Below are 71,921 nucleotides of genomic sequence, written 5' to 3'. Positions count from 1 at the left end.
TTTTATGGCTTCACAGCAGTTTTATTAGACTGTAGGCGGTGGAGAGAGAGAGAGACAGAGAGAGGGATGGAGAGAGGGGGGGGGGGAGAGAGAGAGAGGGAGCGAGAGAGAGGGGGAGAAAGAGAGGGAGGGATATAGAGAGAGAGGGGGAGAGAGAGAGAGAGAGAGAGAGAGAGAGGGAGGAGAGAGAGGGGGAGAGAGAGAGAGAGGGAGAGAGAGAGAAAGAGAGAGGGATGGAGAGAAAGAGAGAGGGATGGAGAGAAGGGGGAGAGAGGGAGAGGGGGAGAGAGAGGGGAGCGAGAGAGAGGGGGGAGAAAGAGAGGGAGGGATATAGAGAGAGAGAGGGGGAGAGAGAGGGGAGAGAGAGAGAGAGAGAGAGGGAGGAGAGAGAGAGAGAGGGGGAGAGAGAGAGAGAGAGAGAGAGAGAGAGAGAGAGAGAGAGAGAGAGAGAGAGAGAGAGAGAGAGGGGGAGAGAGAGAGAGAGACTACAGCATCTGAAGCTGTGACATTAAATAACAGCTGTTTGTTCACCTTCATTCACTTCTGTTTCTTTTACACACTTATTATCTGTTTATGGAGCAAAATTCAGAAAAACATCATCAAAATGTGTTTTTCTTTTGGCTGTAAACATAATTTTAATTTGCATTTAATTATAAAATGACACAGTTGTGTAACATAAATGTACTCTTTTGCAAGTGGGATAAAAAACCAGAAGCAAAGTGTTAAAATGCAGTTTATCAGATTGGGTTTCCCTCCGACTGTAGAAGTTGAGATGAAAGGCAGGAGACGCAGGTTGTCCTCCGACTCCTCCACGAGGAGCGTCCCCTAGGCAACGGGCGGTCCGCAGAGCGCCGCGATGCATGACAACGACGCCGTCGGAAATCCAGCGAGGAGAGCCGCTGCTTTTGTTCTGCGTTTAGTTTTAATCTGAGCAGGTCAGCGCGTTCGCCTCGTCAACGTTCAAGAGAAAAACGTCACTTCAGATTTCATGCTGGCTCCTGAGGGAAGATTTCATCAGCGGGACAGTTTGACTGGATTTTTGTATTTAAATAGTTGATATGAGCAGCGGGTTCATTCGGACCAGGAGATGCTCGGCGTCGGTCCGCCGGAGGTTCAAAAGGCTGTGAAACGTCTTGAAACCTGGAAATGAGAATCTGCTTCCTCCCGTCGTTAGTGGATAAACAGGAAGTGCTGTTTGTCTGCTTTTCTTCCTTCAGTTGGACTTTGGTTTCATCCACAGACTGTTTATAAAAGTGTCCGTAGCTAAAATGAGGCCTCAATACCAGCGAGTGCCACTAGAGGTCGTCTCCAAAAAGCCTCCGGCTCCATAGACTCCCATTCAACTTCTCTCATCAAATCCAAAGTGAATAAAATGTGTCCATCAGTTATCTCGGTGTTGTTAGCTAAAGTCACTCCTTCTTCTTAGTTTTCTGGAGGTCCATCTGAAAATAATCCCTCATTCATTAGAAAAGAAGATTCAAGAAGACCTGGTTTTGAGGGCGTGTCTGTTTGATTGACAGGCCTGTGGTGCAGTTGTGTTTCTGGTATAAGTGGGCGGGGCGTCGCCTGTCAGTTCTTTCTTCCCATGATGCACTACTTATAAACGCAGGCTGCAGCTGTCAGTATGAGTAGAAACGTAAAAAAGACGAGTTCAGACGGTTTCATGCTGCAATATTAAAAACCACAAAGCGACTGTGTTGTGAGTGTAAAACGAGGGCGTAACCGTGGCGACCCGCTCGGTCGGACTCTCGGTGCGATTGCCTCTGTGTGGGACTCGGTCACCTGTTGGCCCGGCCGCCCACGGCAGGGGGACGGACCGAGTGAAGTGCCGCCGGCGGTGGCAGCCGTCCTCCAGACAATTATCACACTCGCATTATCGACTGACACGTTAATTATTCCTGCCGCCGCTTCCACCGTCGATCCTCTGACAGACAGAACATTAAGCTCTGCCTGATGTACGATTACCGAGCGGACTGCTAATGAAGCCAGAAAACACCGTTCACGTCGGGTTTCTGTTGTTGTTGTTGTTTGCAAACAAACACAAAAGCTTCAGGGAAGAAAAGACGCTTTTATTCCTCTTTTAGAAAACGGCAGGGTTTTTGTGAAGCTATAGCAAACAATAAGAAGAATATACAATGTTAATCTATAAATATACTGTAGTTATATTTAATATATATTTACAACAGCTGCTTTAGTTTTACAAATTACAATGAATTTATTTAACAAAATAAGGAAAATCGATTTTTGCAGTCTTTTGCAATAATCAAAATATTCAGACGTGTGAGTACTGAATTCAGACCCCGTTACCAGCTTTTCTAAATTGTGTTTACTGTTAACTAGCGCCGGAGGGGGAGGGGTGGGTGAGAGGGGGGGGGGAGAGGGAGGGAGGGGAAGGGGAGGGGGGCGCAGATGGTCGCGCAGGTTGTCCGATAATCATAACGTCGGCGGTTCGATCCCCAGGGTCCCGCTGCCCTTGGGCTCTGATGTGTTAATGGGGAGGGGAGGGGGGGATGGGGGGCAAATTGACGAGAAATTTGCATCTTCGGCTAAATGCATTTAGTTGTGTGCCTTTTTGGAGCCGCCCCCCAGTGGCCGTCAGTGGTATTGCTCTTTTTAGGCACTTTTGCAACGGCCTCACTTTTTAGACCCGAGAGAAAAAATATTTGCACGGTGGCCAATCACGAGTCCGTCTTCGTAGCCACGCAGCCAATCACAGATCTGGTTTGTGAATAGTAGATTTTCTCTGAGAAGCGGGGGCCGAGTCGAGCAGGGCCGAGCCAGGCCGAGCCATTCTGTACCGGCGTGAGGTCGTAAACATCTCACTTCAACACGTTTATTCAGCAGCGCCGGGAGCTGCAGCGTTGTTGTGTTTTTGTCGCTTCTCTTCGATGACTGAGGACGAAGGTCAACCTGCCCGGTGATGGACAGCAAGAGACGTCTCAGCCTGACTGGCGATGACCGAGAGGACCTCAGATTACCTCGCTTCTCAAAACGCCACATTAAACTCCTGCATAATCACACCACGGCCCGTATAATGGCTTCTCAAGGACTGCGGTTTGCTTTTGTTAGATGGAAACGAGCTATTTCGTGTTTTTTCTCCTTTTTTAGCAGAGCAGAAGATTGTATTTCTTCCCTGGATGCTTGAATGTTTTTTTTTTTTAAATTTTTATTCTGCAGGTATAAAATGTCCTCAGGATAATGAAACTCACTTAATTTGAAGCCTCTGCTTATTTTCTTGTTTTTAAAACGTCTCCGGTTCTTTACAGACCTGCATTTCATGACTAGATCCGTCGCTCTCTGTAGCTTTTACAGTGTATTTTAGTCTCGTACGCCCGCTGAACGCATTATCGCCTCATGGAAATTCAAACCAGTCCTCTGTTTGAAAACAGCTTCTATTCGAGTTCTTATTTAAATTTTCCCAGTTTAAAAAAATACATTTTAAATTTATAAATTTTTTTAAAAACTTTTGGCCTCGTTGCTGCACAGAGTTATGAATCACATTTAGCTAACAGGTGTGCATCAAGGCTCTGCTTTAGGACAACTTCTGTTTTCTGTTGTTTTCTGAAACTTGATATAAAACCGTTATAGTACAGTGAATAAATAAACAGGTAAATGTTACACATACGTGGAGGTGTGTTTTAGTTTAGATCTAAAAAGGTCTTAGTTAAAAGACGGAGGTCCTGGCCGTCCATCCACCCCCACCTCCTCCCAGTCTGTTCGGTGCTTTTAGAAATCAGATGCTGACAGTTTATTTGTCCACAATAACAATTTCTCTTCCTCTAATCGAGTACTTTAAATTGCTGAAATCAAACTGTATTGTGGAATTACTTCGATCATTTGATAAAATAAAAGTACCACAATGTACAAGCATTTATTTAAATACGCGTTTAACATTGACATTTATTTAACAGCGAACGCTTCTTCTATCGATTGCTTAAAGAGCTCTCGAAGGGTTAATTCAGCTGTTGTCAGATTAAATCTGCTGCTGCTCTCAGATGAATAACGTCTGCTGATCAGAGCGTCTGTTAACATCACAGATATTTTCACCGCGGATCAGAAGAACTCCGGTCACGCAGATGGACGTCAGGCAGAAATGTAAATGTTGTCTAAACTGTTATTTTAGCGGGAGGTTCGCTGAGAGACAGACAGACAGACGGCTTTAATAACAGCAGAGCTCTCCTGTGTTATTTGGGAGGATTCGCTCCCTGCGGAGCGCTGCCAGACGGCGAGACGGAGACGACTGCTAAAGACTAAAAACCAGGCGAATTAAAAAATGATTTAAAAAAACCCATCTAAGTGTGCATCAGGGGCTCGTAAACACCATCAATCTGCAGACAAATAGCTGCCGCTGTACCGGAGACACCGCAATATTGTTACAGCCGTAAAACAGCAGCAAGTGTCAGAAGCTGCAGCTTCGTCGGACTGAAAACTTCTCTTCTTTATCTCTAAGAGTTCAGAGACCTGCAGGAACAAAAGTTCAGACACAACGTCGTCGTACGTTAAACCGCACGTCGTCGACAGCTCGTCAGAAAGCTCAAAGTTTGAAGGGTGACTCGGTCTTCAGGCCGCGTTGAACAGGAAGCAACAACCTTCATCGGGAAGTATTCCGAGTCGTATCTCGATCAACATCATCACGTTAACGTGACCGCTGGTACGAGAACATCTGTGATGTCATAACCTGAAACTGCAGCAGAGAAACGGCTGATGTTTGGTACCAGAAAATCTTCAGCACGCCTCCTTTACAGCTGAGTGTTCCTGAGCCCATGCAGTGATTTCCACTGATTCATCCTCCTCCACTGTTGTCGGACGTGTTGTCCATGTTGGAGAACCCTGTTGCCATGGCGCCACAGTACAGGTGGTTCACAGCGAATGTTTTCCCCTCAGATGCCTCAGAAGGTCCCAGTGGAACTCGGTCTGACTCTGGGGGACGAATTCACGGTGACACAAAGAAAACCCAGCTGGTGTCTCCTCACCTGACGATCCTTCTTCGGTCTCAGACGAGGAAGCTCCGCCCCCCTCTTTAACGCAAGTAAAGGTAACGCGGGAGCTGAGGTTTCCAGGCAGTGAGAGACAACCTTCATGCGTTTCCTCCGGGGGATTTCTGTCCGACGCGGTTTTATTCTCAGCGACAGCAGTCATGAAGAGAAGTCAGGCAGGTAATGACTCAAAATCACGACTATCTTTCTGACTTCTTTTAACCTCTTTAGGAGCCACATGGAGGATGTAAGAAGTGAACTTCTCTGAAGTGTGCATCCTGTTAGTCAAGTACAAAAACTAATTCCACCGTTTGATCGCGTCTCCTTTTCAAACTTCAGCCCACGGCCGGCCTCATTCTGTCCGGCTACGCTCGTTAATCTATTTGGTGCGCTTGTCATCTCAAGATCAAGACCTAATTATCTTGTTACCTCCAGACAAGAAACCGTTTCCTTGTTGTTATGACTTCATTATCCAATTTTTCTCAATAACAGCGGCTCACGACTTATTTCATTAATTCCAAGTTTGGACTTCGTTACGGACAAAAGTCGGAGACGAGACGTTCGAGTTAATCAGGAAAAAAAAACAAGGACGAGAAAAGTTTGATATCTGAGAGACATTGAAATGAAGTTTTTCAGGTTTAAAATGAAAACTGAGCATCGTTATCACGAGCTGAGTGAATTCATTTTGAAGATAAGTTCTGCGTGTTGAGTGAAATAATTAAAACCCAGTCATACCAGAAATGTGCTCAGTGAATTAAATCTGCTGAGAAGATGCTAACTGCTGATCAGTCACCGTCGCTCTCTGGCTTAAATTTAATCAACTTTGTTAATCCGTTAGCAACATCTTTAGCTAAGTCGCTAATGAAACAGGAAGTTTACACAGTTTATATTTGTTACTTAATTCTCGTTATTGTTAAAAATTATTATTATTTCTAAATTTAGCACTAGTTCCCCGGTAGATCTCGATCTATTGTCCAAAGTTGGCAAAAAAATGACAAAAAGTTGTTTTTATTATGTTTTTATCCAAAATGTATTTACGGTTTCTGCTCCTTTTTTAAGGCGTAATATTGTAGTTTTCAGTTTGGCCTGATGGTGGCAGCGTTGCCTCCCTGTTCCAGCATCTAAACTCCGACACAGTGTCGCAGAAGTGTGTTTGTTTGGCTCATTCTCAGTAAAATGATGCTGCAGCAGCAGGCGTCAGGTTTAATGCAGAACAGCATTTTATTTTAACATTGAAAGCAGCTCTGCAGATTAAAGAGTCTTTTCTAAAACTTCCTTCAAAGAACAGAGTGTAGATGGAAGATGTAATTCCTTCAACGAATATTCCAGAAGTCTTACAGCAATAATAAATATCCCATGAGGCATTAAATTAAGGAGACACTGACGGGCTGAAACAGCCTGTAATATTTTTTACTTGACATCAGAAGGCCTCATTTCTCCGTTTGAGGCTCTGTGGAGTTTAGAGTGAGCAGAAAACTCTGATATAACCAGCATTAACTTATTAATATTAACCAGTCGCTGTCCGGTTGAGTGATTTTGTGATAAAATGTTGTAATTTCTTTTTTTTCTACTGTGCTCGTTTTCTCCGTCCGCCTCATCTGCCTTCGTGATTTCCTGTTTTTTTCTCGGGAAGCTTTTTCTCTTCAAACTGTCTCGTCGCTGAATTGCATTTCGGACCATTTCCTGCTGCCATTGGTGCAGAAATTGGTTTCTGTGTTTCCTCCTTTCTGATGAATTTCTCCCCGTGTGACGGTTGAACATCGGGACAAAACGGAGAACTTTGATCGCAAAGTCTCGACGGCAAAATCTGTTTTATGTCTGCAGCTGATCATTTAATTTATCTCGCTTGTACTTCTACTTAAACTCTGAAAGATGCAACAGAGAAAAGTTCCACATCAGTTGGATTGAAACCGTTATCAGCCAGTCTAGTATCACGCCCTAGTGAGTAATACACCTGTCTGTCCACTAGAGGATACGTACATTACATAACATATTTAACTTAAGGAGAAAACGTTGAGTTACTTTTGTGATGTATGAATCTTCACTTATGTAAAATCACTTACAAATTCATTTCCAAAGAGGTTGGGACGCTGCCCAGAGAAGGTTCCTGGATCTGGTTTCTATCTGGTTTCTTCTTTGGAGAGTTTTAACCTGCATTTGTGGACGCAGCGATGAACTGTGTTCACAGACGATGGTTTTCACAAGTGTTCCTGAGCCCATGCAGTGATTTCCACTACAGAATAGTGTGTTTTTAATGCAGTGCTGCCTGAGGACCCGTGTGACACAGCTTTTCCAGTCTTTTGTTGTTGACCCTGTCACAATTTATTAGAGACGTGTTGATGCCATCAAATTTAAAATAAGCAGATATTTTTCATCAAATAGTTAAATTTCTCCGTTTCAACATTTTCAACACGAAAACAACACGTTTTCACCTTTGGTCTAATTAAATATGGATTTACATGATTTGCAAATCATCCCAATCTGTTTTTATTGACATTTTACACACGTCACCACTTTGTTGGAAACAGGTTTGTATTTTAATGATCTTTTTCGAACCTTAACCACGCGGTTGTTGGTGCGGTGATACCAGCTGGTAAAAACGCCTCCATCTATTAAAGCTCGGTGACTTAACGAAGCTTCACCTTGTGTTGAAGTTATATTCTACTTCTGTTTGAGAAACAGACGGAACATTTTTCTACCTGCGCCGCGCTCAACGAGCAGGAACATAAAAGACAAACAGGAGTGCAGATGGTCAGAGGCGAAGACGAACACCTCGCTGATGCCTCGGAGAGGAAGGCTCTCCTTGACTTTCTGTCACCGTCTGTATCGCTGTTACTCGACAACGAGGACCGCGACACGGAAAACCATCCGGATTCACAGAAATCCGCCATCGCAGCACAGTTCGGCTCAAACAGGCTGCGTGTGAACATTTATCGGGCATTTATTCTCCACCTACGATATCTTTGCTGCGACCTCTGACCCCTGACTTTCTTCAGCTTGTTTGTTTTCTGCCCCATCGAGGGCTCCGAGCGTTCTCGCCGTGGTTAAGTGAGTCCGTTCGCCGCCTCTGAAACTCACTTTTAATGTGCGATTGTGCTTTTCGACAACACTCTGTGGCGACCTTTGACCTCCCACATATCAGCTCCTTTAAACAACGGGCAGCGGGAGGCTCGCATTAAGTCCTCCCGGAGACGAGAGGCGGGAACCTCAATGCATGTAAATTACAGACGTCTCTGCGCGTTGGAGGACGCCAGCTTGACATTTTCCCTCAAAGTGGTTTCAGTCCTGCAGCGAATCGTCGGTTCATCATCCGGACGGCGTTTCGTTCTTCCCGAGAACCAAACATGAACTTCCGCGACCTCTGACCTTTCTGTAAACGTCAGCAAACACGTCACGACTCGTGAACTCGAGGCCGATAGAACATTTAGCTCCGACGTGGTGAACACCACAAGAGGGCGCCGTTCATCCGGACTCTTCTCGTGTCCGCGGTGAATACGACCATGTTTGAAGGCAGCGTTGGTTTAGAAAGTGAAAGTTGTTGAGACATTCGGCCTCTTCTCACCTCAACAACACAATTATCACTTTTACACAACCGAATAAAACCTCATTTATTTGGAGTGAAAATTCCTCCTCAGGCTGCCGTGCCGTGATCAGATATTAATATTTACATTCAAGCCCGATAACACGGCTGCTTTTCGTGTGTTTATCGGAGCGTTATTAATACGTGTTGTGGCCGAACCTCGTGTTTTTTTTAACGGCTTCCTGTTTGTGTAATTCTGTGCTCATAAACTACATTCCAGCTGAAATATGTTTGCTGTTTTCTTTCCTCTGCAGCCGTGTTTTTAGCGTGTTACCGGAGCAAAACACATACATGAAGTGAGTTATCATTGACTGGAGAAATGGTCTGTTTTCTTTCATCTGAGCTGACGAGGATCTGGAGTGTTTTCCCGGCCAGCGTGGTGGTTGTTGGTTTTTTTTGTTTTATCTGTTTCTGCTCAGCTGCAGCTCAACGCGGACGTTCAGCACATCAAACGGGATGAAAGTTCCTCCATCGAGACGCGTTCTCAGGCGGACGCTCGCTCCGCAGTATCTTGACATTTACCGTCCACAATCTCGGCGCTGCCGCAATCACACGGCGGCGCCGATAAGCGGCGGCGGATCGGAGCGGGTCTTTGTGGCCGGGCTGAGAGCTTTGAAGGACCGCCGCCGAATCACCCCGCACATATCTGGAGCTCAAACTGCCGAGGAAAATTACTCTCTGAAGCTGTAGAAAAAGAAGAAAAAAGGAAAAAGTGATGGTTGGAAAAAAGCCAATATGCAATTGATTTGTGTCCGTCGTCGTCGTGGCGACAGAGATGGAGGTTCAGGGTTGGACGAGTGAGGCTGAGACGCTCACACACACTACCAGGGATGTGTGGCGCCGCCGAGGACTCGTCTGCCACGTCTGACACGTAATGTCCTTCTGCCAATCCACCGCTAATGTTTCCCATCTCGGAGTAAACAGTGTCGCCGAGCGTTACAGCGAGACGCTCGCAGGGTGGCGGCGCCGCTCCAATCAGACGTCCGGATCAGAGGCGGATCGTTGCCGCAGGCGCTTCAAACCGCCCGCAGACCGCATGATGGAGTCGTTTTTATCACGCAGCGCCGCGGACGGATCGCTCGGCTGGCCGGGGGGGGGGGGGGTTCAAAAGAACCACAAACGATGTAGAAGAGACACAAAAGGAGACACGCAGAATCCTTTCAGACTTAAATCAGAGGTGCAAACATTTTGAAAAAGACATAAATCAACTATAAAAACGACACGGAAATGCAAAACAAAATAAAACATCCGCCTCGTGACACAAAACTCAGGAACACAACAACAACTACACACAAACAACACACAACAGTGTTCGAGGTAAAAACAGTGACTGCAGCTCTGATGAAGAATCTGAGTTCTGCTCTCAATGAGACAAATGAAGGTGAACAGAAACCTTAATGAGCTGAAATCAACTCTTTGTTTTCAGAGGAAACTCTTCGACGTCTGAAGTCAACTTAAAAAAAACACTTTAGTGATTTTCACCTTAAAAACTCGATCAAAACTTCTGTTCGAGATGAAGTGTGACTCAGAGGAAGTTTCCAGCGTGAACTTCGGGGTTCTTCGCCCTCGGGGGGCCGGAGGTCCTCGAGGTCACCGAGCGTCCGTCGGCCGCTGGAAAAGAGCGTAACAACGATCGATGACGAGAACGCCGAGCACGAAGTGACGAGAGCCGACAGGAAGTCGATAACCGGCCGAGTGTGACGTCGCTTCAAAACACGTCTTCGTGTCTGGAAATGAAATGACGTGAAAGCACAGCTTCGGTTTTCACTTTGTTCGTCATCAGTCTTTAAAAACTCCTGAACGTGTTCGACGACAGCGACGGTCGATCCGTCCGCCACTTCGCTTCAGACTCAAATGTCTCCACAGTTTCTACAAACACTCGACAACAATCAATACGGACTTCAGGGATCTTCTCACCGTTTCCTTTGATCTGAGTCCTTGAGACCTGAGACGTCCAGCGAACCGACTCGTCTTCGCATCGCCGTCTTTTATTAGTTTTCACCGTCGTAGATCGGCTCATTCTGGGGACTCGTCATTATCGACGACTCGGCAACATCCGGAGGTTGAAACGGCACCTCGACTCCCTCTTTAATCAGACTGTTTGGAGGAAATAAAGTCTGGAAGGTTTTTCAGGACGTAAATAACGTGTTCTGTTCAATTTACGCCTTTAAAACGTGATCAAAAAAACACGCCGACGTGAAGCAGACAAACGCACCTGATTAAAGCCTTAAAACAGCAGACCTCATCGAGTCGATGCCTCCAAGCGTGACGGACAGGAAGGAGGCGAGCCGGTCGATGCGCACACTCGACAGTATTTCCACATCTCCCTCAGCTGTACTTCGAAGACAGTTGCATAAATTGATCATTCAGAAAGTCTCCGGGAGTCCCGACAGCTGCTGAGGGAAGAAGTGGGAGCGCTTGTTTAAAGGCGGCGACATGACAGCTGGGTGGAGATTGTGCCGGGGATGGAGGGATGTTAGAAAACACTCGACTGGAATTAAGCAGATAAAGGAATATTTGTGATAAACATAGAGCTGCAGATAACGATTAGTTTAATTTATGGATCCATTAATTGCTTCAATTCTTTTTTTTAATGAACTCCTTCGTGCCGTCGCTGTTTCGGGTTTATTTCTGTCTGAGGAATATTTAAAGCTTAATTACTTCTCATGTAAACATCACAGCAGCACAGTTAACAGCTCAGACTGAAGCAGTCACATCTTCACGACATTTTAAAAATAAATCAAAGCATTTTGTTGCGTTATTAAATGTCGTTGCTATGATGTTTAGAGTTATGAAATACCTTTAAATGGCTTTTAAATGATAAGAGCTGGTTCTTCGGATTTCACATTTTTAGCTGGTGAGTTAATCGTTTTCAGACCGTTTGTACGATGTAAACTTGTTGACAGAAAGTTATGACAAATTATTTCTTAAAACCAGTGTTTAAAAAAAAGAAGCCTTTTAGCAGCATTGAAATGTAATTCAACAATCTTTATCTAATCCTTTTGATTCTTTTGAACTTCTTGCCTTTGTTTTCTGACCACAAGCAGGAGTCTGGACGTGAACCTCCATCTTTGAGAGTAAAGTGCTTTACACGCCCTCCATCCACCCCGACCTCCATGACTTCCTCATTTACCCGTGTTAGAATTACTCCAGCCACCAGAGGGCGCTGTTAGTTTAACGTAACATACGTTCTCTTTACGCATTCGCTGACGTTATTATCGTATGTTTAAATTTCACAAAAGAACAGGGTTTGAGGTCAAATAAGTACGTTGTCGTCATGGTAACAATAGTAAACAGGTGGCTAAAGTTGTGTTAAAGTCCGATGTTTTGTCGACCCCGACCTTCTCCCGTAACCGTATGACTTCCTCATTTTCTCCCAATTATAATGATTATAGCCATTAGAGGGCGCCGTCATTTGAACGCAAATATATTTGTCATTTTGAGGTTTTTATCGATTTGCTAACATGACAACTTCACAATGAAACGTAACTCCTGGTCGTTAAAAGCTGCTTATCGGAGGCGTCATAGTTTCTTTCCTGATATTCTGCCTGCATGTCTGTGATCTGTGAAATGCAACAAATAAGCAGAATGAATATCGTTAAAAGAACCAAAAGTCACAGTCTCTCCGGGGAACTTTTATCTTCACAGCAAAACAAAAAGCAACTTGTTTCATGTGAGAGCAAAAGATTAAAGGACCAGTTTGAGAGGTTTTGAAATGCAAATATCCGCCTGCTTCATCTGTGTGTTGTTGCAGAGTCACGACGTGGTTTTAACGTGAGGACTGGAAGGAAGCAGCCAGTCCGTCCGCAGAGAAATGAATTCATGTTTCAGGTCTTGTTTAAAACGGACCGTTTCGGCCTTTCAGGGTTCGATTCAAGGAATCAAGTTATGAACAGGAGGGATTTCATTCTTCCTCTGATGATGATAATCTGAACCAACAATGTTCTTAATCGCCTGGTTTCTCCACCCCAGCTGGTCCTGGATCTCCTCTCCTCTGTTCGCCGGGAGGATGGACGTGTTTCACTGGAGACGAGGGCATCATCATCATCATCATCATCATCATCACCATCATCATCATCATCATTACACCCACTCGGCAGCCTCGATACTAGCAGGCGCTTCTGGAGAGCGATGTGGTCGCTGCCCGCCAGGTCAGCGGTCCGTCTCGCACCTCCTCACCCGCTCCTCTTCCTCCTCTTCATCCTCCTCCTCCTCCTCCTCCTCCTCTGCACGGTGGTGCAGTGGTTAGCACCGTCGCCTCACAGCAAAAAGGTTCCAGGTTCGAATCCGGTCCTGGGACTTTCTGTGCGGAGTTTGCATGTTCTCCCTGTGCTTGCGTGGGTTCTCTCCGGGTTCTCCGGCTTCCTCCCATCATCCAAAAACATGCACCTCAGGTCAGGTTACCTGGCGCCGTGCTAGTGGCAGCCTGCTGCAGCATCTCCCCCCTGAGAGCCCCCCCTGAGAGCCCCCCTGCTGTAGGGAAGACATTTCCCCTCGGGGATTAATAAAGTGTATAAAATCAAAAAAAAAAAAAATCAAATCTTCCTCCTCCTCTTCATCCCCCTCCTCCTCCTCCTCCTCTTCGGCCGGCAGCGCAGCAGAGAGCGTTATGCAAACAGTTGGTCTCTGAATCATCGTCAGCTGAAGGCCCGACGGTCCCGGTTCTCCAAAATAAACAAGACATGACATCACTGCTGGAGCTCGGCAGCACCGAGCGGGTTCAACAGGCTGCGTGTGCGTGAGATCTCCTCGTATACACATGTTTATATAAAGATTATAGTAACATGAAGGGATCAATTTAAAGCGTGTGTTGTCCTCGGGTCAAAATGACCCGCAGCTGTGTTCAACCAAGTTCTATTTTATTTCTATATTTTTATATTTTGTGGGATCATTGGTCATCATTCTTTAAAGAAACAGCCTCCTCGTCACCAATGATCCCAAAAAATATGAAAATAAAATAGAACTTGGTTGAACACAGCCGCGGGTCATTTTGATCCGAGGACAACACGAGGGTTAAAGCGTGTGTTCGGGCTCGTGTCCTTCAGTCGTCTCCATGAAGCATTTCAAAAACTTCCTTTGTAAAAAAAAAAAGAAAAGAATTCAGGTAAATATTTGGCCTTGAATTCAAACTATTCCTGCGTAGATTATCACCTGAAGGACGAAGGACACAAACACATGAAAAACAAACGAGCTAGTTCACGAACAGAAAGTGAGGATCCTTTGTTTATCTGCAGTTTACTGACCTCTGACCTCTGTGACGTCCACCTCAGACTGCCGGTGTTAATCTGCGACTCAGGGGACACGCTACCAAATTAACGTCGCCCTCTAGTGGCGCCCACGACGTCAGGATTTTCTGAAAGTTGTGACGTGTTCGCTGACATTTTCAGAAAATTGTTCATTTATAATTTGATGATAAGTTGATATTTTTTATATATTGTATTAATACATCTTGAATTTTATCGTATCGTTTTTCTTCGTACGTGAATAAATGTTGATGTTCCAATGACCTGCGTTACGCTACCGGCCTGTTAGCCTGATAAATGTTAGCCTGTGTGGCTTCTAGACGCCCTCCAATAAAACCACTTCCCTTCAATGCTCCTTCAGAAGGATTTGGAGATTTCTTTTGGGGGTGCCAGCCCCTGGTGGCCGTCAGCGGTATTGCACTTCACTTTTCACACCCGGACGACTACAAAAACTTTTCTTTACAGTTCACGGCACAAAGAAGATGTTCACTAAAGTTTGAAGTGCACTGGACACGTTAATAAGAAGTTTGTTAATAGAGTTTCATCCAGATATCCTGCATGTTTAAAGGAGGATTTTCCACAATCTGGCAACCCTAGACTTTAAGCATGAGTAAATGATGTATTGGCTCTTATTAAAGACAATAATTACAGTCTTCATAAATGATGTATGTCCTGCGTCCAGACGGAACGTCGCGGTCTTCCCATCCGGCTGCAGGACCAACAGGTTCAGGTGTTCGTACTCCGTAAAGAATTCATCTGTAATGCGTTTATCGTGTTTTTCTCAGCTGCAGGACATTAAATATGTCCATGCAGCGTTTCCATTCTGAAGGTTTCACTTCTCGTATGTTTCTAAAACTGGGTCTTTCGTACCTGTTGGTCCTTCGGCAGGTCCGATCCAGGTAGTCGGACTCTTCCGTCCTCGTCCATCCTCTGAATTATTATTTTAATCGTCGCTCCGCTCACCTTCACGATGTTTCAGCTGTCATCCTGAGTATTGGCGCTACGATGGGAGGAACTGTTAAAGGCGTTTATTAAGCTGCTCACTTCTTCCGTCTTCAGCCAACAGTTTACGTCTCCGTGCACCTGCGACGCCTCTCAAACCGGAGCATGAATGTTCAGCAGCTGCAGAGGAGAAGGAGGTCTTAAAACGGGGACAGGAAGTGGAAGCGTTTTGTCCTTTACAACGTTTCAGGCAGCGACACACGGACCTGATTTGTTCCAGTCGGAGTCGGTTGAGGGTGATTTTTTTTGTTGATGTATCCACATGGGAGCAACGCCCTCTGGTGGATTTATCGTTTCACCGTCAGAATTTGATCCAATCGATGAGCGGCATTCAAGTTAGCATTTGGCTAAACAGGAAGTGAGGTATCAGAAGTAAACATTTTTAGGGTTTTGTTTCCCTCTGCAAGTAGTTGGTTGTTATGGCGACACCACCTGAAACTTGCGTCACGTCTTTTTTTTTAGCTCGATCCGTTCGTTGCCAGCAGCTCTTCAGTGTCGGCTCCCAAGTTGAGCCGTAAAAGTAACAACAGCAATAACAGAATAGAGATGTTTGTTAAGGCCTCGTTCATGTTGTAGTAAATATTGTACAAAACCTTGAAAGTCATTTGTGACACTGGATGATGTAAATAAAACTAACTGGACTTATAATAATGAGAAAAGATTCGCCGCTAAATTCCTGTTTGATGTTTACATCCTGGAGAAAATGCATCAGATCTCTGACGAGCTGTCGCTCAGAGATGAGCTTCATATCTGACAGTGAAACAGGGATGAAAGAGAAAATGACCAAAACACAGGAAGAAGTGGAGAAAAAAAACACGTGTGTGTGTGTGTGTGTAGGCGAGGTGAAGCTCAGAGAAACATCCCACTGACAAACAAACAAAAACAACCTGCACAGAATCCGCTGGACGGGAAGCACGACGACGAAAAGACAAAGAATCTACTGAGTGTGTGTGTGTGTGTGTGTGTGTGTGTGTGTGTGTGTGTGTGTGTGTGTGTGTGTGTGTGTGTGTGTGTGTGTGTGTGTGTGTGTGTGTGTGTGTGTGCCCTCCGTGAATGTTTCATGAGTCTTTGTTATGCGATGAGCTGCCGGTGAAAACAGTGTCGTGATGAATAATATACAGCAGACGTACAGTATCGTCCTCCTCATCTTGAACCCGCCGCTGCGCCCGAGAGATCATTTCTGCTCAACCGTTTACTGACGGAGAAACATCAGATAAAAACCTGGAGAATTTACTCAACTGTACAAGTTTGATTTAGAGCTACTTTAAGTTGATATTATTCTACTTTACAACATTTCAGAGGGAAATATTTCAGATTTTACAACCCTGTTTCTTCCAGAGATTATTGTCATAAATTTTCCCCAATCAGACTCAGGTAGCAACTACAGACTGGATATAAAACTACAGACTGGATATTAAACTACAGACTGGATATTAAACTACAGACTGGATATAAAACTACAGACTAGATATTAAACTACAGACTGGATATAAAACTACAGACTAGATATAAAATTACAGACTGGATATAAAACAACAGACTGGATATTAAACCACAGACTGGATATAAAACTACAGACTAGATATTAAACTACAGACTGGATATTAAACTACAGACTGGATATAAAACTACAGACTAGATATAAAACTACAGACTGGATATTAAACTACAGACTGGATATAAAACTACAGACTAGATATTAAACTACAGACTGGATATAAAACTACAGACGAGATATAAAACTACAGACTAGATATAAAACTACAGACTGGATATTAAACTACAGACTGGATATAAAACTACAGACTAGATATAAAACTACAGACTGGATATAAAACAACAGACTGGATATAAAACTACAGACTGGATATAAAACTACAGACTGAATATAAAACTACAGACTGGATATAAAACTACAGACTGTTTCTAAAAGAGTTCGTAGCTTCAGGTCTGTAAAATGGTTCTGATCCAGAAGTGTCTTCAGCTGCAATACCAGCGAGTGCCACTAGAGGTCGGCTCCAAAAAGCCTCCAGCTCCATAGACTCCCATTCAACTTCTCTCATCAAATCCAAAGTGAATAAAATGTGTCCATCAGTTATCTCGGTGTTGTTAGCTAAAGTCACTCCTTCTTCTTAGTTTTCTGGAGGTCCATCTGAAAATAATCCCTCATTCATTAGAAAAGAAGATTCAAGAAGACCTGTTTTTGGGGGCGTGTCTGTTCACAAACCAACGGGTGAAGTCATCATTTACCAAATATGTACATTTTAATTTCTGCAGAGCATATTGGCTCTTCCAAATATTAAATGAATTATCCAACATCATTCAGTATGTATTCTTGTTAATTACTCTTAATAACTTCTTTACTTATTTTTATTCTATATTCTATTCGTCTGTTGATTAACCATAAATTTAGATAGACCATCATTTTATTCTTACTTTAAGTCGCCATTTTAATCATTTACAGCTCTTTTTCTGTGAAATACATGAATGAATAAAATAATGATTAGATTAAATGTTCTTCTTTTTTCCCATGAATCATTCTATGACCCTTTAGAGGGGCCTGAACCAGAGGTTGGGAACCACCGGGTTATATATAAAGTAGTTAAACCAGCTCCAGCAGTAAAACACTCACTAATTATTGATGCAGGAGTATTAACATGATAAACATGTCAGATAGAATAATATAACAGACAAAGAGGCTAATTTACAAGCACTCCTGCACTGAAAGTGTATTTTGCTGATGATTCTTCTGCTGAGAAACTCCCCTGCTGCAGAAATCCTCCGTGAAAACAGAAACGACTGAAGGCTGCAGAACAAAAAGCTTGTCGTATTTTTAACGTTTTAACAGTAAAGATGTTCTGGGAGGTCAGAAAAGAAGCCGATCGTTCAGAGCAGGTCTGGAGACGTGTCGCCGTGGAGACCAAACATCACGTGTAGTTTTCATAATAAATCCTCTGATTTGTTCGCCCTGACGTCGCCTCTCTGCCCTTGTCTGTATTCCAGTCGATGTGTTTGTTATTAGGCTCCTGCAGCGCGACACGTTTCCAGCCCAGCCGGCGTTGCCATGGTTTCACCCAAAGCATCCCACCGCAGAGACGCCGATCAGCGCCGATTGATTTCCAAAGAGGGCCGACGGTGTTCATGTTGGACAAAAGGAGAGAAGGACGTTGGCTGGGGGACGATTTTCTTTTTGCTGTTTGGACAGACGCCCGTCTGAAGCTGAACCAGAGTCATAACGGAGCTGCCAGCAGAGACAGCGTTGACCTCTGACCTCTGACCTCTCACATCTTACCTCTCTGTGTGTTGTTTTACAGATTGACTCCGTGTTGATGTGTTAAATATTTTAGTTTCCAGGTGAATCCAGATGTGATTTAACCGTCTCGTGTTCTTCCCTACACAACATGTTTTGTTGAGATCATGTCGTCTAAAATAAATACTTATTTTTCTTCAGTTCTGAATCTTTAAATCAAAATTTCATCAAAAATAACCAACCAGCTGCCGACCGAACTTCTTGATGGAGGTAATTATCATCTTTTCATGTAGGAGGAGCCTCGCTGTGTCCTGGATCGTGTCCTGGAAGTTTTAAACTAGTTTAGATCCCAAAGTTTACGAAGAATACAAACAGGCTGAATGTTGGTGAAATTAATATAAAATGATGCACAAGACATAAATATTTATATTTGGTGGTGCAACATAAAAAACCAGCTCTTGATTTTTTTAAGTTGGCCCCAAAACAGCTGCTTCAGACAGAGGTTAAGAGGAAACTGTAAATTAAAGGGTTTATGTTTTGGTTTTAGGGGTATTTTACTGCAGAATAAACACAGATGAAAACTTGAGTTTTCATTCTGAGGGCGTCAAATAATCCTGTTTTGTCAAAGATATCCTTTGGAGTCTAAAACATAGACTGTTTCTAAAAGAGTTCGTAGCTTCAGGTCTGTAAAATGGTTCTGATCCAGAAATGTCTTCAGCTGCAATCCCAGCGAGTGCCACTAGAGGTCGGCTCCAAAAAGCCTCCGGCTCCATAGACTCCCATTCAACTTCTGTCATCAAATCCAAAGTGAATCAAATGTGTCCATCAGTTATCTCGGTGTTGTTAGCTAAAGTCACTCCTTCTTCTTAGTTTTCTGGAGGTCCATCTGAAAATAATCCCTCATTCATTAGAAAAGAAGATTCAAGAAGACTTGGTTTTGGGGGCGTGTCTGTTTGATTGACAGGCCTGTGGTGCAGTCAGGTTACAGCTATCGGTGGGCGGGACGTAGTTGAAACACAGTTAAAGACCAAGTCGGAGGGTCAGAGGTCGTTGGACTTTGGTGAACGTGGATTTCTTTTAAGTAACGTAACATATTCAATTTATTTACATTACGCAGAAAAAAGTATTTATTTGAACCCAAACTAGGATGTTTTCCTGTCCTGAACCAGGCGGTTTTTAGTGCCTAAAAATAAGCATCCATATTTGACCTGTTGGGTTAAAATACAGGAACACAGTTTTAAAATCATATGTTTGATGCTTGTCAGAAAAACAAAACAGATGAATGTGCAGTAAACGTTCTGTGTGCATGAAAACACAAGATTCAGATTAATCTCATCAGGAATTCATCCTCATCGTTTCCTTGGTGATCGACGACGTCGTGATGTCGTCACAGTTAAAAACGCTTCCTCAGAATCAAACTCAGACACACGTTGAATGAATGAAAACATGTGGAACCAACTACCATCACCTTTTTATTTGTTTCTTCTTTTCTTTTTTTCCAGTTTTCACAACAGCAGCAGTGCTTTTTTTAAATAAATGTTTTTATTTCTTTTTAGCTCTGCGTGGATCGGATCGGTCCAGATCAGATCAGATCGGATCGGATCAGATCGGATCGGATCGGATCCTCCGGAGTGGAGCGGTTTTCAGTGCGGCACCGAATGTGTGCAGAAGCGTTGTACAGCGAGAAGCTAACCTGGATGAAAGGCGAGCAGATGAGTTTCACACTGAGCCGATCAGGACTGAACACAGAGGCTGCAGACCAGCGACCCGCCGCTGGGTTACAGAACCAGGTGGGACCTATTACAACCGTTCACCAGGATGTTCTGTCTGATATTATTCAGTTCTCTTTTTTTTTGGTTTACGGACACTCTGCTTCTCTTTGCAGCCATTTTGTGGACATTTAGTCGTTTTTTCCTCGAAACTGCAAGTTCATTCGTTTGTTTTTGTAAATAAACTGATTAAGCTTTCTATTTGAACAGATTGATGCCACTCTGACGTCTTTGTGTTAACCAGTCTGTCCCTCCTGAAACGGGATCTCGTGATCTTAATCTCAGCAAAATTTGCTAAATTTCCTCGAGTCCTCTGAAAAATAATATTGTAACAGAAGCTCAGCTGAAAGTACGACAGCATAAAGTCGCCTTTCAAAGATAAAACTGACTTTATTACCAAAAATAATCCTCATTTCCAACAAGCGAGGCTCCGCCCCTTCGTCTCTCACCATCAAAACAAACTGCTGCTAGCTAACCGCAATAACAGGAAGTGACGAGATTCATGGGAAAGGAGGTTTTATCTTGGGAATTCGCCACGCTTACAGGCTGTTACTTCCCCCCAAAAATAACTTAAAATTCTAAAAAATTACATCATAATTTTTGAGGAAAACTGCTTCAAAATCACAAAAAACTGGAGGGAATGATTCAATATGAATCCAAAGCTAGCAGGCGGTTAGCTTAGCTTAGCATAAAGATAAAAAAAAAACGGGAAACAGCTGGCCTAAAAATACACCAACCAAAGCTCAACATTTAACTTGTGCCACGCTGATTTCATTAGTACACAAACTGAAATGTAAAAGCAACAATTATCATTCAAACTTTTTATAGGTGTTTTCCAAGAAATAGCCTCGTCCCGGGGCCTTTTACATTTCAGCTACTGTACATATTTTAAGAGACCAGATTTGACAAATTAATTAGTACTGAGTGACAAATTGAGTATTTTTGAACTTTGAACACAGTTAGGCTAGCTGTTTCCCCCTACTTTCAGTGTTTATGCTAAGCTAAGCTAATCGCCTTGGGCCCTGAACAAAGTAGCAAAAAAAAAAAAAAAAAAAAAAAGTGAAAAGTGTTAATTTATAAAAACTTGATCTTACCAGGCGTCTGTGGATTTTCCAGGCTGCGTTAGCCGCTACCAGTTTAACACACCTCTGACTGATCCATCCGTGATCGCAGGTGCATTGTGGGTAATGTAGGCCACAGTCAAACAGCATTGGAGGACTGACGGTAAATCATAATGTGGCATCAATCGTCTCATTTTAATGCAAGAAAATGTCTGAAATATTCCTTTAAATCATCCTGACTGGTTCCCATGTGTGTTTTTCAGACTGAAGTCCAGATTAATGCTGAAATTTTACACAGACTAACATCAAATTAAGAGTCAAAGGTCGTCTCGTCCCCATTAAAGAACATTTTTAATTTGTTCATGTGATTATTTGAAGATTTTTCTTTTCATTGTATACGTTTATGTAACATTTTCTCAGTTTTGAACTCCAGCAGAGACCAAGATCCGTTTAATTTGATGTATTTTTGGGCAGAATGAGCCTTTAAACTCCTTCATGGGGCGCTGTAGGATGTAAACGTGATAAAATCCGCTTTTCCATCCGTTTTTTTGCATCCTTTTCTGTCGAGCTGGAGGCGAAAGGACTTTTAAAGGATCAGCAGCTTGACATTTAACATGTGACGGTCTGCTGGGGGGGAAAAGAGGCCGATTAACATCCGAATACCGTGACATTTTCCAGCATTTAAAACGTATTTATGTTCCTCCACAACTTTCCCAGGTGTGAGAGTTTGATCACAATTATTCTCAGCCTGACATGAAATGAAACATCGAAGCTCATATTCACAGTTTAAAGAGGATCTGTTGGATTCCTCCCAGGGGGGCTTTTAGCGCTATTTTACAGTGTGAGACACATTCGACTGAGCAAATCCACACTTTCCTGCAACAAATGAATGTAAAAATCACACTGATGCGTACCGATTTGGAACATTTACACTCAGTTTGGGAGTTTTTAAAGTGAACATCAGCCACAGCAAGAAAAAGGAAAGTAAAACACAGACACTGGCCACGAGAACAAACTTCCAACTGCAATCCTGCTTTTTTTTTTTTTTTTTTTTTTTATCTCCGGGGGCCAGGCACGTCTGAGGAACGCAACGAAACTGGTAGTAGGCACCGGTATTTCCCCTAATTGAGTCAGGAAAACGAAACACAAAGCGTATTTTTTGCCCTCAGGGCTCTCGGTATAGCTTTAGTTGAGCTGTTTGTGCTTACGAGCCGACTGAACGTCGTTGACTCTTATGGCAAAGTGAATTCTGGAAGGCTGCAGGCTGGTGCAGCGCATCCAGCCCCCCCCCCCCCCACACACACACACACACACACTTTTCTTTTCTCCAAGTCAGTACAACAACACTGTCGGCTGCAGGGCGGCCACCTCCTAACATCCGCTGAAGATAAAAATCCAACCGGTCAATGCATTCCCACAATCCTTTGCACCAGCTGTCCGTTCTGGAGCTGAAGCCGCGTGGATGTGGGTGATGGAGGGAAAACCCGTGATTGAAGTCATTATACAGATGATCAGAGGTGGAGCTGAAGGGGGCCTGAAAAGCGTGAAATAGACACGCCCGTCCGCTACAGCAAAAACAACGTGAGATAGTCACGTTTTGGACTTATTTTTTGCTACTAGAAGGAGGTGACAATAGTTTTTCTTGAGCTTTGTTGTTTGTTTGTTTTTTCTAACCCCAACCATGTTCTTATTTAGTTTATTTATTTAATAACCATCCACCTTTTTTTTTTTTTTTTTACAAAAAAAGTTTCATTTTTCCTGTCAATCACATGGCTGTAAGTATGAAATTAGTTTCATTTTTCATCCACTAGAGGAAAACGTGTAATTTTTGTGCCCAGAGCCGGCTTTAGTTATCCGAGGGCCCGTTTTAGAAACTATATCCTTCCGGTTTCGGCCCGACATCTTCATAATAACGTAGCCGGATGATCTTACTCGCTGCCTCTTTTGAGTTGCACACATACCAAACACTGTTTTGCCACATAACATCTGTGATGGTTTAGAACCTGATAAAACATGCTGCGTGGGAATATTTCAACAACAACAAATTTCTAACAGAATGAGCGTGGCTATCTCACGTTTTGCTGTAATGGGTGGGCGTGTCTATTTCAGCTTTGCCGTGTTTCCGGGTCTGAAGGGGACACAGAGGTGGGCGGAGTCACGGCCCCTCGTTCACGCCCTGCACCACCTGAACCGTATGAGTTTGTGGAAAGCCTGCTTGAAGTCCTCGTTGGACATGGTGTAGATGATGGGGTTGATGAGGGAGTTGAGGTAACCCAGCCAGGTGAAGATGTCGAAGAGCTCCGGGTGGAAGCAGGACTCACAGACAGGCACTAGAAGGGTGTAGATGAAGAACGGCAGCCAGCAGATGATGTAGGCTCCGAGGATGATGCCCAGAGTTTTGGTGGCCTTCCTCTCCCTGGCGGCGGAGATCCGCTTCTTCTCCAGCAGCGCGTCGGACACAGTGACTTTGACTTGGCTCACGTTCGCGGACGAGGTAGTGTCACAGGAGGAGGCGTCGTTCGTCCCGTAGTTCAGGGAGGTGGTGGACGCCACCGAGCCGGGGGAGTCGGTGATGAGGTGCGCCGAGGTGAGTCTCTTCCCCGTCTTGTTGTGCGACTGCTTCAGGATGCGCTTCCGGGCTTCCACGTAGATCCTCCCGTAGAGCGCGATGAGTAGCAGCGTGGGGATGTAGAAGGCGCCGAAGGTGGAGTAAATGGTGTAGAAAATGTGGTCGGTGTTCACGTTGCAGCTCGTCACCTCCTCCGCCTTCACCTGGCGCCAGAAGAACGGCGGCAGGGAGATGGAGATGGCGATCACCCAGGCGGTGGCGATCATCCCGGCGGCGCGCGCCGGCGTGCGCTTCTTGGAGTACTCCACCGCGTCCGTGATGGCCCAGTAGCGGTCCAGCGCAATTACGCATAGGTGGAGGATGGAGGCGGTGCAGCACGTGATGTCCGAGGAGAGCCAAATGTCGCACACCACCTGTCCCAGAGTCCAAGTCTGGCTCACGGTGTAGAGCGCGCTGATGGGCATCACCAGGATGGACACCAGCAGGTCCGTGACCGCCAGCGACGCGATCAGAAAGTTGGCTGGCGTGTGCAGTTTCCTGGACTGGTAGATGGTGGCGATGACGAAGGCGTTGGAGAGCGTGGTGGCCAGCGTGAGGAGGGTTAAGGTCACGGCCAGACCCGCCTGGAGAGCCACGTTAGAGTCCTTCTCCTCCGCCTTGGACGTGTCGTTGGCGGAGATGTTTAGCAGCTCTCCGTAGATGGCCGGCGTCGGTTTGAGCTGACTGGTGCTCTCCATCACTCCACCTTCCTGCGTCAGACGCCCCGGTCATTGAGCTCAGAAGAAAGCCGGGAGACGTGTCCGAAACCACTCAGGTGTTCTTCCTCCGCGCGCGCGTCTCCTCCTCTACAGAACGACAGCGGCTCCATGTCCGGCAGCTTCCCGGCGGTCAGACGGCAGGTGATCCCGTGAAGACACATTTCTGCCTCCTCTTCTTCATCGTACTCACTTCACCCGCAGCATGCTCCTTTTTTAATAATTTGTATTATTATTATGATTATATCGTTTGATGAACATCCAAGAGGTAAAACAGGAGAGGCTCGCGAGGGTCCATCATCCACTGACCGTTCACGTCCACGCGCGCAGGTGTTTAGTCCTCTGAGTGTCTCCTTACAAGTTGAGAGCTGCTGAAGTCGGACTCCTGCTTTTATACTCTCCCTCTCTCTCTCCGCTCCCCACCTCCCCCCATGCTCTCTCTCTCTCCTCTCCCGCTGCCTCAAATGGTTAAAGGACTCTTGCGCGCTTTTTTTTTTCTTTTTTTTTTTACAGCCGTCTCTATTCAATAATGTTTTCTATTAAAGGCAAAATTACATTAAAATTCAAAATTGTTTAAACAATAACGAAACACAATCAATAAGGATCCTTTTAAATCAAGTAAGGAATGAAAAAACAAAACTAACTGAACCAAAAATAAATATGTTTATCGTAGAAATGCAGCTCTCCAAATTATTAAAAACTTTTAAGATGTAAATAAGAAAAATTTGAAGTTTATAAAATCCTGCTGTGCTAAAATGCTTTTTTATAAACAAGAATATAAACAAGGATACGCTATTTCCATTTAAAAATGTCAAAATATCTTAATAAACATCTTTATTCTTCCATTTCTGCATCAAACTCTCCTCCCTCTTCAAATCCGTCCTTCACACTTCCATCCAGACACTCCGCTGGGTCATGAAGCCCGAGGTCTTCATCTCCAGACAGTGGTCATTATTCTCAGACTAATGAATGAAGCCTGGTGACTTCAGCACCGTGGTCAGCTCCCCAACAGAAACACGAGGAGGCTTCAGCTTCAAACTCTTTGCATTTGTTGGAAAAAGTTTGAAAACTCATAATAAATATTAATATTTATTTAGTAGAAAACAATCTGTAACTTTTGCATCTTTCATAGAAAGATAGGAGATAATTACTTTGCTACTTCTACACTGAATTTAATTATCAATGGAATATTTTTTAAGACATTTTGTTCATTTGTCAGGAACACTTTTGTAAATTACAAAGAGGCCAGTTATATTTAAATATCTTTTTACCTTTGATTGTGTTTCCTTTCTCAGGTCCCTGTAGGTCGAACAGGCTGAATCTGATATTAAAATGCAACTTGCTGCTTTTTTCTCGAAGGTGGCCGAGCTTGACAACGAAGAGGTCGACTGTTAGATTAGCAGTCCTGGTCGGAGTTATCAACACTCTTGAATTTCAAGCAGAATATCTTAAGAAATATATGCAAATTAAACACTTTCATATAGTCAGAATATTCCGACATGTTCAAGGTTACTGAACAAAAGAAAACAAGTAATTTGTACAAAGGTGAGATAAACTTTGGCACTTTTCATTAATATTTGGTGCCAGAATCTTCGTTTCTTATCGGCACTCTTCCATCGCTGTGCGTTCAAGATCTCTGAAATTTCCCTGCCACCCTCTCCAGACCCGTTCAAACTGTCCATCTTTTCCATTTCAACTCTTCTATTATGCCACCGAACGCCTCCAACCCAGTTCTCTGACTCTGGGAGACACATTTTGCTCCTCAGTAAACTCAGATTTCATAATTTCTTTCTTTCCAGTATCAGCAGGCAGCACAGCATCCTCATAACATGATAGAAAGACATCATGTTTTACTGTAGTTTGGATCTTCTTTTCCTTTATAGGCAAGCCTTTAACAAGCTGGTGCTTCATTCATCCATCATCCATCCATCCATCCATCCATCCATCCATCCATCCATCCATCCATCCATCCATCCATCCATCCATCCATCCATCCATCCATCATCCATCCATCCATCCATCAATCCATCCCTCCATCCATCCATCCATCATCCATCCATCTATCAATCCATCCATCCATCCATCCATCCATCCATCCATCCATCCATCCATCCATCCATCCATCCATCCATCCATCCATCCATCCATCCATCCATCCATCCATCCATCCATCCATCATCCATCCATCCATCCATCGTCCATCATCCATCATCCATCCATCCATCATCCATCCATCATCCATCCATCATCCATCCATCCATCATCCATCCATCCATCCATCCATCCATCCATCCATCCATCCATCCATCCATCCATCCATCCATCCATCCATCCATCATCCATCATCCATCCATCCATCATCAATCCATCCATCCATCAGCCATCTGTTATTATTTGAAGCCCTCCTTGTAAACATTTGTCGTGTATTCTGCCATGATGAATGAAGCATCTCTCTGAGCAACGGCAGCGTGTGACCTCAGCGACCAGAATTCATCACGCTGATGATGAATAACACCTGCTGCCAACTCTTCGTGTTTATTCAGACATGAACGGAGACACACGACGTCTCCTTCAGTCTCTCTTATAAAACATCTCTCTTAACAAGGTCAGAGTAATGTGCAGCGCAAAGAGAAAACAAGCGTTAGTGTCGACCAATCAGAGAGGAGGAACGGGTGACAGACGAACACAAGTGGCAGAGCAGGAAAAGAGACAAATACAATCAAAGGTATAAACTAAAGCTACACATCAAGTCTGCGCATTCAAGAATCACAGGTTCTGTTTGGGTCGTGTTTGTGAGGTCAAACGCAGGCAGTCGTAAATTTTAAGCCAAATTCAAATGTCAAAAATCCTGTGGAGACTTTTTTCAGTGGACGTTTTGTGTGTCCTGGTCATTTAGCTTCTTTTTGGTGGTTATTGTACATTTGATTGTGATCATTTTGTGTCTGTTTTTGGCCATTTTGTGTCTTTTTGTGGTCAGTTGTTGCCTGATAATGATCTGTTCAGTAAATCATGTTAGCAAAATATACTGCCAGTTTGAGTTTAGCCACCTGTATGTGCCTATAGAAACACAATATTGTCCTCTTTTATTATAGATGTCCCATAAAGTAGAAATATTTAAGTAACGCACACCCGAACTTGTGTAACTGTGCTTCAGTCCTTTGAACCACTTAAACCCCTTAAATGAACCGTTGAAGAGCTCAAACATTTTGAGTTTAAATTAAGGTGTGAATTTTGCCTGCAACCAAAAGGATCACTTCACTGAGAAAGTGAAAATAAATAAAGTGGAACGGCGGAGATGCAGAAAGCTGCTGCAGATAACGAGCCGGTGATTCTGTCGAGCTTGTTGAAACAAGCCAACGTGTTTGGATGCGCTCGCCTGTCGAGGACACTTGAAAATGTCACTCAGGAATCGTTCAGAGGGTTAACCATCTCTGTATGCAAATTTGTGGAATTTGCAGTGAATTTGGCCACATTAGTTTAACCCTATAAAAAAACAAAACAAAAAAAAACACATATATGTGTGGCAGCTGAAAACCTGCCTCAGGGGAAATCATTTTCATATTATAATCATGCCTTCGTTATGGGGAGCTTCTTGTATGGTTGCATTTTATCTTCTGTGGAGACTTACAAATCACATATGTATTTTAACTGTAAGCTGCTGTTAGTAAGGTACGTGGACATCGTCACTGCAGGACAGGTCTGGGACTTCGAGATTCTATTAATTTTTAATGAGAAAATAATCTCAAATTTCACTGTTTCTGGGCAAGAAAAATATTCTCTTTTTAATTATATTCTGAAAATGGCTTTGAATGACCAGTGGGAACATTGCTCAAGGTTGTTTAGCTTACAGAAAATATAATGTAAATAATAAAGTGACTTTATTTATATAATTATCCTAATGATATTACAGAGGCAACAATTACAAAATCATGAACAGAAAGCTCAATAAAATATCTATGATTAAAGAGTTTTCACATGGCTCTCCATACATTTATTGTACATGTTGTTTTTGGTTTGTAATGTCAGTATTACAATTTTTTTAAATTCTATTATTATTATTGTTTATATATATATTGTCATTTATTTATTTATTCATGTGCGATATTACATATAATAAATAATATAAATACTCATAAACACGTTACACATGGCGACGTCACCAGCTAACTTCCGGTTTTGTAATGGCGGCCTTTCCGGTGTCGCAGAATGTTTCCCGTCACGGATTTCACAGCAACACCGGTCCGTCCTGCTGAAGCGACGTTCGCCTGTAAACCCGGACGGCCGGCCGCTGTCGTTATGGGGGACGCCGAGTTGGACATGCGGCCGTCAGCGGAGACTCAGGAGACACTTTTAAAAGGTCTTTTTAAAGGTGTCTTAACGAAGAGCACCAATCAACGTCGGAGCGTCGGGAGCTAGCTGCGCTAACGTTAGCTCACAGATGTTTACGTTTCTTTAAAGTTCCTGAAACTGAGTGTCGGTTTGTTTGTTTGTTTGTTCACAGCTGAGTTACTTTCCTCTTCTCTGTAGTAAATATGGATCAGAACCACATGAGGTGGATTTATATTAAAACTACACCAGCTGGTTTTAGAGTGAACTGCTAGCTTAGCTTCAGACTTGAGTTTTAAAATGTTGTGGACAAAAACTCTGGAGGTGAAGTTTAATAATGAATTCAGACAGACAGGCAGACAGGCAGGCAGACAGATAGACAGGCAGACAGACAGACAGATAGACAGGCAGACAGACAGACAGACAGATAGACAGACAGGCAGATAGACAGATAGACAGACAGATAGATAGACAGGCAGAGACAGGCAGACAGGCAGACAGACAGACAGATAGATAGATAGACAGGGAGACAGACAGACAGACAGGGAGACAGACAGACAGATAGATAGACAGGGAGACAGACAGACAGACAGACAGATAGACAGGCAGACAGACAGATAAATAGACAGGGAGACAGGCAGACAGACAGACAGACAGACAGACAGATAGATAGATAGACAGGGAGACAGACAGACAGACAGGGAGACAGACAGACAGATAGATAGACAGGGAGACAGACAGACAGATAGATAGACAGGGAGATAGACAGGGAGACAGACAGACAGACAGACAGATAGACAGACAGACAGATAGATAGATAGACAGGGAGACAGACAGACAGACAGATAGATAGACAGACAGACAGCTGATTCAGTGCTCTCCACTGTGGTTTTACATTAAGTCTTCTAATGTTGAGGAAAAACTGCATTTTAAATGAGACGTGGAATAAAAGTTTCTTGAAAGTTGAGATTTTGTTCTTTTTCCTGGTGGATGTTTTTTTTACAGTTTGTTGGTTCAGAGGGTTAAAGTACGTCATCAGCTATAAATGAGACCCCAAGTTACGTTCATAATAATAGTGTTGTTTTTTTCAGGACACACCTGCACCTCCTCTCACATCTCTTTCCTCCCTCCTCCCTGTGTGCGCTGCAGGAGCGAGTCCGGCCGAGTGGCTTTCCACCCGGGCCAGAGTGGCCCTGGCAGCGGCCGTAATAAAGAACAAGCCCCCGGGTATGAGCGGCCGGCAGCACGCCGAGGCGCTGGGCGGCGAGCTGCAGAGCCGGGATGAAAGCTGGAGGCGGAGAGCCCAGGGGCTGCAGCAGGAGGTGCTGAGGCTGCGACAGGAGCTGCTGCTCTCCAGGCTGACGTCAGACACCAGGAGCAGCGCGGAGGAGGCGGCAGGTGAGGCCGGATACCCGCGTCCATACCAGACATCCCCTCTGCTCCTGTAACCGCCGGTCTGAGCCGTTCAGGTCGGTTTCACCTTGAGAAGTCGGAGTAATTCATTCAGTGACCTGCGGAGCGGCTGTTTCCTCCGAGAGGTGAGCCGGTGTCAGAAAAAAAAAAGTGCCGACGGTGTATAAAGATATCCAAAAGGCAGAGCGTGTCCCTGTTGATGCCTTTCGGTGCTGAGGGGGAGGACGTCTGAAGGGCGGCTTTAATCTGACGCGAGCGGACGGATGTAACAATACTTCACCACAAATCTGGAGTTTTCACTCCGTTTAAAGGGGCGGAGCGTAAATCAGATTCATCTTCTGTAGCTACGGTTTACAGACGGCCCCTGAACGCCTCGCACGCAGCTCAGTCTGTCACCATCGTAAAAGTTTAGTCGATGATGGTCTTTTAGTTTTGCTCGTTTTTACGCCACTCTTACAGTATAAGCTCCGTCAGGATTTAATAAAACACCTCATGAAGAAGAGGAGACTGTTACTGGCATCGAACACTGAATAAGTATTACACTCCTGTTGCCTTTTAGTCTTCGTAAACAAAAGAAGTTGCGACACAGGGAAGATATGACGTAAATAACGACACCGTAATGATTTTAAGACGCTTTGTTTTTCAGACCCGGGAAACTACGAATGTTATTTTTTGTAAAAAGTTTCCAGTTAATAATGATAATTATGCCATAAAGTACCAACGTCGATAGATGATGTCACAAACCACAGAGTTCATATTTCAGCCCTGCAGCGGCTCTATTCCAACACACCAAACCACAGATCACACTTCTTCTTTCGAGAGGAAAATTGTGCAAAATTATTCTTCCACCTAGGCAGCGTGAGCCGATTGTTGTTGCTATGGTGCTGCAGGAGAATAAAGGACAGCAGTGACAACGGATCCAGAGCAGCGATGGAACTGATTTGTTTTCAGATTTTCAGGCTCCTGATTGAGCTTCGAGATCCTTTAAAACTCCCCCCAAGAAAACAAATCAGCGGGTTTCTAAAATCTAAATTATGGAGGTTGCGTCTCAGAGATCAGATCGACTTCTGATTTCACTCTCACGGCCTGAAATCCCTGAAAATGATGTAAAGTAGTTGTTGGGACGTGAACAAGATCTTCAGGATGGTAAGTGAGACAGGAATGTGGTCTGAAAAATGGGAGAAAAACAAAAGTGCAGTACCACTGAGGGCCACTAGGGGCTGTCCGCAATAGGCTGCCATTGACATGCCTGTGGTGCAGTGAGGTTTCAGATACAGGTGGGCGAGGCATAGTGTCATTTATTGTACAACTTTGATAGAAAATTAATCAGCATTGATTTTCTTAATACATTCATTGTTTTAGTGAGTTTTTTTTCTGTCTTTGCTGCTTTGAGCTTCTTAACTACATTAATTTGATTCTTTTATTATAGTAAATTTAACATCTGTGTGTTTTTTGGTTTGTTGGTAAGTTATTTGAGGATTTCAGCTTTGGACTGTTGGACGAATGTCGTGCCTGAATGAAAACCATGAATCTGTAGAGATGATGAGATCGTTAAAGCGATGGATTGTTCTGCTGTTTTAGAAAACGTCTTCCCGTCTAAAATCTTCCAGAAAACGACAGCCGCCCGGACGAAGCCTCTCAGGATCTGTTCGGTCCGGGAAGCGACTCGGAGACTCCCGACCTCCTGCTGCCGGACTCGGAGACTCCCGACGTCCTGCTGCCGGACTCGGAGACTCCCGACCTCCTGCTGCTGGACTCGGAGACTCCCGACCTCCTGCTGCCGGACTCGGAGACTCCCGACCTCCTGCTGCCGGACTCGGAGCCTCAGCCACCGCCCCCCGCCCGACGCCCCGGAGGTCGTCATGGAGACGCAGCGTTTCCTCAGGTTCAGTTCCTGCAGTCTCTGTGCAGCCTGCAGCGAGTCGAAGGAGGTCCGGAGGCTCTGTGGTCCAGCGACGGAGAGGCCGGGTCCGTGCTGGAGGAGACTCTGGTCCAGCTCCTGGACTCGGTGGTGGCGGCCTGCAGGGATCCCCCCGCCTTCGGACCCCCGGACCTGGTCCTGCGGGCCAGCCGGGTCGCGGCCCGAGCGATGGAGCTCTACGGCTCTTGGAGGATGCCGTCGGCGGAGTTCAGGAAGCGGCTGGAGGAGCCGCTGAGGGAGATGACCCGGATGCTGCTGCACCAGAACCAGACCAGCAGGGTGAGTGATTCATTTACTACTACTGAAGTCACGGTGGGACGTTGTCACAGGAAGAGACGGGAAATATGAACATCCAAACAAACCAGTGACAAACACCTCGAGTCTGGACGGCTTTCTTTCTTTTTCTTTTTTTTCTTTCTTTCTTTCTTTCTTTCTTTCTTTCTTTCTTTCTTTCTTTCTTTCTTTCTTTCTTTCTTTCTTTCTTTCTATCTATCTATCTATCTATCTATCTATCTATCTATCTATCTATCTATCTATCTATCTATCTATCTATAATTTAATCAGTTGTTTTTCTTCTTACTAAAAGTCCATTTAATCAATTGAGACGTTCAGCGGTCGTCCGGTAAAGCGATGACCAATCACAATCACACAGAGAGGATTAAAACAGCAGGAACATCAGCTGGATGTGTCATCACTGTTTCATTGTTAGGACTAAATCAGACCTTCATCTTCTTTAAGAGGAAGAGTGTGATAGTCTCATACTAGTTTAGTTTCAGGAAATTAAAACACATTTAACTTCATGTTTCACAGTCTGGTTTTCAGAACTCCAACTCTTATTTTGGCGGGGCGGGACTGTTTGGGTGTAAAAAGTTCAAGAATTTTTTTTTTTTTGTGCACTTTTGAGGAAGATTGGATTTATCTCACCATAAAGTCAAATTAATGGATCTAATAAATGAAATACTGTGGTGCACACGCTGAAGCTTCTTCTCCACGGACTTTATCTTTGTTTTTTTTTATTGTCCGTGGACGTCTTGTACCTGCAACTATTCTAATTATCACATCCGTCGGGGTTCCCGGAGAGCTGAACATTTTGTTGTTTGAAAAATGACCCAAACGAAGTGTGCTCGGGTACATTTATAGCTCCAGACGTTATTGATTTACTGTTGGAGTGCAGCGAGACGCTCCGTTTACAGCAGCAGCTTCTTGAGTCATAAACAATGAGACTCTCATCGATATCTTGCCAGCAGCTCCGTGTGAGTGTCGTTAATGTTTTTTTTATCTCGTCGTGTCGCCGTGAGTCTTTCGGTGTTTTCGGTGCGTTTCCTGCCAGCAGCTGATCAAAGGGGCGTGAACTCGTTTCTCCGAGCCAGATGTGCCAGATGTTGGCGTCGACAGGCGGAGAAATGGCTTTTAAAATGCGAGTGTTGGGCTTCGAACGCGACACCTCGCGGCTCGTGTTGCGTTGAGGTCTGTTGACGCTGATGGTTTGAATCTGAAGTTGTTTGGTTGTCATGGTGAACTTTGACTGGAAATGGGGAGAAGACGGCAGCGTCCTGTTTTTGGGGGCGTGTCTGTTTGATTGACAGGCCTGTGGTTCAGTCAGGTTACAGCTATCGGTGGGCGGGACGTAGTATCGCCAGGTTTCCAATCAGATCAGTCAGATCTTCCGCTGGCTCCTCCCCCAGCTCATCCAAATATGGTCACTTCCTGCTCCAAACCAGCAAAGATGGTGACGGACAGAATCTGAACTGGAGGCTACTACACGGTATGAAGTGAACTGTATCTTAGTGTCTGAGTTAATTTAACGTGTATTTTAAAGCAAAGTGAGGTTATTCCCACGTTAATTCAGTTTTTCATAAAAATTTGCATTCTTTTTAACGTCCTCCATAATAAAAGGATTTTGAAGATACCTGTTAATGAACTCTTTTATATGTCTGCCTATCAGTGAACTCTCCAGCAGTCTGCCAGTCAAACTGAGTGTTCGCGACAGTTCAGATGTGGCGGGGGAGGTCACAGATGAAGGGCGGGAGGGGGGGGGGGATTATAATACTGGAAAGGACTCCTGACGTGATCAAGAAGTGCCAGCGGAGGGAAAAAACCAGCAGCGGCACACGACTCTAAAACATTGTGACACCGGACTAATCTATTAAACACGCTGCTCAGAAACAATTATACATCTGTAGTGGGATGAGATTGTCTGGGGTGGAGAGTGTTCACGCACCAGGGGGGTGATTTCCTCTGGGCGTCCCTGCAACTGACAACATGAAGGGGGGAGGAAGCTAACTGTAATCAGACGTCCTGCTGAGGTTTTCTTTTGCTTAAATATTTTTAACATTTAAATACCTGCCAACTCGTCACCTTTTAGTGTCAGTGTCAGTCGGGATGTTCACGTGAATCAGTTCACTGTATTCCTGTGAGGAAACATACCCAGTTGCTCCCTAATATTTATTTGACCATTGATTGTCATACAAATAGTTTCAGTTTTATTGTCTCCAACATGATGAGTTTATTCTGCTGAATAAATAATGAAATAATGTTAAACTTTGGGGAAAACCAGAGACTTAATATAAAACTTCCGGGTCTGAAAAATGAGGCTGCAATACCAGCGAGTGCCACTAGAGGTCGGCTCCAAAAAGCCTCCGGCTCCATAGACTCCCATTCAACTTCTCTCATCAAATCCAAAGTGAATAAAATGTGTCCATCAGTTATCTCGGTGTTGTTAGCTAAAGTCACTCCTTCTTATTAGTTTTCTGGAGGTCCATCTGAAAATAATCCCTCATTCATTACTAGAAGCTCCTAAAAATACAGTCGGTGGCGTTACTTCTCTCTTGTTCCTTTAAACCACAGAAGAAGAACCTGAAACGGTGGAAAAAATGTGCTGCTTTCAGACAGGTGATTGGAAACGAGTGTAACCATCATTTGAAATAATTGGAGTTGGCTCAGTTCCGATCAGGTCATTATTTAATAATTATATAATGTTCAGGAGTTCCTTTCAGACTTTTCTCAGCTCCTCAAGCTCCGCCTCCAGGAGCCGATTGTTCGCCTGACAGGTGCCAACGTGACGGGATAATCAGTGTTATTGCCCCTCACCTGTCAGCGCTCTGCATGTTGAGGCTGATCCCGGTATATTGGAATAAAATAACCTTTCTTCTTCTTCCTCTCCTCCTCTAAATTAAACTCCTCAGCAGAGTGTTCACGTAAACACACTTCTGGAAGTCTTCTTTCATGCGACGTCGTGTGAACATGAATCACGGGTTGTTGGAAACGAGGCGGCGACGTCCAGCTGCAGCGCGTCCAGATAAGTCTTCCACATGTCCGTGTGCACGAAGTGATTTATTCTTTTAACCTTTATTTGTCTCCGTACGGCCGAAACCAGTTCAGTTTACTGCTTCGTGAGATGGATAAAAGAAGCGAACCCTCACATTTGAGGTTTGACACTTCTGCTCGTAAAAATCACTCAAACTACTTGGTTTCTTCTGAAATATGATCAGATGCTTCTTTATAGTTACTCTGTAGATTTTGCTGGATGTTATCAAATCTTTGTTGCAGCTTTTGTCCTCTTCATGTTTGACCAGTGAGTCGATTGAAGACCAGATTTTCATGCTCTTGGTGTCACAGACGTATTTTTTTTTTTACCTCTACTTTTTCTTCTTCTGTGGTTTAATGGATGACGACAGCCTGCCTCAACTTCCTGTCCGAATTACCCAAAAGCCTTTGTGTTACAGCGTTAAAATTAGTCGTATAGAAACCTTTGTCTTGGTCGTAGATGACGGTTTGGTCCTGTTGGGAAACCGCCATCGTTTTGGTCTGTTCTCTGTAACCAAACAATGAAAAGGTCTGAACGAGTCCTCTGGAGGAGTCGGCAAAGTGCTTTTTCAGTCTGAGTGCGTTCCATCTCAAACAGCTGCAATTTCAGGTTCCTCCTTTTCGGGGGGGGGGGGCACCTGAAGAGATCTCGTTTTGCGCCTCGGCTCCTCAGACGCACCTGCAGGAGTCGTTAACGTTCTGGGAGGCGAGAGAGAGATTGGACCAGACGAAGAGCCCCGACGGCCAAATTGCAAATCCCGAATCCCCAAGTGGCCTCGTTGAAATGTCACTCCGACTGTGTTCAGCTGTAGACGTGTTTCAGGGAGCGAGCTTTCAGAGAGGAGAGCAGCTCGGCCTCGTATGCCTTCAGACGTCCTCCAGTCCGCTGGAACATCTCACATCACCTTCTTTTATATCGGATCCACTTCAGCCTCAAACAAAAATGCTCTGTTAATTCTCCACACGGTGCTGCCTTCCACTGTAGTTCAACACAAAGCTGTTTCATAGAGGAAGGAAAAATAAATACAAGTGCAAGAAAGTCGAGGAAACGCTGCGATAACCAAAGAAAAGAAGAGGAAATGCATTAAAAAGTGTCTGAATGATGATCTCGGTGGACAAGTTGTGTAAGAGATGGACAGAAAAATTGACATTTGCGTCTCTTTGTGGACATTGTGGTCATTTTAGTGCATTTTTGTTTCTTTTTATATATATATATATGTTTTTTTTTACCTCTTGCTGGACATTTTGTGGTAATTGTGTCTCCGAGTCCGTTTTTGGTTCTTTCTCATCACTTTGTGTCTTTTTCTGGACATTTTGTCTCTTTGTGGACATTTTTTTGTTAATATTTAAATCATTTGGTGTCTCTTTGATGTCATTTAATTTACCGTCCATTCAGAAATGTTGCTGAATACTTCAAACCATGGGAACCATGAGTGAGTATGAACAGATCAATCATTGATCGGTCACCTCGCACGACTTCACCCGGAACAATAAACACTTTCTTTCAGTCTCCTGTTCAATGCTGCCATCTGATTTACTGACTGTCCTGTAAACTGCAGCTCTGCTCTCCATAAACGCTGCAGGACTTTTAAACGGACCTCGGTCACAGAATCAAACCGCCTCAGAAACAGCATCTCCAGTTTTTGTTTGTTTACTCTGCAAGTAAACAAACAAACAAACGATCCTGAGCATCAGAAGAAAAACAAACATGCAGAGGAAAGCTGAATAACAATCTCCTCTCTTCAGTCCTTTCAAATGGTGAATTCATTTCTTGATGGGATAATCATTCCAGACAATTTCTCCCGTTGTCGTCGTGGCGTTCGGCCCTCGCTGTAATCAGAGGCAACACAAATTAAATTCACTCTCTTCTTTTAACTCCTCTTCCACTTGCTGCTGCTGCTCGCTCTCGTTTGAAGATCACAGCTTTTTTGTTGTTGTTTTAAAGGTTACCAGACGAATCCCTCAGAAGAAACCGGTCGTAACGTCTCGGAGCCAAACGTGTCGTCCTGCTGCCGCCTGGCAGGACGACAGCGGAGCGATCGGATGTGTTCAGCTGCTCCCGGTTAGATGTTGGAAAAATGAGCATCAGCTGATTGTCGATATTCTCGTCAACAAGTTAAACTAATGAGTTCTCGGCCACGGAGCTGAAAAATCCTCCCCAGTTTTATAAAAACTAGCGTGTGCAGCTGTTTCAGTGAATGATGGAGGCTGCTTTTTAAAGATGAAGCTTTCATTTTGGTTTCCACACCTGAACGTTTCAACCAGGTTTCATGTTTTTGGTTTCACGTTGCAATGTTGAAAAAGCTTCGTCCCATCGTCGCCGACGTCGGCCGTGTCTCGCTGTACTTCGTGCTGATTGGTTGGAGCGGCGGGATGTCGCTGTTTTTGCTTGTTTGGCCGGGAACCTTTTTCCATATGAGAGGAGAGAAATAAGAGAAAGATTAAAGGACTTTATTATTGAGTTGGTACCGTTGGACCACGGAGACCGATGTGCTACCAGAACTCATTTTCTACTTCTCTTCTGGAGCTTGTTCTTCTTCTGTTGTTTAAAGGGTGATGATGTAATGGGTTTGAAAGCGACCGCCTCCTCTGGTCCGAGGCTCCTTTTCACACCTGATATTTTGGATTCAGGACGAACTGAAACGTCTGAAGGTCCAAACCAAACAAGGTCGGTGTCACGGCCGCCTCAAAATCCGAGCCGAGAGCCTCAGACGGAGGAAGACATGTTGTTACGGTCGGGATTTGAGCAGCAAATAAAATACAGAATGAATTTCTTTTATTAGATTTTGATTTTCCCGTCCTGACATGATTAATCTTTGTGTTGTATTACTTTCCGAGGAGTCCTGTCAGTCGTGGACCTGCAGAGAGGACTTGCAATAATATCCTTCGGTCCTGTCGTGGCGACCCGGTAATCCGACAGCTTCTTCAGACAGTTATTTTAATCTGTTGGACACAAACCAGTCCGAAGGTGTGAATTCAGCAGCAGAATGGATTTGTAGATTAACGTTTCTTATAACAACCGAGTGATCGATGAACGTTGAGGAACACTTCGTGAACCAGACAAACATTCAGGTTGCATCAAACCAAATCATCTCCAGAGTTAGTTGTAATAATAAGGCTTTAAAGACTTTAACATTATTGTTTTGAGTTTTAATTACCGATCATGTATGTCCTCGGGTTTTGTTTTGGCTTATTATCGGTTTTTAATTTAGTTTTATTATGTAATTAGTTTTTTAATGGCTGGATTGTATCAAGTGTATCTGATGTTTTTTTAATTCTGTTTCAGAAATAAACTGTGCTGAATTTTTTTCCTCCGGCCGTTCTGAAAAAATTTAGAGAACTATTGTCTGCAGTTAAAAAGCGTCCACAGCGCCACCTGGTGGCCACGTGACGTCACTGAAATATTTAGTCGGTTGTTTAAAAGAAGGAATGTAGAGATGTGGCTTTGGTTTCGTAGAAATTGTAATCAGCAGATAAATCGTGTTGAGACTAACGGTGTCGTTCATACATGCGGTGCACCGCTAGCTGTTGGTTGAATTTAGTTTTCACAGAACAGAACTTCCTAAAACGTCACTAATTCCATTTAAAACTCTGTAAATATTATTAATCAAATGTGTCGGGAGCTCTGAAGCCTATTTGGGTTTTAACCACCATGTAAAACCCTCCACTTCTCCAGAGTGGTAAAATGGATGCCGTCCTGAGGAGTTGTTATTCTACCGTACGGAGCAGGGAAGTGTCCCATCATGGAGGTTATTAAACCGCATTAAACTCTGTGAACTTTCAAACGACCGTTCACGAGTCTGTCCTCCAAATGTCAGCTCATAATTTATTGTTTTATTTGTCGTCATAAAGTTGAGTTTTCTCATCTTTCTGAACTTCAGCCGGTGGCTGCAGAGACGCTGACGGAGAACCTGATGGCGCTGGCGAGCAGCCGCATCTCCGCCTCCTTCCTCATTCGTCACATCCTCTCTGAGATCAGCGCTCTGGCTGAGCAGCTCTGGCAGGTAAACACCCCCGCTGCTCCTCCTCCTCCTCCGCCTCCTCCTCCTCCTCCTCCTCCTCAACCTTTGGCTTGGTGACAGCGTTGGTCCCCTGAATCCTGCATTGCTGCCAAATCAATATGAACATTTTACAGTTGGTATAAGCAGCATTTGTCTCTTTGTTTATTCCCGTCTTTCTTCCTCACACACACACACACACACACACACACACACACACACACACACACACACACACACACACACACACACACACACACACACACACACACACACACACACACACACACACACACACACACACACATGTTTACTTCACCTCTTTGCTCTCGGAGACTCGGCCTTTGTGCGAGGCCCTCAGGTGCGAACAGCTTGCCCCCATCGACTCGCGGCCGCGGTCCCTCCTGAGCCGGCCGTGATCGATGCAGCTTCCCGTCCGCGGTGCGTTCAAGGCGCCGCTTCCTGTGAAAGGCAGAGCTGAGCGTGAAGCCGCCGGGGGTCCTTCCTCGTGGAAATGTGTGTTTTAAAAAACAAAACAAAACAAAAGGAGCAGGATACAGATGATGTTGCTCCCCCCCCACCTCGCTGAGCGGGGTCGGTCATGCTCACTTGTGCCTGTTTTCTCTTCCAGGGAGCCTCTCGAGTCAGGCGATGCCAAAAAACACCTCAGTTTTATCAACACTGCGTTTTTTATTCTGAGAGCCAAGTTCAAGACAAAAACAGCTGAACCCTGCTGTTCGCCGGAGATGCTGAACGATGCCAAACGGCCCCGGGCCATTACCGGGCCGTTGCCGGGCCGTCGCCGGGGCGACGTGTCCTGCAGACCGGCAGTAATGAGCCTGAGTCGGTCCTCCGGTCCAGGATTCAGCAGACCCAGCAGTAATTGGGTCAGATTAGTTGATGTGGACCTGCTAATGTGGAGGTTTGACATTTTAGAGTCAGACGGCGGGCCGGCAGCGTGTCCACGGGAACCCCTCCCCTCCACCCACCAACCCCCCACCCCTCTTCCCAACCGCCCTCTGATTGGCAGCTCTCTGCAGTTCGTTATCTCGGGGGGGATGAGGAGGAGGGGGGTGTCTCCGGGGAAGAGCCCCTATTATGTAAAAACCGGAGAGGAGACCACGTCTATATTTCCATGAACATCTCATGCTGTCACCTCGTGACAGGAACCTTCGATTCAGCCGAAGCAAACTGTCCGTCAGAGGTCAGAGGTCACGATGCTCCCTGTGAGGAAGTCCTTTTAAGGTCATGAAAAGACAACAGCGGTTCTCAGGATTAAAAAATGACTGCAGATGATTTCAGCCTGAACGTTAACGCCGACAGCTCTGACTGACATTAAACTGGATGTCGGCATGCCGACGGCCCGCTGAGACGCCACAAAGACCGCCGGGAGCGTGTTCCTCGGCTCAGAGCCGCCGCTGCTCACAACACTACCTGCATGAAACTGTAAGAGCTTTTTATCCGCTCCTCGGGCTGAATGAAAGTCACGAACAGACCCCCCCCATCCTCCCCCGCCTCGGCAACAGCAGACGTCAGGAGCGCCGACAGAAAAGTTTCTCAGCGTGGAGGATTTTTCTTTATCTGGAAAATCCGAGAAATTGATGTCTTCAGTCAATTCACTTCCAACTCCTGTGATTTTTGATGATAAATATCAGGATTAAGAAGACCGTCAGAGCAAATATCACATCATAGAGATATTACTTTTAATTCAAAAAATAAAATACTGCAGGCAGTAAGTAGGAGGGTGATGATAAAACGGCCAGAAAAAGACAAAAGAATATCCTTTTATTAGAAGGTTTATTGCCATTTAAAGTAAGCAACTATTTAAATGTGGAAACCAGATGCTATTTTTAAGAAGAAAAACCCAAGAAAAGTCTAAACTGGGCATCGTTAGTCGTAGTTAAATAATCTGAAGACGGCAGACGGGCCGTTTCCAGCTGGCGGTTCAGAGAGCAGATAGTTCCCATCTGTCCCGGGACTCTTCGCTGACTCAGGCCTTCCTGCTCCAGAGGTTGAGGCGGACGGGCGCTGATGGCTGAAGGGCTCCGTGTCGTGTTCACACATCGTCGGCCTCATTTCCTTGTTATCGTTCGCGTCGTGGCAGCGGTGACCTGAACGGTCGCTCGAGTCGTTTGTCTGGAGAACACGTAATCAAAGCGGCGAGCTAATGGGCGGGACGACGAGTTGGTCAGCAGCTCACGTCGTTCTTCTTCTTTACTCGGTCCGCTCGGTTCCTTTCATGAACAGTGAGGACGAAATGTGAAACTACAAACTCAACTTCAGGTGTGAAACATTGCTATTTTATTCTGTTTATTGATCTAATTAATCAGGAAATTGATGATAGACTCAGGTTACAGCTATCGGTGGGCGGGGCATAGTATCGTCAGGTTTCCAATCAGATTGGTCAGATGCACCGCTGGCTCCTCCCCCAGCTCATCCAAATATGGTCACTTCTGGCCCCCCAAAAAACAAGATGGCGACGGACAGAATCTGAACTGGAGGCTTCATAACGTTCACAAACCGACGGGTGACGTCACCGCTGGTTGCCGCTTGTCTCAAAGATGAATGTTTCTCATTAGCTTTGTGGAAGACGATAGTTTTCCTAGTTTGATGGTGTGTGTTGACCTCGTTTACGGCATTATAGAGTCTCCCTTCCACATTCTGTGTTTGTATTTCAGCATATATTAAATCCTATTTTTGCTTAATCTGCTCACATGATGATACAGAGATTAAACACAACAAACCGTGGATGACTGCGTTTCAGAGCTGTTGGAGGAATCCGCTACAGAAAGGCTGTTGTGGATGTTTCAAGGACACCGGTTATCAGCGAGCGGAGCGGTTAATGTCCTGAATGCACTCCGGAGACGCCGCGGCCCGCCGCCGTCCTCGGTGCGCCGCAGCATACAGATAAGCCGCGCCATCTGGGCGCTGCGTTGTTCTGTCAGAGGGCGTGACACTCGGTGGCATAGACCAAACATCCGCAGCCCCGCGGGACACGGCGCCCTGAAATAAATCCAGCAGGAGCAACAGAAACCGCCGGGCAGGAGGAAATGGCGGGCGGACGTTATTACTATGCAGCTTCGGCCGTCGGCGTCCCGGCGTCTGTGTTTAAATGCAAACTGTGGGTGGTCTGTGGCGAGCTGCCTCGTCTTTCACCGTGGTTTCTTTCTGTCTTTATTTTTACTGAGTTAGTGGAGAGGATCGTAGGTGGATGGAAAACAGTAAAAAAAAAAACACAAAAAAAACTCAGCTGCTCAACAGGGAGGAAACAGATTAATCTGTTTATTGGTTTACAGCAGGATTCGGTGTAAAAGAGGGCTCAGACGTGCTCCAACTCATGATGGCGTTCAATACGTGGGCATCTGTAGTTCACTGTTTGTTTGAGGGCTGAGTGTCGCCACTGGTTTCCCACATCGATTCAAGTCTGATTCATAAGGTCCCGATTTGATTTTGTTTCTCTTAAGATAAAATCCTAATTTTGTTTGGATATAAAACAGAATCCCGGAGAACCTCCTAAGAACCCTCTAATAATGTGCATTATTGAAAACAGTTACATTAATGCACCTTTTATTCAGCAACAACAACAGCAAGATACCTCTTTTTTTTTGTATAAGCCCCACCCACTTATGCCCTTTATGCTTGTTCTCAGAATCTCTTTGGTTATACGAAGCGTCAATCATCAACGTGTCTTCCTCCTTGCTGGATCTGACACCTCAGGTCCATATAGACTTTAGTTGGCTGTTGTAGACTGAAAACAGGATATGGAAGCTCCTATTGGAGCCTATTGGGTCGTGAATGATTAGCAAGTCTTATATCATCTCATAGATTACCTAATTAATGAATTTCAAAATAATGGTTACTGAACATGTCTTGATTGGATTTTGATAGATTAATGAGTCGTGAGCGTGCAGACAGTCGGAGGGAGCCGGTTAACCTTCCATTGTGATTTTGTTTGCAGTGAGATCCCATGAAACTTCTCCGTTAGCTCCTCATTAGCATGTCCTGATGAGTTTCATAACCTGCCCGTGTCTGGGATGATTGCCTTTAATTATATTAGGTTTGGCTCGGGGATATTAAAACGTGGCTTGGAGGTGCCGAATGGGTTTTGGAGCCGTGCGGGATTCGGCGGCGGAAATGAGCAGCGCGGCCGACGCGTCGAAAGGCCGGCGCCAGAGCAATTTACCCCGTTTGGCTGCGCGGCCCTCGGTGAATGCTCGGGGAATATTTTCAGGACTCATCACATTTCATCTTTAGATATCAGGCTGAGTATCAAACTCTCCCCGAGTGCTTTCTGAAGCGCCGGGTCGCCCAATCTGCGCCTCAGGTGAGATGAATTCAGCCTCTGAATTGTGGTTTTAATGGGACTGCTTTTTCTCTGAGCTGTTTTCGAGGAGAGAAAATCTCCAGGAGTCGTGAGATGAGCTGCTGCTCTGCACATGGATGACATTTTCCTAGAAACTGAACTCGTGCCTCAGTTTGTTTCACCACGACAACGCCAAGTCTCCGCGGGTTTTCGAAGGTCGGCGTGAAATCCTTGACTCCCGCCGAGTGTTTACGAGCTGTTCTGGTTTGAAACGAGGTTTTTGTTTCTTTAGAAACGATCGGACGGCGAAGCGCCTGGTTCAGGGACGACCCGGCGCGAGATGAGATCAGAGCGTCGCTGCTGCAGTCAGAGCGCGACGAGTCGGAGAGTCCGTCGAAGACGACCTTCATGGTCAACATCTTGCATCAGTAAATAAAGACGACGTCGCATCGATTTCGTTCTGCTTCTGTTCTCGACACAAAACACTGGAGATGAGCTCAACATGACGAATGATATGTGGTGAAATATTTACATGTTTTGAATTATGTTCGTCAGTTTGGTTGAGCTTTTTTGACATATTTGGGAAAGCAAATGTTTGAGCCTCTTGGAAACGGTTTATATATATTTAGGGAACATTCGGCATTTTTCTTTCTGGTCACTTGGAGAAAATTAATCAACTTTGGCAAAAACTCTCCAATCACAGTTGAAATGTACTTCTTCTAACATATGAGCTGATTAGTTGCTCTTTTTCCTCCTCAACCTGTTTTGTGCTGAACCATCTGATCAGACTTCCCCGGTGAATTATGTCTCTGTGTGATTTGTCGTCGGGTTGCAGATCAGTCCGTCGTCTTCAACGTTCACGCTGACTTACAAACAGCCCGACTCTCGGCTGCATCGAGCTTCGTCAGGGTTTCTCTTTACTCACCGGGGGGGGGGGGCAATAACTCACCTTCCCAGGAAGAGAAGGGGGGAGACATCAGTGCAGTTAGTGGAGGAAGCTGGCGCGTTGAGTCGAGTCAGCGGTAAATTGAGAAGTGGAGATGCTGGGAGCAGATAGAGGAAGTACAGAGAAGAAGAGAGGAGGAAGCTTCTTCAGGTGCAGATAAACGGCTGCAGACGGTCGCAGGACGAAACTCCCAACAGCAGATCAATGCAGCCGGCGACAAATCAACTCCGACCGCTCTGGTTCTTTACGGGTCCAAAACCAAAACCTGAATCCACCATGGGATCGGTGGATGATGAGAAGAGTCCGCGTGCACGGTGCCCTCTTGTGGTGTTCACGACGTCGAAGTCTGAATTTTCTACAAACCTCGAGTTCACGAGTCGTGACGTTGTTTGCTGACGTTTCCAGAAAGGTCAGAGGTCGTGGAGGTTCATGTTTGGTTGGATGTTCAGCTGATATGTTGTAGTTTTAGTCACGTGGAGTTTGTCTTTATAACTTAGATAATAAACTACGTCTGAGGAAAATGTTCATCATCATCTTTTCCCTTGTTTCGCCTCTGTGGCTTCTCGACGCCGTCCGCGTTGTTGTTGCCTAGCAACGGCGTTTTTACGACTTCACTGCGTGAACGCCGAGCACAACGTTGCAACACGACTTCCCGTGTCGTAAACACGAGCTCCATTTTATTGCAGTATTTTATTCGCAGTGTAAAAGCTGCGAAAAATCAACTTCCTTCCCAAAAAAATAAAATAATAATTGTCTTTTTCACGTTGTAATATTTTGCGTTTGATGTGAAAGACCTGATGTTAAAACAACACTTGGAAAAGGGCCTTTAATTTGAGCACCAACACCAGAATTTTAGACTTTTGCTATTTGAATAAAGGAGTTGGTGTCCTGCTGCGTTTAAATCCTGCCGGCACTTAAATCGAGGTTGAGACCAAACATCAGGAATCGCCTGACGTCCATTTTAACAGCGTTTATACGATCAACAGCGTTCATACGATCTCCGGCTCTAAGAAACGAGGCTGTTCTCACAGTTCTTCATCCTTCTCCTGAGCAGTGAGCAGCAGGTCCATCGTATCCCTGTACGTTCATATTCCTTCCTGCCTTTTGTTCAGGACACTTTTTTTTTTTAAATTTTCCTCCGCATCCTTTTGTGTTGAAGCTACGGTGGCATCTGTGGTGACGGCTTAATTAATTAGCATTCTCCGGCTCTGGAGCTGCCTGTCGTCCTCCCACAGCGCTCGCCTGTCTCAGCTGTCACTGAAACACTCTGTCGGATCGGCCGCTCTAATCTCCGGCATCACGGGCGTCCTGCCGATGGCGGACAGATAACTGCGCTGATTGGGTTGCAGCCGTTCGGTGGGAAACATACGGCTCCGCGGCCTTCACGGCCTCCTCGTCACACGATGAGATTTGAATTTTTATTTTTTATCAGATGAACTTCAGTAACACACTCGTCTTTCTGACTTTTAAGGGACAGACGTGTTATTTTGTGTCGCCCACCAGCAGGTTAAGGACGCTCTAAATACAATAAAGCAGGAGCATCGCAGTCGCCGCCATAATGGTTCTGGCATTTTAAGTTGAGCTACTATCTGTCTGGCCTACAAATCAGCGAAGAGCAAACTTATATCATCCTGACACACACACTCATTGCGGTTTTGTCTCAGCTTTGCCTGTCATTGCTGCAGAAAATGTAAAAATAATCGAGCCAATATTTGGACCGATCTGCGCCGTTGCCAAGTACATTTAAAGAACAGCAATTTGGCTCAGAACAAAGTTACGTTTTTGCCAAAAAAAAAAAAAACCTGCTCAAAACTCCAGTTTATGAATTTATACAGACAGACAGAGAAACTGTCGACCAGTTTATTCCCAAAATCCTCTGAAGTGTTAAACTTTCACAGCCTCCAAAACCATTGGAGTATTTAAAGGAGCGTCTGAGGTTGTTTTCAGTAGCAGGTTGTACGGAAAAATCTATTTATTAAAGGAATTTATTCCAAGAAATTGTTGCTGAAATCTTCTGAATGGAGCCTCTGAAATGATGAACCAACAACTGTTTGTGCTTTTATATTCAGGGCACTCATCGTCTGTCCTTTGCTCTCCGTGCATTTCACCGGTCTAACTCCACCAAAAAGGACCAAAAGAGACCTGATTTCACCAAATGGATCACATTTAATACGACAAGTAGAAACTATATTATATTACATATGATACGAAATTAAATTCTAACTCTATATTCTCATTGAGGAGGTGGAGTCATATTTCAAGTGATGAGCAGGATGTGATGTCAGTTGAAGAAATTAGATCTCTTTTATTTTGTTGTATAATATTAATTAAAATGTGGTGCAGAAAAGTAATAAGTTTAAACTATTTTAACAGCTGATTATCAGCTGTAGCCAGTTTTCGACAGACCTGCACATCCCAACACAGTTGGTTTTATATCACTTTTGTTCTTAAATGAATGAAGAGAAATAAGAAAACCTTCATCGAGAAAACCTGGAACATAAAATCAGCTAAAGAATCGTCTGAAACGGATCGCTGACCCCAATATGTAGTCTGGACTTTAAACTTAATGTAGAGGAACAGCACAAAAGGTCAACCGGTGGAGACGAGGAACAAAAAGTACTCTGCAGGACCGGTAGGGAAGTCTTGAGGAGTTCAGATCCTGACGTCTGGAACAAAACAGAACTCACTGAAAACAAACAAAAAAAATGCATCAATTTACATTTCTGTTACTTATTTTCAAAACCGAGAAAGTATAAAATGAAATGTCAGAAACCGAAACGTTCAGGATGAAAAACACACCCAGAAAACAGCTTCAGTCAGGTTATTTTACATTTATTGAGATTTTTTTTAATTCGACTAAGATCAGATTTATTACTGGAAAAAGAAGAAAAACATGAAACAACTGCAGGTCGCATGCAGCATCACGTGAAGAGTCATTCCACAAACCTTCTCAGGATAAATGCATTTATTTTATACTGAACAGAGACTGCAGAGCTTCGTCTTCAGTTACACACAGTTTCATAGTCATCATCATTTTCAAAAAAAGGGGCTCAGAGGTGGGTGGAGGATCTGTTAACAGAACCACCTCTGAGCCTGGTTCTGTTAACAGATGCTCCGCCCACCTCTGATCCTGGTTCTGTCAACAGCCCGGGCTCAGAGGTGGGCGGAGCATCTGTTAACAGAACCAGGATCAGAGGTGGGTGGAGGATCTGCAAATGAGATAATTGAAAGGACATAATTATGACTCGATGATTAGCAAATGAAAGAAGCACAAGGTCGACGGCGGTTTGGATCAATACTCGTCCCGGTCCTCTTGTTTATCTTTTCCCAACACGTCTGACTTTTGTTTACTTCCAGTTCAATAACTAAAAACCTGTTTCATCCTGTTTCGAAACGTCAACTTTTATTCCAGAAATATCTTTTAGTTTTTGAGCCGGAGAATGAAAGAAAAGGATGAAAGGACTTTGAGGTGGAAGGTGAAGCTCGTTTGTGGCATTTCGACTGGATCGAGTCTTTCCAAGCGAGTGAACGCGGTAAACTCGGTGTTTTTGGGGTCTCTGCCGTCCAATCAGCCGCCTCCAGCCGGCCCGACGTGACAGAAGTGAGCTCCCGTCCGTAACCTCAGAAATAATAATCCAACCCCGGTGGAACTTTCTGGGGTTTCTGATGACGAGATAAACTAAGAAAACAAGAGGATAGTCTTTTTTTTTTTTCTTTTTTTTTGTGAGTGTGAATTCCTCCGCCTCGCCGGCCCGTCCAGATGTCAAGATACGAGTTCAGAGAACGCCAACGTGGAGGAGATTGGATTGATTTTCTGTCAGTGGAATCAGTGGATTGTCAACGGGCCGCTTTGAAAGAGACGGTCGGGGGAAAAAATAAAACACTGCGAGAGGACGTTTCTACAAGACAGAGGCAGGAAAAAAAAATCGATTCCTGGGAGCTGCTGGCGGCGGACGGACAGAGGGACGGACGGACGGAGGGACGGACGGACAGAGGGACGGACGGACGGAATTTGCCATTTTTTTCCCATCAAAAATATCAAAAACCATGTTATGGTCTGTTATTCTGGGATATGAAGTGCAGATTGATTTGAAAAAAGGCCAAACTTTAGAAATTGAAAATTAGATTTACATAAACTGAAGGTGTCTGAAGACTGTCATGTGATGTTTTTTGTCCCATTTATTATCACTGTAAACAGAATATTTTTGGTCTTTGGATCGTTGTCGGACAAAAATTTACATTATTATGTAGATCGCCCAATTAGATCGAATCAGCTCGCTCCGCCCCAGTTCGTCCAAATATGGTCATTCTGGCTCCAAAACAACTAGATGGCGACGGCCAAAATACCAAGTTTCAGTTCAATCAAAGATAGTGTAACGGCGTATGAACCACGGTGGTGTTTTATTGGACATGATGGCATTCGTTCCTTAACATTAACTGAGTGGTTCGTGTTGTAAAATGGCGACAAAAGTCCTTGAACCTTCAGGAAGTCTTAACTTGAACCCAAATCACGAGCCTTTAACCCGAGTTGTTCTTTGTGACTAATCCACACGAGACCTGAAGCAATATAAAACATAAAGGAAGGGAAAGTGAAAGTTATAAAATGTACCCGTGTTCAGGAATATGTTTCAGGTTACATCGGAGCCGCCGGCCAGTCAACATGAAGTTTGTGGGTTTTGGTGGGCCGACCTCGGTGAAGCGGCGGTCCGGCTCGGCTGACAGATCCCGTTGGTTGTGAGTCGTCTGAAGCGTCTCGCTCTCTCTGGGGCTTTTTCTTTTTCTTTTTCCTCTCCGCTGAAAAATCAGTCTGCGTCCTTGATCGGTAAATTACTGCCCTTCACACTCGGAGCTGAGCGCCGCTTCATCATGTGCTCTTTGTCCGCCTCCCTCTCCACTCGCACCGTCTCTGATTGTCATCCTTCTCCTTTTTATTTATTCTTTTTATCAGATTACGTCTTTCTCTGCCTTTTACATATTTTCTGTGAAGCACTTCTGCTCTTTTTTTTTTTTTTTATAACTGTTTTTCCCTCCATTTCCCTCGGTCTTTTTTCTTTTTCTCTTTCGTGTTGGCGTCTTTTTCTGCATCCTCGCCTTTCTTTAAACGCGTGCAGGTGAATAGTGACGACAAAATAAAGCAACACCTCGTGACAGAGTGTTGATGTAAAGTCGTAGTCGAAGATAGAGGTGAAGCTGTGCGTCACCGCAGGTCGAACACTAATTAGCAGCATGTATCAGCTGTAAAGGAGTTTGGGCGATTAGTCCTTCAATGTGGGAGTTTCTCAAAGCAATGACGAGATTAGGAGGTCGACCCGTCTGCGGGAGCATCAGCCCGAAACAATAAAATGTCTTATTCTCTTAACGCCACTTAAAGATGTAAAATTAGGTTTTTAAAAACTTTGATTGAAATTGTGCAGTTGCAGCTGGAGCGAGAGGTTTCTCTGCGTTCCTGTTGGATCGTTATAAATGGTTAAAGAAGTTTGGGTTTTGAGTTGTGAGTCAGACTAAACAGAACATTGGACGAGATCTCTCTGAACTCTGCGGGTACTTATGGACTTTTTTTTCCCCCTCTGCACATAATAGATTCAATTCTTTAAATGAAAGTTTGAGCAGCGTGTGAGGCCGAGCGTCCCGTCGGCCTGCCGGCGGTCCGGTCCAACAGTGACGAGCTCCAAGTCTAATCAAATGGACGATTAAATCCCTTTCAGGGCGCTGCGTTTTAATCTGAGGGCAGCTGATGCTATCTGGGTCACGCTGCTGCAGGCTCCCTCGCTGCATACACATGGAGGAGTTTCGTCCTCGGCACCGTCCGGGTTTCTCATCCATCCATCTCCCTGAAAAAGGACTTTTCTGTCTCCGAATCCCAGCGGTGGTAATTACCAGGTGGGAACCGTTCAACTCTCAAACATCAGTACGAGGAGCCAGAAGAAATATTCTTCTTTTTATTATCTCCATTGTCTTGACGCTGATGCATCATCTCTCATGTTTGTCTTCAAACAACATGAATGAGAATTCTAGTGATGGCAGTTGAATTTGATTGACTATGAGGAGAGACATTTTTATGATGATCCATCTGACCTGCTTTTATTGTTTCTGTCAGATGTTTCAATATTTCACTCTTTCTGCCACTGCAGCTGAGTTTGTTTTGTCAGAGATCAGAAGGAGGCAGAATGTGTTCAAAACTATCTCACAGAAACACAACTTTAGTCTACTATTATTTCATTGGTTAATTCGATTGCAAACGGTTGCATAATTCCACAAATGTTCAGCGAGACTGTCATCCCATTGGAGACACGACCAATGTAGCTTCAATATTTACTATTTTTTAACTCTTGTTTGGTCTCCACCAGCCAGTAATATGTGCTTCTAGCTTCCTGTGTTATTACATCATTTTTATATTGTCAGTTGAGAGGTTCTGCTGTTTAAGTTAAAGCTCGTGACGTATTACAGTTTTGAGTATCAAGGAAACGGCGAGTTAAATCCAAACTGGACTCGTGTTGCAGCAACACAGTCGACTGTTTCTTTCCTGATGATCTGATTCTCTGGGTTTCTAATTATCACCTTTCGAGGGCACAGTTGTAGAGCAGCGTGTCTCATCTCGCAGCTGAACCTCCTGCAGACGTTCAAAGAGGCGTCCCGCTGCCGAGCTTCAAAGCCACAGCTCATCACGGAGGAGAGTCGATCCTGAACGACCTTCTCTCTGACCTCCGCCTCACCTGAAAACCTCCCAAGCGCCAACTTTTGATCCGGTCACTCGGCGCTGGAAGTTAGTTTTGACCTTGTGGTTTTGGCCTCTGCTGGTGGAAAAGCTGTCCGGTTACTGGCGTGCAGGGAGGAAGGTAGTTTATCAGGATTATTAAAAGACAGCAGCAAATCCTGTGATCCCCGAGGAGCGCTAACCATCCAGCGGACAACTCAATCAGTCGGTCCTGCTGTTTGCAGTCTGTCCCCGGTGAGGACGCATGCAGATCACTTCACCGCTCATCTCTCTTTCCCTTCGTTTATCTGTTCATCCTGTTTGTTGTTCTGTGGCTTCAGCTATCGTAATACAGTAAACAGAGTCATGTCAATGCCCTCCACATCTATCAATAACGCTGGTGCAGACAGCTCTTTGTTGAAAGTAAATTGACGTGTTGATCAACAGCAAACTTAAAAATTTGAAAGAAAATTTACTTCATTGACAGTTTTTTTTATGAACAATAAGTCACTTAAAAAGGAATTTATAGCAGAGTTCACATTTATCACTCAATAAATCACAAAAATCAAACAAAGTAATTCCGGTTGTAATTATGAATGGTTACACCAGGCCATTGGTAGACTTTTGTCCAGCTGAAAAATCTCAACAACAATTAGATGGATTGGTATGAAATATGGTACAAACATTTACATACAATAATCAGAAAAAACCTGTAAAATCCTGCAGTGACAGATTAACATTTAGCTGTACAGTGATTCTTCCTTTTGACTGCATGTTTACACAAAATCACACTTTTTTGTGTTTTTCTTAATACAGAGAAATTAAACATGTTCCCCGATCACGCAGTCAATTCCCCCGCAGCCATTTTGTGGTGTTTGGTGTGAAGTTGTGTCTGATGAGAGTCCAGCGGGTCCTCGGAGGTCTCCGTCTCCTCCCCGGGAGGTGGAGCGCTCCATCTGTTTGTGTTCGTTCCTCACCGACGCTCCATCACGGCTCCCGCTAGACTTTGGTTCCAGTTATCGATTTTTGCCGTCCATTGAATCCGGCTTCACGGCTTCATAAATTCTGGTGGGCGTGTGAGCGGCTGACAGGTTGGAGATTAATGTGGAATATCTGGCGCTGCCTCCCACCGACCCGCCTCACAGAAAGCAGCTCCTCATCCTGGAGGCTGGTGTCAAATAAACTCAGGGTGGAGAGGTGACGGCTCAAATCTGTAGATAACTAATATTTTATGGACTAACATTATTAAATTTAATCTGCACAGTATTATATTAGGTCAATTAGAGTCTGCAAGATATTTGACCTGCAGATCTGCTTCGTGTTTAGTTTGGAGCTGATTCAGCAAGTTTGGTGTTCAGCTGCAGAATCTGTTGGCGAAGCTGAAAGAAAAGGTTCAAAATGAATCTCGACATCCTCGCTGCTCTGAATCCTTCATGAAATACTTTCTCCGGGCTTCAATCTCCTCACTCACACTTCGATCGGATGTTTTCATCAGCTGGTTTGGTTTTAAACGGAACGTCCGGCTGTCACCGAGATAAAAAGATGAAGTTAGCGTGGATGAATTTCAGGTGTATTATTTCCTGTTTGATTTTAGTAAAACTACCCGTTAGCATGTTATAATCTTAAGCGTGTAATAGTCACGCCTGCCCACTACAGCAAAATGTGCATTAGCTACGCCTGCCGTTGTCTGGGCGTGTCTATTACACGCTCGATCCTGGTGGGGTCCAAGTGTGTGTGTGTGTGTGTGTGTGTGTGTGTGTGTGTGTGTGTGTGTGTGTGTGTGTGTGTGTGTGTGTGTGTGTGTGTGTGTGTGTGCGCGCGCGCTTGTAAGGAGTTAAAGGGGGTGTGTTGTCACATCCTGTCGGCTCTCTGAAGGTTTTAGCCCCGAGGAATACCTGACAGCCATCTGGCGCTTGTTTTTCTTCGTGACATCTCAAGTCTCTCACACACACACACACACACACACACACACACACACACACACACACACACACACACACACACACACACACACACACACACACACACACACACACTGATACTTTAGCATGCAAAACAATTCACACACACATTTCCAAAAGTGCAGTCAGGTGCAGTCGTGAGGAACTGTAGTAGCTTCTGCTGGTTTGAATAAATACGTTTGGTTCGTATTCTTCTGTACATTTCCGGCCTTTAACTTGAAAACAATCAGACATATCGTGGCCTCGGTTTTAACATTTCATATCAAATAAAAAAATCTTTTGATACCGATGCAGTTCAGTCGGTGCCGTAAAAGTCTCCCAGTTCGGTACCGAGCCCGACGTCAGTCCGTCAACGCTTGAATTTGACACAGAAAACCGTCAGTGTGTGAGATTAAAGGTCACCTGAACGTGTCCACTGATGTCTCTGCAGGCTCGGGACGGCTCTGGGCTGGACGGGTTCCCCGTGGACCGCTATCACAACTCCTGCCGCCTGTTCTGGATGCTGGAGGAGCTCCTGCAGAGATCCGAGGCGGCGTGCCGGGTGGAGGTGAGCTCGGAGCAGACGGGCTTCCTCGGCCTCTTGGAGCGCCGCGTCTTTCTCCTGTCCGACGAGTTTCCCTTGTTTTCCATCCGCATGTGGAGGATCGGATCGCTCCTCGCAGATAAGGGGAACACGGCAGGACCGGCGCCGTCGGCCCAAAAGATGTAGGAACTAATCCTCTAATCTGGTTGAAGGATAGATCTGGCGATGTCATCAATTTCTCTTATTGGAGGTTTGTGTGCCTGAAATATCTTCGTGGTCTCTGACACAGAGCTCCACCATTATAAATATATCAGTGAATCACTGTGTTTATTTTGACTCACACACACACACACACACACACACACACACACACACACACACACACACACACACACACACACACACACACACACACACACACACACACACACACACACACACACACACACACACACACACACCGACCGTCCTGCAGCCACAAATACTCACCGTACCAGATGTGCATGAATCCACTGCTGAAAATAAACCCGGAGAACATATCCTCCGGAAGATTACGGAGCCGTTTGATAGAATGAAACTGAATGTTTGTGGGATGTTTTTTCAGGAGGAACCAGTGGAGTCAGATTTATCCTTCAAGTAGTCCAAGTTTAGGATTATTTTCTACTGTAATAGTTGAGAAACGGAGCATTTATACCTTGTGGACTTCATACTTATGTACTGTATGTTGTGTGAAGTAACGCGACATAAATCAGTTCTACGCGACTTTATAACGGGAGCAGCAGGATTTGTCACATAAAATCAGTATTTAAGGTCCCCAGATCACCGCTGACGTAGAGACGGACAGGAAATAACATTTTTATGGGCTTTTTACTCGTCCATGTCGTGTCAGGAGAGAAAAATGTCTCTGATGTTTGTCCATTTTTTTTAAAAACTTTTCTTCGTCCTGCACAACCAAAATAAATCCTAAGATTTTCTAATAGTTGTTTTACTCGTTCATCCCCACACTACATCTATCCAGCTGAGTAATCGCTTTCCCAACGTTTTCTTCTGTCATTGTTGAGGTGATTTGTGAAGTTTATACTGAAGCTTTCAGTGAAAGCTGTGAAATCACTTCTGAAGGACTTTCTTTTGATTTCTCCTTCAGTTGCTTTTCCTCAGAATCAGTGTTTTACGAATGTGAGGAATAATTCTAATGTTCGTCTTCATCGTTGATCTCAGCAAATTCTGTTCAGTGTTTTGTACGTAGATGTTTAGTGCACTCGTTTCCCGTCAAACTTCAGATCCACATCTGACAGGAATCAGATGGTTTTATCAGCTCAGTTTATCGTCACTGATGAAGCTGACAGCGTTTTTAAAGTGTCGGGTAGTTTTCATCGTAGCTGCGCGGCGCTGCGAGCTGCATGCAGTTCTCAACGGGCGGGCAGCAGAACTCGACGTGTTTTATTTTCCGTACTGACGGTTTCTGCTGCTCTGCATCACGTGCTGTGAACGCCGTGTTGTTATTGGTTTGTAGAGGCGGTAGGAGCGCTTGTTTTGATGCGGCTGATGCCCCGATAAAAATGCGACCGAATCGCTGGCATTTTGAAATGACATCATGAAGAGGCAATCGAGAGATTTGAATGCAATAGATGGTGCAGCGTTAATTCACAGATGGAGATTTTTCTGTTGGAACTGCAGCAGCTCTCTGTATGAGTCATAAAGGCATCATCATCATCATCATCATCATCATCATCATCATCATCATCCTCTGTTCTGTTTCTTACTCGTAAACCAGCTAAATAAGTGTCCTGGTACGTCATAAATTCCCGGCTGCTCCGATAGCCATCGCTCCCCATTGTGTCTGCTTTGGGTTTCTGCCTCTCCGTGTCTGTGATCTCCTCATCTTTCATATCCTGTTGAGAGCAAAGCAGGAATACAGCGTGCTTTAAAAAATAAAAATGGACCGCCGGGACGTGAGCGGACAGTTAATGCGGCTCGGCGGAGCGAGCGAGCGACTGCGTGTCGCGTGTGTGTGATTGACAGCAGCCGACATGGCGGGTCGCGTCAGCAGAGAGAAGAACGGCAGCGGAGCTCTTTCATCTGTGGAGATTAACATTTTGGGAAGATGGAAAAAATCTGCACGTTTATAAAAATCAATCTACAGAAGGCCGAAGTCAGGCTGCTCTCATTTTATGTAGTTTATTTTTTTTGTAACAGTGCACCGAGCCTCCCACTGCTCTTCTCCTGATGCTGATCTCTTGCTGGCATGTACAGTACTCTGAAAAAAATGGTGCTTCTTTAGATGCTTAGTTAAATCTGTTTATTAATCTAGCACATTTCAACACGTGTGGCCTACAAGGCTGCTAAAGAATTAAAACACACCAGATACATTTCAACGAAGCCAATAAAAATGAAATAAAGGAACATATTAAAGACAACAAATTTGAAAAATGTTTTACAGGCGCAGTCGTTAATACCGTAAAAAATTTTAATTAAAATTAGCTACCATCTAGAATACCAAAAAAATTTCAATTGAGATTTCAACTCTGAAACTGATCAAATTCTGAAAGATTAATTTTGAAGGTTGTCCGGGAAAAAAAAATAACTTCTGGAAACCTTTCATTCAGTCAGTTTGTAAGGATCTATCAATATGCAAATGGCCCCGCCCCTGACTCCACCCACTTCGATGGAATGGAAAGCCACGCCCCTAAATTGACGGGATTGGGTCATTAGTTCTGTTACGTATGAAACCCCGAATGTCTGAATCATAGACTGTATAAAGATTTGTAGCTTCCAGACAGAAAAATATTAAAGTGCAATACCACTGATGGCCACTAGGGGCTAGCATTTTAAAAACAACCCGTGAACGAGGTATTAAATCTTCATAGAGAGTTGCTGTGATTGTTTTTTACCTTCGGCTTGTGTTCGTCTGCATGAATCCTGTCCGACAGCGTTTTCCGAGTTCACTCAGCCGTGTGCGATTCCTCTGTTTTCTATTAGATAACGTCCTGAAAACTGACGTCCACGTATGAAAGCCTTCATGTATGTTATTCCTCAGAGGCTCAGAGCTCCACTGCTCTCCACAAACTATAAATATTATTAACGTGAACAAAGTTTATAGTTTAGGTCAATTTTCTGACCAACTTTTACCTGCAAAACTCAAATTTTTTGCCATTTGGTAACAGTTTAATATCTAGCTTCTTCAGTTTTTGTCATTTTTTAAAATATGCCATGAAAGTAAAGCAATTTTTATGTAATGAAACCTTAAAAAACATGTACGAAGGTGCACCAGGCTGCTGAAACATCCGATGTGGCAATCGACCAGTTAAAATGCTCCCAACAAATTCACCTTTCCAACAGTTTGAGTAACGTTTGCCAAAAACTAAAGCAAGCAGCTGTTTTAAAAAATGATTAAACCCTTAAAAAAAAAAAAAACCTCACAAATCGAAACATTTGGAGATGAACTAACCAGTTTGACAGTAACAGAAGAACTAAATACTAAATATACATGTGTATGTATGTGGTTGCAGGTTGTTTTAGAAGCGAGTGTCCAGCAGGTTGAATATTTCATAAACCAGCGAAGTGGCCCGAAGCCCAACAGAAATAACGCTTCACTCAGGCACATCAACTCTCTCCCATCAGCGGCGGATGATTTATGAGCTCTCCGACTCTTTAAATCTGCACAACCTTGACTGATATGAAAATTAATTTTCCATATGTTCAATCGCTGCTGTTCTATTATACAGATTATATAATATTTTTTTCCGGCTGAAAGCGCTGCAGTGGTTTTAAGGTCAACGAAGAGAAAATCAAACATTGATAAATTCTGCATTTCCTGACAAAAACAACAAAAAAAGGAGTTTAACAAGTCGGAAGAAAACCGACTGACGTGATGTTTTCACAGGAAATATGGACGTGGAACTGCTCGAAGTTGAAGTTGAAGAATTGATTCAGAGAAACTCGCAAAACCCTCGTAGAGCCGTAACGGAGGTGTGGAGAGTTTTCTTTTCTTCCCTGACGGCTGCCGTGATTTATTTCTTCATGTTCTGATGAAGATGACTCCACCGGTCCTCTTGACCTTGATTAAACGGGAACTAATTGAACTTTGATGCTCTCCCAGACGCCGTCAGCTTTATTTGACAGATGGTCCAGAACTTTTTGCTGTAACGGCAGCTTGTGATTTCATGACCGGAGAACAATTAATGATTATGGTTGAACTCATGACTGAGAGGCTCGTTGAAATGAGAGGATGCAACATTATCTTTAGTTCTTTATTGACCACATTTTCATGTTGTGTATTCGTTAAACGCGCTGCGTGAAGACCGATCGTCTCTCATTGGTTTGTGAAGTACCGTTACGAAGCCTCGAGTTCGGTATTTCGACTGTTGCTGTGTTGTCGCCTCCCACCCCCTCCCTCCAGCTCCTCCAAATATGGTCACTTCCTGCTCCGAACCGCTCCGAACTAACAAGATGGTGACGGACAGACTCTGAACTGGAGGCTTCGTACTTCTTGTTTTCTCACAGCGTCATCATGAGTTATAGATATTAGAGGATATTAGATGGATGTAAGACTGCCCAGGTGTCCTTGAACGTAACTGCTCCGTGTGAAACTGTATGTGACTGTACAGCGGTTGTTTGTTGAACCCTTCTGTTGGTTCCCTTAATAACTCTGTCACATCAGTTTGAGTACAACCGCCCGGTCTCCGCCCCACCTCGCTCCCCCGCCCCACCTCGCTCCCCCGCCTCGCCTCGCCTCGCCTCGCTCTGCCAGCGTGCCGTCAGCCTGATGAATGTAATGCGGTGTAGCGAGCTGTAAATTGAGGACGACTTCGGCTCGTTCATCTTAATTTTACAGGCTTTTGCATCATTGGAAGATTACGGTGTTACTTTCAGTCGGGCCGCGTCGGGCTGACGTGTTGTTTCTCGGCGTATCGGTGGAGGTACTCGGAGGGGGGGGATGGCGGCCATCAATCTCAATCTGGAGAGCCTCTCACACACACACACACACACACACACACACACACACACACACACACACACACACACACACACACACACACACACACACACACACACACACACACACACACACACCAGTGAAGCCACACACTACTTCTACTTCCTGTTGTTCACCTGATGGAAGTCGTATAAAATGGAAGATTTATAATTGAATCCCTCAATTAGCGAGTTGTAACTTTACAAAAGAAAAGCCGGTTTTGTTAACACGTTGAACGTCATAAGGACGACGGTATGATTTAATCTTGACCTCAGGCTTCATTTTTCAGCCGGCCTTCCGTCCTGCCGGCTGCCTCTTTGTTCGGGTGAGCGTCCGCCGCTCATTAACAACTTTCATTTGCAGTAATGGATGCATGACGTCGTCGACACGGCCGGCGTGTCGGTCCCACCTCAGCGGCTGAGCTTTGATAGAAAGCTTCCCACGCCGGTGACCTCATCGCCAGTCCGGATGTTTTCAAGTTAAACCTGCGAGCTGATGATTGATTGTTAAATAGAACAGAGTGTTTCCATCAGTCTTAATCCCGCTCTGCACCTGAACCTCATTTAGCCCCCGATGAATGGACCTGCTGCTCCTGGTACCTGCCGTACGGCCCAAATACAGGATGGCTTGTTTTTATAATATCACACCCATCAAAAAAAGAAAAGCCCTGCAAAATTTTCCAAACTGCAATTCAGATCTCTTTTTTATTGTCTGAGTAAAATCCAAAACTCAAAAATACTAATTTCACAGCAATATGTTACAGAGAAAAGCAGAAAACATTTTCTCTTTAAAGAAACTCGAAAACAGTTTTCCCCAGTGATAACACACTCAAACAGTTTCTCCATTTAGAGTGCGACTGATTAATCAATGTATTGGCTTATCGCAGATTGCTGTGTTGGTGTGTGGACTTTATATCTAAACCTGAAGGGACCTGCTAAAAATAGGTTTTAAAATCAGTCTACAGAGAGCACTGCTAGGTTTATTTTACAACTGTAAAATGTTCTATAAAAAAACTAATTTTCAAGTAATATTTATTTGTTAATGAATCTTTTGAAAAAGTTGTATTTATTTTAATCACACTATTCAACTCTTTTTATTATAATATTTAAATAGTTGTTTTGTATCCTCACATCCACGATTGTTGCCATGAAAAGTGACCCCAAATGCTTTTATTATAAATTTTGCGAGAAAAAACATATTATTTGAACTCGCTGCCATGTTTTCTTTCTGTCAAGGTTTTGAGGAAATAAGATTTACCTGCAGCTGTGTTTTACCTTCCTGAAGAAGCTCATTAGGTAAACCTGTGTCGTTCCTCAGGGCTCCATGCTGGGTCCTCTAAAAACTGATAATACATTTAGATAACTACTGAAACTGACGTCTCAGTTCTTTTACATAATACTAAGATCTATATTTTGCAGTAAACTAAAAGCCTGAAAAGTCTGATTATTGCATATTAATAAGCCTTGGTGTTATTTCTTACATTGTTATTATTGCAGGATTGTCATAAATCCAACATTTGGTCTTAATAACCGTTGGGAGCAGAGCAAGAGCTGTGGACTCTCATTTTTTCTTGTTACCGGCCAGTTTGATCTCACGTCTGTCGGACTTCTCTGAAATATTGAACAAATAGAGAGCTAAACTGCAGCGGGATGAAAGCTGGGCGTCTCTGACTGATGGAGCGTATGGGCCGCCGAATAACTCCCGTCAGCTGACCTTCTTTACGTCTTTTGTCTTTCGTCATTTATTTATAGCTGTAACCTGACTGCACCACAGGCCTGTCAATCAAACAGACACGCCCCCAAAAACAGGTCTTCTTGAATCTTCTTTTCTAATGAATGAGGGATTATTTTCAGATGGACCTCCAGAAAACTAAGAAGAAGGAGTGACTTTAGCTAACAACACCGAGATAACTGATGGACACATTTTATTCACTTTGGATTTGATGAGAGAAGTTGAATGGGAGTCTATGGAGCCGGAGGCTTTTTGGAGCCGACCTCTAGTGGCACTCGCTGGTATTGCAGATTGATGCACTTGGACTTGCCTCCCTCTCTTGGAGGACTGGGACTGTGTTTGTAGCTTTGAGGCTCAGAGGAACATCTCGTCAGCTCAGCAACGTCTCCTCCGATAAAACGAAGGACAAACCAGCAGCCGGAGACGATGACTTCATCGTCCGCTGACTCGGATCTCCGTGTTACTGCTGACCTCGGGTCTCCGCGGGGGGACATTTCATGTTGTGTCTCTCACCTGGAGGTATGAGATTAACTCGTCAATACTCCCAGTCGATGCCCACCAGCAGCTTTTATCTACACTGTTAGACACTTTTAACACTTATTGTTGAGCTCGGTTTACAAACGGTTTCCTGCCACAGCTGAAGCTGCACTAAGTTATTGTGCATGTAAGTCCAAGACTTTATGGGCTGTTTAAGGTTGATTATTGGAAGCAGCGTTCACAGACTCACTTTTCACTTCAAAATATCAGAATATAATTTTTTTATTTCAGTATTTAATTCCTCATTATTGTTAGGTGATTAAATGCTTAGTTTCCTGACATTATTTTGCAGAACTGTTGAGATCAAAGTGAAAAAATAAAGTTAGTGTGAATGCATTATTCTACAGAGGTGCATGTAACACCGTTTCCTTTTGCGTCAGATAAAATTAATACAATCAACATTTATTTTAAAAAGACAATGAAATAGAATTGTGATCTCAATTCTACGTAAGAAAATGCAGATTTTTATTTCACCCAGTATTGAGTCCATCCTTTAGATTCATCGGTTTATCACCAAAATTCTAGAAAACGTTGCAATTGATAAAATCTACAAATTTAGGTTGGTCGTCATGTTAGTTCACTTAAATCAGAGCCCTTTGAAATCACCGTCACAATCAGTTTGTTTCTGAAATTTACGACATTTTCAGTTTTTGACCCTCTGAATTGGAGGTTTTACCGGATTTAGTCTCGAAATAAAAGATTTGAGTGAAGTCAGAAACCTGTGTAGCTTCCCTTTAACAGCTGTGCTGGCTCTGATCATCTTAAATTAAACATAAATGAGTCATCAGACCAGGGAGGAAAAGACCGGACGGCTTCTGTTAACCTGATTTCACGACTCTCGGCTCTCCGAGTTGAAGTTCACTCGTCGCAGCGTTCAGATTCGGCGTCTCTTCACTGCAGCTCCTCGGCCGGCGAACGGAGGACACGGACTTCGCAATCAAACTATAGCTTGAGGGAAAGAGGAATAAACAATGTATAATGAAAATGATTTGCATATTATTAGTATTCCCTGACACTGTCTGCGGTGACCCTGGAGGCTGATGGAGCAACAACAGTGTTCGCGGATCCATAAATTAGACTCGGAGAGCAGCACAGGAGGGAATCTGAGGCGGGAACCAAAGCTCGTTTGTTTAGTTCAGAAATACAGAAGCAGGGACGATAACGTGTATTTATTCAATTAGTTTTACTATTTAGTTTTTGTATTTCACAAAAACAAGACAACAGGAGACCAAATATGTTTGTTTTTAGTCCTTTATTTGTAATTGAGGGACGTTTTAGTTTATATTCACGTTGAAGCCTGTTTGGAAGAAGTTCCCAGAGACAACCTGCAAACTTCTGAGACTACAACAACCAAAAACCGCAAATCTTTCTTTCCGTTAACGTAAAATTTGGATCAACTTTAGGTAAATCTGCGCTCCAGTCGTGTCTATAGCAGCTACTTTACTCACGTACAGAAGTATTTCTCCATAAACGGCGTGCAAACCTGAAATCTTTGCTGAGGACTCGTTCACCGATAAGAATAAAGAAATAAACGCAGCCTCTGCTGCTGTTTCTTTAAATGCAGCCGGCGGCCGATTCTCTGCATAGCGTTGTCTTCTTTCTAAGTTCTGCTCCGTCAGTTTGGCTCCTCCAACAGCCCTCCGTGAGCTCCATCTATTAGAGGGAACATGTAGCTGCCAGACTCTCCCAGACAAACATAAATAACCCCCCCCCCACACACACACACACTCCAGATCAGTTTACTTTATTTTATTTCCACATTGAACATTTCTGTTAAATCCTCTCACTGCAGGTCTTCGGGCGTTTCAGACTCTCTTCAGAATCCATCGTCCTCTGACGTTTTCTCGGCAGCTAATTGAGGCGTTTTGTGTAGCAGCTCCTCTCCGAGCGTCGGCCAACACCTCCCACAGCGCACAGATACCCTCCGTCAGCCGCCGGCTCAGCTTGGTTTTCTCTCCTCATTCATGAAAACACCAGTTATAATAAGTCATCTGTCAAAATCTGTTTTTGTTCAGGCAGACGTGTGATTCCAGCTCACGGAAAAAACATCTGACTTAACAGGCTTTTAAAAGCCATAATGTGAGACGTCTTCTCACCTTTTGTGTTGTTTTTGTAGAAAACCTCCAACAGAAGGAAAAATGTCCTTTTAACAGGAAGAAACCTCCAACAGAAGGAAGGAAGAACTCTCTTTTATTGGAAAGAAAACTTCAGACATTCGGGAGGAAAAACTCCCTCCCGGCCCTTCTTGGATTTTGGACTTAGTTTTCTGATGATTATCTGCCGGTTGGTTTCTTGTCCATCTCCGGCTGAACGAATCCGAACACGCTGCTCTAAAATCCCGAGTTAATCGACATGCTCTCCAGTCACAAACCCACTTCACTCGCCTTCAGGCCGGCTCCGTCTGTGTGATGCCCATGTGAAGCAGCGATAGCAGCAGCGCTCAATTTATTTTGTATTTTTTTTTTATGTAAATCCGGCCTCACTTATAAAAACCATGGCAACATTGCAGTTATTTTGGTGTTTTTTAAGAGCAGCGGATCTTCAGGGTGAAACCACACAGGCCCGCCTCATGATGCTCACAGTACTAATGGATCTCCCACCAGTTTTAATGGAAACGTTTATCCAGCAGCAGGACCACCCCTCCCCCACCCCCCCACCGATGAAACGCAACCACCTGCCGTCTCCAGGGCGATGATGGCTCTGACCTGACCTGCGACCGCCTTTAATTGCTGCGAGCGTCCAGTACGACTGTTTTACTCCCACTCAAGTCCTCCTTTATTAAATAGTTGAAAATCAGGGCTTTAAACTCCACTTTTAATAACAGAATATGTTTTAACTCTTTTCATGTCAGTTCACAACCTTGTAGATCTTCTTAAAATACAATAATGACTACAAGCCTGATGTTTAGTGATTTCTCTTCTCACATTGTTTCATTTGAAGGAACCACGAAGGTTTCCAGATGGTTTTATTCTCCTAAAGCACGAGACGCTGCCCTCTAGTGGACGGGTGTGTGTATTACTCGCTTTGCTGTGTGTCGCTCGTTTTGGCCTCAGATCAGAACATCTTATTTCACTCTTTTCTAGCTAATTTTCTGACGCATATTTGTCTGCGTTGCAGTAACTTGAAGCTTTTCTATGTGCAGCCGGATAGCGAGGCGTTTAGGGAACGTCTGTAAATTGCAGCTGCAGAAAATAACCTGGGTTACGCTCTCCCCCTCTAAAGTGCATGAAACCTTTCCCATCACGCTGTATTTGGTATTTTTGCTTAAAAAATGATTGAAACTTTGTTTATTGACCCGTCGGTTAACCGCTGAGATTAATCAGTCAAAGTTAGAGTAAGTTGAGTTCCTCCGAGTCGTACAAATCTCCCTCAGTGCCGTTTTAAATGAGTCTCTCTCACAGAGCGGGATGAAGTATCGCTGTTCTCTCACTGAGACGAATTTAACAATAAAATATTAGCTGCAGATTTTTCTTTAAGGAGACGAATCTCCTCGGAGAAACCGTGAAGGATCGGCACGGAGACGCTCTCAGTTTCCGCCGCAGCCTTTGAATCCCTGTGTGTGTGTGTGTGTGTGTGTGTGTGTGTGTGTGTGTGTGCTGGTCTTCATGCATGCGGTTCAGCTTCATTATGGTAGCGCTGTTTCATGTGTGTAACATGACTAATGAGGTGTGGAAGAAGTCCTCTGTATCTCTGCCTCCCAAGGGGAGAAAAAAAAGCTGGCAGGCCAGAGCTTCCTCCAAGCAGCTAGAGATGAAAGCCAGGAAGTGAAGCTGAGAGTCATGAGCGCCGAGCAGAAGTGAATATGTGCTCATGGAGATCTATCAAGACAGAGAAAAGCTGATTTCCTTTTTCGACGTGGTTTTTAGTTTATCGTTGGGCTTTTGGCAAATTTCTAGGACGCGGTGGTCAAGACTTGTACTCCACATGTGGAGGAATACTTAAAGGGAAGTGAAGGAAGTAAAATATGCACCAGTGTTGTTAGTCTTTGTAGAGATTCAGAGAAACCAGGAGTCCCACAGAACAACTTGCAAACAGGCTTTTATGGAGAAGTCTGAACTCCCTGCAGCAGAAAGAAAGAGGCGATTTTTGCATGAATCATTTTATACTTTGTTTTCGAGTCTGATCGGCTTCAAATGGAAGATGAGACACCAGATATGACTGTTATTCAATTATTAAATAGGCGGCTATCATTAAATGTCTGTCCCAAATACAAGTTCAGATCAAAAAGTTCTGATACTGTTCCTGTTGAACGCAGCGCAGCGATGCACACGGAGCAGCAGGAAACAGCAACCGTCATCACGAAGTATTCAGAGTTCAACATCATCACGTTAACGTGACCGCTGGTACGTGAACATCTGTGATGTCACCACGGAAACCTGAAACTGGAGCAGAGGAAACAGCAAATTTTGGCGGAACAGAAAGGGAAGGACAACGAGGGACAGATGAAACTAATCATACAAAAGGCAGGAAGTGAAACAAGACAGACATTTTGAATTCACGGTGACACCAAGAAAACCCACCTGGTGTCTCCTGACCTGACGCCTTCTTCGGTCTTGAACAGTGAAGCTCCGCCCCTCTTGAAACGTGATGTCATCAGAACACCTCGCCCGGCTCATCGCTTCATCGCCGTAGACTTTCTGAAGCGTTTTAAGGGTCTCTGTTGACAACTTCGAGTTTGACACACGATTCTGTATTAGAAATCATTGCATGGGCTCAGGAACACTCGGCTGTTAGTGGACGTGTTGAAGATTTTCGGTTCTCCCAAACATTTGACCCCAAAATCTGCTGTTTCTCTGGTAGGTAGGTAGGTAGGTAGGTATTTACTTTATTAATCCCCGAGGGGACATTTTTTAAGGGATAGGGTTCTGCTCCAGTTTCAGGTTTCCATGGTGACATCACTAATGTTCACGTACCAGCGGTCACGTTAATGTGTTGAACTCGGTGATGATGATGAACTCTGAATACGTCCTGATGAAGGTCGCTGCTTCCTGCTGCTCCGTGTGCATCTCCGTGCTGCGTTCAGGAACACTCTGAACTACTTTATAAATGTAGTAAAACATCTCCATATTTTCATCATCAAACTATGAAGTCTGTCCTGTGTAATGACAATCTTTTATTCCATCCAAGGACGTTCATTGTGCTGAAGAACGAGATGCGTTTTCATTGTTGAGAAGTTGTCGGTAAAAACCTTGAACACGTCGTAGTTAGGCCGCGGTGGAGTCGCCGAAACTCGGCTTCATCGCTCGGCTTCATCGGTCCAAACGGCGTGTTTCCTTTTCAATCCAAACTGCAGAGGCGAGAGATGGAACAAGAGTCTCTTCATCTCCACGGCAACTGGCAGTCTGTGTGTGTGTGTGTGTGTGTGTGTGTGTGTGTGTGTGTGTGTGTGTGTGTGTGTGTGTGTGTGTGTGTGTGTGTGTGTGTGTGTGTGTGTGTGAAGTCTATACAAAAAAAGAAATACAAAAAACAAGGCCGCTGTAGTATTTGCCTTTTTTGGAAAAAACCTCAGTTTTCAATTAGAGATTTGGATGAAAGCTCCCTAGAGCCTCATCGTGTTTTTCTTTTTTAATCGTGCTCATTGATTCTCTGGTAATTGGAACAAATTATCCAAATTGAGATTCACCCTGTTTTTGAGGAGGGGAGGGAAAAGCCTGGTGCAAGAAAATATAGCACGAAATTACAGAAGCAACATGGCAGGAAGTGACGGGTGGGAATTCAATCTTCAATCAATCAATCAAACTTTATTTATGCAGCACTTTTCATACATTTTGCTGTAGTTCAAAGTCCTTCACAGATGATTGACAGGCAATTAATAAGAGTTTGTATACCAGAAGAATTAAATACGTTTGAGAACAAATTAAAAACACGATTAAAACCAAATAAAAAGGAAAATAAGACAATTTAAAAAACACTTTTCAGATGGACCTCCAGAAAACTAATAAATCAGTTAGATGACTTGATACGTGACCAGATTATCATAGTAAAAGTCCACCTTCTTAATATTGTCTTGTTGATTTCAAAGATGTTTCCTCTTGTAAACAAGCATAAACAAGAACTCTAATTAAAACTGCAAGCAGTGATATTTGGGCCCTCGCAGCTTCACGTCGGGGATCCAGCAGGTCGGGGCCGCCGGCTCCCCGACGTGCTGCACGCGAGGGTCGGCATATTCCCGCTGGCAGTTTTTTTTTTTTTCTTGATCTTGTCCCTTATTCTTCTTAAAAAAATATATATATATATATATACTCTATACTCTATACTCTATAATATATACTCTATACTCTATACTATATACTCTATACTCTATAATATATACTCTATAATATATACCCTTCTCTATACAAAAATGAATTTTGGGTCACTTTTTGGACGACATGCTAGAGTATGACTTTTCTTTGAATATTTTGGACAACATACTTTAGATATTTTGGATGACTCTTCATGACTTTTTGGAGTATAACCTTTTCCTGAAATGCCTCAAGTTACTTCTCACTGAGGCAACTGCTCTAACAATATCATGTCCAAAATATGAAGGAAAAAAAAAGTCACTTTTGGACTTTTATTTTTGTATTGTTGTTGACCTTCGGTTTAGTGCTAGTATGACTGCACGTACAAACCCAAACCTGTGTGGCTTACCCTTAGAGGGATTCACAGCAGCAGGAGAAAGAGTTTCATGGAGTTCACTCAGAGCTTCCAGTGACTCAACCTCAGTCTGGTTAACTCAACAGGTAAAAGATTCTACTTCACCAAGGTTGATATTAAAGGTTCAGATTCCACCTGTTGATGGTAATTCAACTTTTAGTGAAGTTTAAACGTTTGAAGAAATTGAAAATTGAATTTTTGTCGCATTTGAATGAATATTTGTGGACGGTGGAGTTATAGGTCGCAGTGAGCCAAAGATTTGTCACAATGCTGCCCATCATGTGGGAAGATTGGCGGCGCAGTGGTTAGCACTGCTGCCTCTCAGCCAGAAGGTTTGGCTTCAATACCCCCCTTTGTCATTACTTAAAAATTTTTTTTTTTTAAATCACAACTAATTTTTGACTTTGTAAATGTCATTCATGTTTTCAACATGTCATAGCATGACTTTTGGGTCCCTTTTTGGCTGCCACGCCACGGGCACACCGATCAACGAAAACAAATTCCTATGATAACTTTTAATTCCAAACATGTTAAGAGGGCAAAGACTCAATTTCAAGTCGGTCCAATAAAATCTGAAGGAGGAGTTTGTTAAAGTACAACATGTTCGAATCGCCGAAAATGGTGACTAAATTCAAAATGGCAGACTTCCTGTTTAGTTGACGTAACGGTGCAATGTAACTTTTTTATACATCTAGGTGTGATACACGTGTCCACTGAATTCCGTGCATGTAGGTAAACGTAGCAACCAGGGCACCTGTTTAGGGGGCGCTAGCGAGCCATTTGGCCACGCCCACTCGCGACTCCACTAAAATAAAAAAATGTTCACTGGGAGAGATGGGTGTACCAACTTCCATGAGTTTTTGAATATGATAAAGCCTGCAAAAATGCAGTTGTTTACAGAGAATCATAATAATCGCTTGGATAACAACAGGGCTTTCGCACCATCGGTGCTCGGGCCCTAATTATTATATTTAAGAAGAAAACCTGGAGGATCCTCGTCTGAAGCTAAACGCTGAAAGGTTTTCTGTTTTTATTTCGGTTGAAATATTTCCTCTGTTCGTGTTATGAAACTGACTCCGTCCACCTTCGTCCTCTCGACTCGGAGAAGAAGCCTCTTTGTATTCCGGCCGAGAAGGCGGCGACCGGCTTCTGATGAGCGTCTGAATTCTGAAATCGAGGCTAAATCCGTGGCCTCCTCGGCTGGTGGCCCGCAGCTGTGAGGGAGGAAGAGGAGGAAGAGGCTGTTTGAAGAGTACAGACAGTCATTAGGCAGCAAAGGGACGAGCCGAAGGCACCGTGTCCTCCATCTCGACCTGTGACCTCTGAGCTCGGCGGTCCTGCGGGGCGCTCGCAGCCGATTGGCTCCAACTTGAGAAAGTTTGGGTTTGACCCGATTGAAGGCTCCAGGTGTCCTTTTAGTTTCAGTCCTTTGAAGTTTATAGAGTTTTAATTTTTTATATCTTCTGATCATTTTGAGGCTGCAGCTGCCTCCATCTTTGTGTGCAGTTACAGGTGTGGTTTTTTTCTGGTCTGTATGGCAGGTTAATGTTACTTTACTCCATAGATTTAGGAATATATTATAATTTGTGTGATTTATAAAATGAAACATTTTATTGATAATCCGGAGTTGATTTTCCAGCATCGAGTATTCCTGCGCTACATTTGTGAAATCAATTTGTTTCGTGAATTTACGACGAAGGAAATCTGTGGATCCTGAAGCCGGACGCAGGTTATTTTATGTAGCTACAGTTTACTGATGTTCCCTGAACGCCTCGTCAGCACAGAAAAGCCTTCAGTTGAATTACAGATTTATTCTCGTTCTTCGGCCTTCAATTTTGTTTTCGCTGTACTGAAATTAAGAATTAAAAACAATTAAATGATTTCACTAATGTCAGTCGGATCGAAAGTCATTTGATTTAAAAAAACAAAACAAATTTTCTACAGATTTCTAAGCTTTATTTGAGAGTTTACAGATTTCTACACTGGAACCAGCTGATTTTAACATTTATTGTCGAGTCAAATTAACTAGCTGCAACTTTTTTTCTTGTATTTTGGCCGAGTTTTTTTTGCAGTGCAACTTCATCAGGCAACTGACGTCAGTTACTTTTCTACACACTGATTGGTCGATGACTTTACAAAAACTCAACTAAAAGTTGCTTTTTTTGCAGCATGATATTTGTTTGTAACAGCTTAACAAATATATATAAAAACTCAGCTTGTTTCTTTACAGTTCTCACCGGCTGCAGCTGCAGGAACATCTGCTTCATGACAACTGATATTTAGTTTGTACTCAGTTCAATGTGAGCTTTGATCAATAGTCTTATCATAACTGCAGAAAAGAAAGCCGACAGACAGGAATAATATGATCACATCGATTCAACCAGAATCAGAGATAAAAACCTGCAGTTGCTGTCGTGTGTTTCATTAATAACCTCTTCGTTTTTTAAATAGTTTATTTTTAAATCACCGCTGGTATTGCAGCTTCAGACACTTCTGCATCGGAACCATTTTTCAGATCTGAAGCTACGAACTCTTTTATATCCAGTCTGTGATGCCGTCTTGAAGGTTTCACATGTAATCCAATGATTTTCACATGTAATCTACATTTGCTTCACATATTACACCATGAAAATGTTATAAAACCACATTTTTCATGTACAAACACACTTTAGATATTTCAAAGTTTCACTTTAAAATCACAATCCCTGTCTTCTTCAGGATGCCACATAAAAAGCTCTTTAAAACCACCTCTCCTGCTAGTAGGAATATTTTCTTGGGTTTGAACCCGTTTTGATTATTTATTTTTTTGATGTTGATGTTGTTTGTGTTTCTGTGAATCCGGCGCAGACGTTGAGCAGCACTTCACGTCCTTTTTCGTGATCTAATCCGAATCAAATCAGCGTATGTTCAGTAGCTCTGCCTGCTTTCAGTAAATAAAAGAAATCAAATTAAAGCTCCAACGGGAGCTAAAGAATCCTTCTTTCCTCCTGCAGAGCGCCGCACAGATGGAAGCTTCAAACACGACTCTGCAGCCGGGGAGCAGCGACGGATTGATGTGGTGGAAATAGATTTCTTTGACATCCCTTTATTTACATTCAGTCGTGTCACGGAGTCACTTTTCTGCGGTGAGTCCTCGCAGCTCTTTGTGCTTTATTGGTGCTCGGCGTGCGCCGCGATCCACCAACACAAACCTTCCACCTTCTTTGTACTCTGTAATTAAAGTGATTCGCATTCAGAAAAAAAAAACCCTCCCCCATCAATCTCCTATAATTATTTTGAAGCCTATTTTTAAGTGCAGTTATTAATCATGTCATGGTTGAAGCACCCCTTAATCTCAAAGCATGCTGGGAGATATTTCCTTTCGTAAGCGTCAGGCTGCCGTTCGTATCGAGTCATCTGAAAACAGCTTCACACAAAGTGAACCATCTCGACTGAAGGAAGATCAAATCTGCACGCCGGACTCTTGTGAGCAGGAACATTTACGCTGCGGAGAAAATGTGGAAATCAGAGGTGATTCGTATGGAAAGATGTTTCACGTCTTGTAAGACAACTTGTAATCTCCGCTGTTTTCTGGTTTAAAAAAAAAGAAAAAGTTCTTCTCTTCCTGCCGAAGCTGGCGGTCATCAAACGAGGGCAGCGAAGTGGGCGTGAGCGGCAGATCGCTGGCTGGAAACTTTCAGACCATCTGGGAAAAAATATGGAAGGAGACATGAATGAATAATGTTCCTCTCCTCCTCATCAAGTCGCTGTTTTAATGTCTGCTGGAGCTCCTAAATCAGATTTATACTCCCGCAACACATCATGCAAATATTTAAAACGAGGAAACGCCAAACAAACAAAAAAAGCAGAATTTGTTTACGATGTTTCCGTCTTAAAAGCTTCATCAAGTATAATTCACGCAAATAAAAAGCTCCAGTAAGAAACTTCTCACGGAAACCGTCGACGTGTTGGACGAAGCAAACACAACAGCAACAACAACAACAGCAACAGCAACAACAACAACAGATAAAGGTCACCACGGCGTTCTCGTTTCAAATGGACGTAAAAGTTGTTTTACATTTAATTCGTAATTAATTGGACTTTACTTTGAGGCCTGAACAGATGATCTCCCATATTAGAATAAAACATCCAACACGCTCGACTTCGCTCACAAAACGCTCCTCTAGTGACGATAACGATCGTCTTTAAAACATCTTTGAGGATTTTTGCTGGAGTGGAGAACGAGGAATGAAAACATCAAGGCTGCTTTTGGGGGATTTTTTTTTTTGGTTGTTGCTGAAAATCAGAAGAATCTAATGAAGGAGAAGGACGATGTGAAAAAACGCTGCTTCTGATCTGGAGCAGTTTTTTTTTTTACTGTTTCTGTTGTTGCACTTTGTGTCTCAGATCTCTTTAAATCCCTCCGATCTGATTTATGCATCAAAAGCCTCGATTATTTCTACA

General features: G+C 44.0%; 2 protein-coding genes across 4 annotated transcripts; one reads left to right on the top strand and one right to left on the bottom strand.

Moving 5' to 3' along the window:
* Positions 1–22,190: 22,190 nt before the first annotated feature.
* Positions 22,191–24,597, bottom strand: LOC138635320 (5-hydroxytryptamine receptor 1B-like). Its single transcript, XM_069722741.1, has one exon. It carries the CDS (start codon positions 24,185–24,187, stop codon positions 23,051–23,053), a length of 1,137 nt encoding a protein of 378 aa, XP_069578842.1. The 5' UTR covers positions 24,188–24,597; the 3' UTR covers positions 22,191–23,050.
* Positions 24,598–28,447: 3,850 nt separating this feature from the next.
* Positions 28,448–70,657, top strand: mei4 (meiosis-specific, MEI4 homolog (S. cerevisiae)). 3 transcript variants are annotated; one of them, XR_011312118.1, is made up of 6 exons: positions 28,448–28,562; positions 29,681–29,929; positions 31,555–32,144; positions 39,053–39,175; positions 53,504–53,846; positions 70,472–70,657. XR_011312118.1 is itself a non-coding variant. In XM_069722738.1 (5 exons), exons 1-5 carry the CDS (start codon positions 28,502–28,504, stop codon positions 53,780–53,782), a joined length of 1,302 nt encoding a protein of 433 aa, XP_069578839.1. In that variant the 5' UTR covers positions 28,448–28,501; the 3' UTR covers positions 53,783–54,546. The 3 variants fall into 3 exon arrangements, 2 of the variants coding, with proteins under 2 accessions (XP_069578839.1, XP_069578840.1); XM_069722738.1 differs by lacking the exon at positions 70,472–70,657 and having other exon boundaries at positions 53,504–54,546; XM_069722739.1 differs by lacking the exons at positions 28,448–28,562; positions 70,472–70,657 and adding an exon at positions 28,564–28,631 and having other exon boundaries at positions 53,504–54,546.
* The last annotated feature ends 1,264 nt before the right edge of the window (positions 70,658–71,921 follow it).

This window comes from Brachyistius frenatus, unplaced genomic scaffold (assembly GCF_029030835.1).
Source record: "Brachyistius frenatus isolate BFR_SWC_R1_liver_20210118 unplaced genomic scaffold, ASM2903083v1 Contig_302, whole genome shotgun sequence".
NCBI lineage: Eukaryota > Metazoa > Chordata > Actinopteri > Embiotocidae > Brachyistius > Brachyistius frenatus.
Note: the sequence above shows the minus strand (reverse complement) of the source record. Positions and strands in the feature narration are given on the sequence as shown.

Excerpts from the sequence above, each read along its gene's own strand:
- LOC138635320 (XM_069722741.1), bottom strand. The coding sequence starts at position 24,187 with ATGGAGAGCACCAGTCAGCTCAAACCGACGCCGGCCATCTACGGAGAG.
- mei4 (XM_069722738.1), top strand. The coding sequence starts at position 28,502 with ATGGGGGACGCCGAGTTGGACATGCGGCCGTCAGCGGAGACTCAGGAG. Across the intron at positions 28,563-29,680 it reads TCAGGAGACACTTTTAAAAG|GAGCGAGTCCGGCCGAGTGG; the intron begins GTCTTTTTAAAG and ends TGTGCGCTGCAG. Across the intron at positions 39,176-53,503 it reads TGGCTGAGCAGCTCTGGCAG|GCTCGGGACGGCTCTGGGCT; the intron begins GTAAACACCCCC and ends ATGTCTCTGCAG.